Source organism: Balaenoptera physalus, assembly GCF_965194825.1.
Source record: "Balaenoptera physalus genome assembly, chromosome: 20".
In the NCBI taxonomy this organism is placed as follows: Eukaryota; Metazoa; Chordata; class Mammalia; order Artiodactyla; family Balaenopteridae; genus Balaenoptera; species Balaenoptera physalus.
Window position 1 is genome coordinate 42,683,339 of NC_138901.1, and position 63,945 is coordinate 42,747,283.

Sequence of the window (63,945 nt, forward strand, 5' to 3'; positions counted from 1 at the left end):
TTCCATTGTCTATATATACCACATCTTCTTTATCCATTCATCTGTCAATGGACATTTAGAATTATTATTACCACATTATCGATGAGTCAGTCAACTGAAGCTCAGAGATCTCAGGTGTCTAAGGTCACACAGATTTCATGCACCTGAGCAAGAACTGAACCCTGGCCTGTTCTGAATAACAATGACAACGATGGCAATCACTGCCTAGCACATAGTGGGCACTTTCTGTGTACCAGACAGTTTGCTAAGCACTCAAAATGACAACGTAACCTTGGGGAGGAGTGACAAGTTTAGACTCAGTAAGCTGATTCATTCACCTGCTTCCAGACTTACTGGGAGCAGAAGACCTGGCCTCAGTCTCTTCCCGCATAATCATGGGCGGCCTGCAGGGTTAGGCGGGTCTGGGTTCTATGAGGATCTGTAAAATGGGAAAATGCTACCCAACTCACAGGATGGTTGTGAACATCTGGAGCATTCCTTATTGGGTAGGATTGACATTTTCTAGCCTGAGAACAGGCCTCCCAGCCAAGTATCACAGGCCCCAGAGCAACCCGTCCTCCTCCCTCCTTGCCCCACCTCCACCCCTTGTGGGGCCCTTTGTCCCCTCTGTCCCCCTGAGAAGCTCAGCCACTTCTGCAAGGGAGTACCTGCTAGATTTTTTTCTTCCACCAAGTTGTGGGTGGTGACATAGCGGAGACACTTGGGGTTTCAGGTAAAGGGAGAGTCTGAGACTCAGAGAGAAAAGTGAGGGAGGGGAGGAGAAAGGAGGGAAGAAACAGAGAGATACCAAGAAGGAAAGAAAATTGAGGTAAAACAGCAAAACAAAACAAAAAGACCAGAATCAAAAGACTAAGACCCCAAGGGACACCACGGAGACAGAAAGATGGAGACAAAACAGAGAAAGGGCAAAAAAAGAGAGAAGTAGCCAAAGCTAGAAAGATGCTGCCAGAGAAAAAGTGAGTCAGAAGGGAAAGGTCCCTCAAGCAGCTGGGGAAGGACAGGGACAAAGCTACCCCCCTCGGCCCCAAGCTGAGCAAGGCTTTTAGACTCTAGCATCCTGCTGCTGAGAGAGAAAAGCCTCTTCTCCCACATTCGAATGAGTTTGATATTCAATCAATGGAGATTAACTCACCGAAGGTAAGGGGGTTTTACATCCATAAGGAAGTCAAATAAGATTATGCAGATGAGAAAATTATCCTGAGATGAGGCACATCTCGTATATGATAATTCCGGGAAAGGGTGGATTCCCACACTGATTAGCATATCTTCAAGACCAGACCGAGATGGGGAGATGAGGACCCAGAAGTGGGCACTTAGGGATGCGCTGACCAGGAATCCCGCTCGGAGATAATGGTCAGAGACGTCTGCTCCCTGATGTCCTTTTCTGGAAAAGAGGACACTCAGCTTCAGTCAGGGGAGACCTTAACGAGAGCCTTGACCCTGCCGTGTCCATTGAAACTCTTTGGACCTCAGCTTGCTCTTGAAACAAAAGAGCGCTCCAGGGCAGGTCTTCTCAAACTTTAGAATGAATACAAATCACCCGGAGATGTTGGTCCTGATTCAGTGGGCCTGGGGTGAGTGTCTGCGTTTCTAACCAGCTCCCAGGTGATGCTGACGTTGTGTCCGCAGGCCACACCTTAGAGAGCCCAGCTCAGTGGTCCTCACCCCGGTGGCACGTTAGAATCACTTGGGGAACATTTGAAAAACTGCCGATGCCCAGGGCCCACCGCAGACCAATTAAATTAGAATGTCCTGGAGAAGAGCCTGGGCGCTGGTATTTTTTTAAAAAGATGATTCTAATATGCAGCCAGGGTTGAGCACCTCTGGCCTGAAGGATGCCTGGGTTCATGAGACGTCTGTGGATCTGTTCCAAGTCTCCAGGGACCCTCATGCCCCCAGACCCTCAGACGTGGGCAGGGCCGTGGAAGAAGTAGGGACTGAAGATGGGGTGCGTAACCCAACGTGGGATGGGCCGAGGACACTGCCCTGGGCCTGCTGGGGAGCCCTGACCGTAACTGCCAAAATCAGCCCTTGTGTATTAAATACCTACTCGATACAACACACATAGTCTCTACTACATATATTCTACTATAGATACACATGTATTCTCTCCAGCCCTTAAGTGGAGATATTATCATTTCCATTTGACAGATAAGGAAATTAGGCTCAGAGAGGCAAAGCGATTTTCCCAAGGTTGTAGAGTCAGGATTCGAACCCGTCTTTGTCTGACCCCCAAAGCCCCATGCTCCTTCTACTCTAGCCATTGCCTCCCACTCACTGGGTCACCTTACCCAAGGGAGTTAGCGGCTGGCATCTGGGCCCTAAGGCCTGACTGAGCCACGGGGGTCCCACTCTGCCAGCTCTGCCTGAAGTAGGCCGACCTCACGTGGTGGAGGTGGGTGAGCAAGAGCTTGGAAGTCAACAGCCCTGGTTTCAAATCCTTCCCTTAGAGCTGTGTGACCTTGGGCAAGTCATTTACCTTCTCTGAGTGGCAGACAGGCTCCTCCTGGGCCAAATAGGGATAATGAGATCAACTTCCGGGGTTGCCAAGAGAGGAGATGAGGTCAGCTAGCACGTGTGTGACATGGAGTAGACACATGTAGACAGAGTGGACCCATGAGTGGACAGAGTAGATTTTCCCTTTGCGAGGGGATGGAAGCTGGTTGAGCCAAGGCTCAAAAGTTCTAGAACTCATGACTCTTCACTCCCATCCTCAGAAACCCGAGAGCCAGAGCCTTGGCCAAGTGACCACAGGCCCCTCCTCCACTTAATTGGTACGACACCAACACGGACATGAACCCAGTGCTTCCCAAGTGATGCATCAGGGCCCAACCCCGGGCTGTCTGAGCCGCATCTGGACTTGTAACCACTATCTCCACAATACGGATGGCTGGGACTGGACCCTCTGCCCAGGAGCCCACCGGGGCAGGTCTCCTCTGCCTCCCCAAGGAAACTTGGGGTATGGCCCCCAGCACCTCTCCCAGAGCAGGTGTCCCATTACCTGTTGGTGAGCAGGGATGGGGGAGTTTTGGCCCTTGAGTTCCCCTCTGTAAAGAGAGGCAGTGGGCCTGGGCTGTCTCCAAGGAAACTTCCAGCACCAGACAGGCTTCCTTTCCTCTCCCAGGAATTTGCCTCGGAGAACCGTCCTGTGTCCGGGGCTGCTGAGTAGGGTTGCACCCTCCACCAGGGGCCAAGTGGGGCAGGAATCCAGCCCCTGATCGGCTCACCAACCTGTGCTTGTTTTGCTAACTGTCACGAAAATACCCTGTGTGTCGTCGGGGAAGAACTTACCTCTGTGGACCTCAGTCTCCCGGTCTGCAAAATGCAGCCAGTAACGGTGCTCCACGAAGGTTCAATCCCTGCCTACTTCCCTCTGGCTTTGCGTGCCTACAACCTCCCCTCACTGCCAGCCGCACCCAGCACCCCTGGCCTCCAGGTCCTCTAACAAACAGGGAAGACCTGGAGCAGGGGGCCCGGGCAGCCAGCAGTGGGTGGCCCCAGTCCTCATTCTGTTTCTATCTCCGCATCACTCCCCAGGATCTCCCCCCGCAGCCAGGGCAAGTGAGGATGCGGGCGAGGAGAGAGAGAGAAGAAAGAGAAGGGAAAGGGTCCGCAGCGAGGGAGTTAGCAGCTGCCTGCGGGCTCACGGCTTTCTCTGTTTTCTGTGCCCTCGACACTATATCGTCTGCCTCCGTCCATGTGTGCCGGGTGTTCGTCTGGGCACCCGTGCGTGTGCGTGAGTGTATCACCGTGACTTCGTGCCTGTGCCTGTCATAGATCTCCGCGAGTCTCTTGCTCTGTGTGTGCCCACCTGTCTCTGTGCCTAATGCATGTGTGGGTCTGGATATGTGTGTGAATCCGGCGGGGAGCGGCTCTCTGTACATGTGTGTCTGAACGGGAGTGTATAGCGTGTGGTGTGTGTGCACATGTGTGTTCGAGTGGGTGTGTGTCAGTAGGTATGGGTGTGAGTCTCTGCACGTGTCTGCACATCACAATGGGTGTGAGGATCTGAGTGTGTGTCCAGGCGAGTGTGTATTAGTATGGGGGACGAGTGTCTGACTGGGTGCATCAGCATCTGTGTGTATCTGCGTCTACATCGGTGTGGGTGTATATCGGTGTGTCTGGTTGTATCTGGGTGTGTCTGGGTGGGCGTGTATCTGTGTGTGGTAGGGCATGAATCTCTGGGTGTGTGTCTGGGCGGGGTTATCAGCTTGGAGGGTGAGTACGTGTGTGCATATCACCATGTGTATCTGCTCATCTGTTTACACGGTGTAGGGTATGAGAGTGCATGTGCGTGGGAGTGGGTGTAGGTGGAGTGTGTCAGTGTGTGGGGACTGTATATCCTGTGTGAGACCAGGTGAGTGTATAGCAGTATGTGGGGTATGTGGGGTATGTGTGTGTGGGTGTAGCAGCGTGTGGGGTGTGTGTGTGCCCTTGGGTGTATCACACAGTGAGCATACCTCTGTGTGGGTCTGAATGGGTGTGTTTCAGTGTGTGGGAGTGTGTATATCTGTGCATGAATCACGGTGAGAGTGCCTGTGTATCCATTTCTGGAAAGGAGGGAGTGTGCATCTTTGTGTCTGAATGGGATGTATCAGAGTGTGTGAGTGTCTGCGTGCGTGTCTCTAGATCTGTGTATCCATGTGGGTCTGCACCTCTCCAGCTTGGCTGGGCCCAGGCACTGTAAATCCATCAACTCCACATGATTTTGTCAATCCTGACAGCTAACTTCAACATGACGACAAATCTGGCCCCAGAGGATATTAAGCAAAGACACATGAGCCTATAATTTTCTGCTTCCACGTGTGAGATGCTATAATAATCAAAAGAAAATGAGTTTCTAACTACCCCAGCTCTTTGTGCTGTTGCCTTCATGCCGGCTGCACTAATTGAATCACCCGGCACCACTGTATCAATGGTAACTTGGGTATTGGGGGGTAATCAGGCGTGTGGGGGGCACCAGCTTGGAGAGGTGCGGGGGCTTTTGTGAAGGTCCCATCTGCCTCGTGCACCAAAGCCGCCCGCTGCCCATCAGCATTTGGCTGGACAAGTGAGCGACTGAAGGGCAGCCCCTCACCGAGGGGAGGGTCCGGGAGGGAATGCCTGGGGGAGGGGGCACCTGTACCCAGATGCTGTGGCTCCAGCCCCTTGGTCCCAAAAGGAGAACTGTGCAAAAATAATAAAGAGCCAGACTTTGGAGATAGGCCTACCTGGGTTCAATCCTGGCTGAAGGTCCGTATGTCATTTGACCTCTGGGACTTGGTTTCCTCGTGTAGAAAATGGGGTGACCTGCCCACCTCACAGGGATAAGGGAGAACACACAGATTAAGCACAGAGGAGGCACTCAGGAATCGTCATTATTTTTGTTGTCACCGATGTTTACAGTGCTTTACCATGCCTTACCTTCACAGTGTGAGACAGGGCTCATTATGCCATTCTACATCTGAAAAATCTGAGGCTCAGAGACGTTAAGTAACTTGGTCAGTTGAGACACAGCTCTCTCTATACAATTGTGGGGTTTGAAGCGGGTCGTGTGTGTGTGTGTGTTTTCAAAGAGGGAGGAAAATAGTTCCTGGTGGCTTCTGGAGGTCCCCCACCAAACAGTCCTGTGACTCAATAAAAATAACAGCTGCTCACCCTTGTATAGCACTTACCATGGGGCATTTACTGTATATTAACTCCTGTAATCCTCATCCTGAGTTTATGAGGTAGAAATGCAATTATCCCTGTTTTACAGATGAGAACACTAAAGTACAGAGAGGCCGAGTAACTTGCCCAAGGTCACATGACTGGTACGTGGTAGAACGGGGCTTCAAGCTAGGAAGTCTGTCTTCACAGTCTTCATTTTAATCTACCACCTGTTCTTCTTAAAGATCCAGCTGTACTCTCACCCTGCATTTTGTTCCTCAGAATCTTCTAAACTGAATCCTTCATTTGCCTCTGAGAAATGTCCTCTCTGCCCAGCCAAGGGACCATTCCTCCTGAAATGAGCCTCCAGAGTGGGATGGAAAGTTCCCCATCCCCAAACCCACTGTGCATCCCCACATCAAGGTGGGAGATCACCCCATGTCACTCTCTGGCTTGGTCCTCACCACTTCCAATCAGACAGCAAGTTGTCACCAAGCAGCTGCTCTGCACCTGGCACTGGGCAGGGAACTGGGTGGTGGGGAGAGGGCTAAAAGAGGAAATTATTATAACTCCATAGTTTTGTACAACACTTTACTGTTTGCAAAGCTAGGAGCAGTAGAAAGGGAAAAGGCTTTGGAGCCAGGCAGATCTGGGTTGTGATTTTGGCACTGTCACTGACTAGCTGGGGGCCCTTGGGCTTGTTACTGAACATCTGTAACTCAATTTTCTCAACTATAAAATGGGAACAATTTTCCCCAAAATATCAGGAACAAGGCAAAGATGTCTGCTCTTACCACCCCTACTTCACACTTTACTGGAGACCCTAGACTGCAGTAAGACAAGAAAAAGAAAAAAAAAAAGACACAGATTGGAAAAGAAAAAGAAAAACCATCTTATTCATAGACATGATCATCTTCACAGAAAACCCTAAGTAACCAACCCTCCTCACCAAAAAAAAAAAAAAAAGCTACTGGAACTAATGAATTTAGTAAAGTTGAAGGATACAAGGTCAATATACAAAATCAATTGTATTTGACATACTAACAATAAACAATTGGAAATTGAAATTAAAATGGGGACGTTAATCCCACGTCACAGGATTGCTGGAAGGAATAAAATGAGATAATATTTATCTTGAGGTATCTAGCTCACCTACTTTCTCATAAACTTCTTTAGAGGTGTAAAGAGAAAGAGACTGGTAGAGACTCTCACCCCACACCCATCCCCTCCTATCTGCACCACAACACCTGGGAGGGAGTGCTTCAGATATGTCCTTAGTAGTTCTGCCAATTACAAATCTTAGGGCTTTATTTATCTACAAATTTGGGGGAACAGGTGGGTGGAGAGGTGGTTCATCAAAATCTGGGGGCTCCTGGGAAACATATTGCCATGAACACGTGAACATTGTCCATCACGTGAGTTGCCTAGAGGAGGAACTGAGACTCACAGCCTGTATGCACTCTGCCTCTTCTCCCTCCATCTGCCCTTCTCATTTTTCTATTATTCAATACTTCTGCTGAGCCAGGCCCAGGATGTACAATGCAACCTGGATAATTCTTAGGTCAATCTCAGCCTGGGTCATATCCAAAAGGAACCCAAAGAGCTTCCAAAAGCACTGATTTGCCACAAAATATTTACCAAACTCTCTTGGACAAGCAGTAAAGTGGAGAAAGAAATTACATCACACAACATACAGCAAAACTCTCTCAAATCCTTTTTAGCCCTGTCTTTCCCCAAAGTCTCACACGGCTTTTTCCTTTGTCTCTCCTAAAACTTCAACTCTACTCTTTTTGGCCACCACCACTTACCAACCACATGGATTCTATTCTGATCCAGCTTTTACTGCTGATAAGTTTATGCTCTTTTTTGGGTAGGAACTCTATGGGAATCTGTGCCTATCCCCTGATCAGCTCAGGTGTGGGAACGTCGGGGCAGGATTGGGGGAGAATGTAAGTATTTAAAGGTAAGGTACACCTTAATATTTTGGTTCCTGCTCATCAGAAGTCCTCAAATCACTCACAACCTTGTAGGGGGAAGATGAGTATAGACGGTTACAGCACACACAGGGACACTCTCCAAGAGACAGGTCCAACACACAACAGATACAAAGAGGTGGCTCAATTCCTTCAGAGTGGAGGCTCAAGAGGAGGTGGCATTGACCCAGGGCTTGAAGGACAGGTAGGCATTCATCTGATTGGAGGACAGAGAGGAAAGGGGAAAGGAACTGGCAGTTATGCTTCACCTCCTGGCACTTGTCATTCATTATCTTCTTTATTACCCACCCACCGCAAGAGTTCTGTGAGGTAAGTGTACCTTAATATTCCCATTTTACTGATTTGGAGATTGAGGCCCAAGAGGAAAATGAACTTGTCAAGGTCACCCAGAGAGTAGTCAACACAGGTAGGATTGAATGCTGGTCTCTATGGCTTCAAAATCTTTATGGTGGGCAGGTGGATGGAGAGGACGAGAACTTCCAATATCCCCTGTGTGTGGAGGGCTAAGAGTGGAAAAGGAGACTCTGGTCACCAAGTCATAGTAGCAGAGATAGCGGGGTGCAGATCAGCGTGAACAGTACACCGCCCTTGGTGGGAAAGGCAGGAAAGGCTATGAATGTGTATCTGCTTATTTTTGCATAACAGATCTCTGGAAGGATACCCAAGAATTGGGGATGTTGATTGCCCTTGGGATGGGAACTGGGGGGTGGGGGAGCCCTGGGAGATGGGAGGGAGCCATTTCACACTCCCTTTTATGTTCTCTGAAATTTGAATCTTGTGAATGTGTTACCTGTTCACAAATAAACCAAACTGGTCTCAAGAAAATATGCAAACAAGTAAAAGAACAAGCGTTATGCAGTCATATTAAAATTCAGCATAAAACAGTGCCCAGACATTGACCATGCACTTGAGGCAGCACGAGATGGGTCACCTCTGGGCCCAGGGCTTGGCCCTGGGGGAGAAGGGATGTGCGTGGGAGCCCAGAGAGGAGAGCCCCGGTGAGCCTGAGTCGGCAGTAAGGCTCTCGCAGCTCGCTGGTGCCGTGGATGTTCCCTCTCTAGCCTGACGGGTGCGGGGCTGTCAGACTGAGGAGGGGTTGCAAGAGAGACGGCGGAGATGGGATGGGATACTTGGGCAGTTGGGGCCGATTTGTTGCCATTTTCACGGGCAGACTTGTGAATTAAGTGGCATGAAATTGAGCACAGACCAGGTCCCCCCCAGAGACAGGGCAGCCCTCACCCAGGCGGGGAGAATGCTGAGGGGGCGGGAGCAGGAGGGGTGGCCGGGCTCCACGCTTGGCTGCTCCTGGGTGCAGATGGAGGGAGAATGGAAGGGGGCTGGGCCAGCTCCTCCTCCCCGACCCCTCCCCACCCTCCTCTCCCCTCAGACAAGCAGAGGGTCTGCCAGACCCCAGCATGCGGCTGAGCCTGGGCTGGCTTCCTTGTGCCCGAGGACCCCTGGGAATCAAGGTGGGGGGTTGCGGCCAGGCAGGAGCCCCATTCAGGAGGCCCCTCAGACCTTCTTGCTTATCTCAGCATCCCTCTGCTGCCATTTTTGCTCAGTGCCCAGGAAATCGAGACTACTGGGAGACAGCGAATCTGCCCCCTCTTCTGGGTGGGGAAGAGGTGAATGGGGCAAAGCATCTACTGGGGAACTAATGGGGACCTAGGTTCCAGTTTGGGTTCCGAAAGCGTGGCTTTGAGTGAGCTACTTATCTTTTTCTGAGCCTCCATCTCCTTATCTGTGAAATAATATTAACATCCAGCATATATATGATGTTGACCATGTGCTTGGCATTGTTCTAAGTGTCTTGTATTCTCTGTGGCACTTCATTCGATCTCAAAAATAAATACCTTATCAGGTGGTACTGTTATCAGTTACACTTCCATTGTGCAGATGAGAAAGCAGATCATCTGGCCAGTGAGCAGTGAATATGAGATTTGCTGTTGAACATTCTGCTGCCTTCGGGAGTCAAGGGGAAGATTAAATGAAACAGTGAACGTCTCTGGTCTAACCCATGGTCCATATGTAACCCAGAGCTGCTGGCATCCCTGCTCTGTTTGCCCTTCAGTGGGGGAACAGGAAGTTCAAATGCAAAACATCAGAACCGGAAGTTCAAATGCAAAACATCAGAACCAGAAGGGATAGTCCGGATCACCTCGTTTGCACTCTCATGGGCTGGACAGATAGAAAACGAGGCCCAGGGAAGGGAAGTAACTTGTACAGGGTCACACATCAAGCTGGGGCTGGGCTAGGACTGACAGGGTCAGTGACCCAAGCCCTTGCTCTTCTGGGGTCCTGAGGACAGTCCGGGCCTTTGGGAGGGAGGCCGACTTTCTTTCCCAGGAGGGAGAAGCATCAGCCTGGAATTTCCATCCCCACGGGCTCTGTGAGCTCTGAGTCTTCCCTCCCCAGGTGGGGTGAGACCTAGTCCCAGCCCCAGCGGGGGTAAGGGGAGGGGCCAGCCTCAGTCTGCCAACCTGGCTGCCTTCTTCTGGGCAGAACTGTGCCCTACAATTAGGAAGGCTGTGTTTGCCTCAGCGCCGGGCCCAACAAGCCCATGAAAGCCATGAGGAACCCGGCAGGTGGGCAGGGGGAGGACAGGCCCCATGGTGCTTAATAGGACCTAATCTCTGCCAGCGTTGTTGGAAATGAAAATGAAAACAGCCGCGATTTTGTGGTTTAAAAATTAGCATGTGTGCCTACATCGTAAGCCCCTGGCCCACATTACCATACAGATTTATCCCAGGCCCAGCACGCGGCCAAAATATGTAATTACACACAGGCTCAGGGTGGCAATGTCACTCCTCTTCCCTATCTCTATAATATGGATTTTTAAAAATGAGAGCTCGATCTGGAATTTTGTGAGGACCTACTTTATGAGGGATGCTGCCTGTGGTGGATTTGGGAAGACGGAGGGTCTCAGCCCCATCAGCAGTATGTGAGGGGGACACATGGATGTGTCTGTCAACTTAAGAGCCACCTCCCTGGACCAGGAGAAAGGAGGGCAGGGAAGGGAAAGGTTTGCTATAAAACACCGTCCTGTCTATGTTCCGGGTCCCACCCAGGGCTCCCATACATCCTCTCCTTTCATCTGCACAGGAAGCCTGAAAAGTAGGTATCTTTATCCCCACTTGAAAGATGAGGAAACTGAGGCTTACAAATGGTGAAACCTAACATTCAAGCCCATGATTCCAGAGTCTGTGCCCTTTCCAAAGTGCTACATATGACCCCCAACTTCATTAGGCTCTCTTCATCTGACAAGTGACCCTAGTTGAAGTCACTGCTGGAGGAAGAATGGGGTGATGGATGCAGGAAAGTGGGTCAATGTTCAACTATGAAGATTGAAGGGGGATCAGGGTCTTCACGTGGGGACCGATGGTAGGCAGAGAAAGAAAAACAAAGATCCCAACCGTTAGCACAAAAACTGACACCTAGTAGATACAACAAATGAATGATTGAGGGAATGAATGGACCAAAGCGCTAAAATAAACATCAGTGTCTTTATTCAGCGTTGGGTGGTGGATAATGTACAGATACTGAGAGAGAAAAATAAATCAGCATCCCCAATGTGGGATCAATGTCCCCATCTGGAGTTGGATGGGAAAGGGTGTCAACATTCCAATGGAGGGATCAATACCCCAATGAAGATTTGGTTGAGGTAATCAGTGTCCCATGTGGGGATCAATGTCCCAATACAGAGTTGGTTGAGAAGAATCAATATTCCACCATAGGGATGGGTAAGGGAATCAACATCCCAATATAGAGATCAATGTCCCAATTCAGAGTCAGTTAAGGGGAATCAATGCCCCAATATCAGGATCAATGGCAGTCAATGTTATACAAAGATGAGTGTGACAGTCAATGTCCCAAAGAGATCGATGATGGCCGAAGTTCCACTCTAGGGATGGATGGGTGTTCATGTCCCAGCGTAGACACCAGCTTGCCAATATGGAGAACGGTAGGGTAGCTATCCATGCCCTCTAGGCTTCCCTGGGGGGCTCTTGCTTCTCTTATTTGCTCTAAAGGGACAATTCCCAGACTCCCTGGCCCTTTTGACCCTCTAGCTAAGTCTTCCACTGCAGAAAAATTGGGGATGGGGTCAGTGTTCTGCCTGCAACATGGCCCAGCCTGCTTTTCCACAGCAGCTCTCCTTGGAGGGCTCCTATTTCCTAGTCTGTCTCCAGAGCCAGCTTGCAAGTGTGTCCAGAGAATCCCACCAGCCTGGGAGAGGCTACTTACTTTCCAGGGATTATTTCCTGCGGGAGATCAAGCCTTGGGCTCTCCCAGGCTCAGCACAAACTAGTAGCAGGTAAGATACAGTCACAGCCAGTTGGTTCTTGCCTCATGGGACTGATATGCGTCTAAAAACCAGTCATCCATGTTTTTTAATGTTACACCTGTCATTTGAATGATTGCTTCTCCCCATTTAACAGACGAGAAAAGTGAGGTCCAGAAGAGCAAACTGACTGACCACAGAGAAGTGGCAGAGATAGAACTAGAAGCCTGATTTCCAGCCCACCAGCTCAGCCCTTTTCCAGCTGCATTAGGTTGACACGACAGAGTACCCCTCCCAACCCCCTGCCAACAGCCCCCCCAAAATAGGTGGGTTCTGGGAGTTTATCACACAGTTTAGGAAAGAGGCTTGAAAGCATCTCTCCCCCAAACCTTCACTTTCCTGCATGTTCCCCATCACCCCTCCAATTCCTAGAAGCTGGGGGACAGGATGAAGGTCCCTGTTGCTTTCCAGCATTGGAGATGGAGTTGGAGGGTGAGATGGGTAAACCACCCAGCCTCAGCCCCCGCAGGGGCTTAAGGGGAGGGTGTGATTTCTCTCTTGCTCAGACAAAGGCCGAGCCATGGCATCTGTCGCCTGACTCTTGTGTCTCACAGCTGCTCAACAGTCAGACCCAAGGCAGGTGCCAGTTTGGGGAGGGAGGGGAACATGGCTGCGTGCACTCACACCCCAATACCCCCTCTCACAGCCCCCCCCACCCCGCACATGCAATGCCTCCTGTTGCCCCTCCCACCCCAGCAAGCCCACTCTGTGCCCCCGAGACCCGGCACTTCGGGAAAGGGCTCCCATCCCACGTGGCCTCACTGCCCTTCCCCCATGTACGTGTCCTGCCGAGCCTGCTGCCAGCGCCCTCGGGCCTTTGCCCAGCCAAGGAGGAGCTCGGAGGAGGGGGTGTCTGGTGGGAGACGGGACCTTGTGCCTGATGGGATGTCTCTCCCTTAAGGTTCTCTGACTGGGGTCGGGGGCTTCCTGAAGATCTCTTAAGAGGCTGGAGGCTCCAGTTCTTCTGGTTCTTCTGACCGGGAAGGGGGAAGGCCAGATACACAAGCTCACAGAGGTGGGCAGACACGGATGGTAGCGGAGAGAGGGAGAGCCCACGGTATCATCAGACCATGTGAAAAGAGCAGAGTGTGTGTGTGTGTGCATTAGTGTCACACACGTAAGAACACACCCAAACACACAGGCATATTCATCCTCATCCTCATTTTTGTGCACACACACGGCTATGTGACAAATTGGAAAAGTGCTTCAGATGCCCAAACAGTCAGTGTTCTGTGCTCTCCAACTTTTCAAAAATTTTTACTACTTATATACTTATTTAAGTCGCGCTACCACCCGACTCCCAATCTGAAAAGAAAAAAAAATTTAAGGTGGCGGAGACTCCTCCATTTAGGCGACTAATTGTAAAATCTATTTTATTGTCCACATATTTTATTTTTAATTCTACGGGCAGAGGAGAGTATGGTAAGGGCAGCAGTGGAGGGGGGTGGATGGAGGGGGGTGAGGGCTGCCCTTGCCCTGTTAAGAAGATGATGCAGGAGGAAAAGAATATTTCCGTGAAAGCTGCTTGGACGGGAAAAAAAAAAAAAAGTATAAATTTTATACAAAGATGCTTCTGAGCCCCTCCGTGGCGCGGTCCTCGTGACCTCTTCCTCCCACTCCCAACCTCCCAGCCGCCTCCCTCTTCTCCTCCCTGCCTGCCCAGGCCTCTCCTTCTCCCCTTCCTCCCCCCCGCCTCCCTCGCAGCCCCCGCCCCTCCCCAGGGCCCCCTCCTCAGATGCAATCCCCCTGCTGTAATTTCTGGGGGAATTGCTTCATCTCGGGTGCAGATATATTTGTGTCAAGGTGCAGCTGCACAGATAGCCTTCCTCTATGCATAGTAAGAGGGTTTCAGAGAGAGAGGTTATGCCCAGAGCAAGGCCTTATCAGAGCAAGCTGCCTGCCATTTATCTGATTCCCCATCAAATAGGAAAACGGGCCTCAGGCTGCTGCTTCCACTTTCCTTGGAAAAGCCATGGGGGGAATAATAATTTACTCCAATCTTTTTGTTTCCAGCACTCACCTTCAGCCTGACATAGCCCTGGGTCTCTCTACCACCCGCCCTGCACCCAGCAATGCCAGCCTGGGGGTACAGACCCCTAAGGCCCACCCCCAGAAATGCCCTTGCTGGTTGAGTGGACCTTCATAATGGATTGGCATGAGCTAGAGAAGATATCCTTTGGCATCAGGGAGGAGAGACACGGGGGGAGGGAGGCAGGGACCCGGTGGGCTGCAGGGGAGGCTTGGCCTGGCTGCAGAGGGCCTGGCCTGGCTCGCTTCCCAGCCCCCCCACACACACGCAGATTCCCCACGAACACGCACTCGGTGTGTGTGCGCACGTGTGCGTGTCTGTGTTCCCATGCGCACGCGTCTGTCAGACTTGACCCTGTGAGCATCCTTGCGTGAGGGCCTATCGGTACCTTTATCTGTGCATGTCCGTCCATCTGTCTGTCTATCTGTGTCTGGGGCAGAGATGAATAGAGCACTGGGGGTGGTTCCTGTTCCACGACCTCGCATCTCAGTTGTCAATCCCAACAGCCAAGAGCCAGCCCAAGACGGGGTGCCAGGGACTGCGCGAAAGCAGGGAGCAGTGGTGAGGGAGGGGTCCCGGCCAGCCTGGCGGCAGTCATTGCGTAACCCTCCCTCGTGGAGCTGGCCCATCTGGTCCAGGAGCCGTGGAGAGGTGGGCAGTGGGGAGGGGACCGCTCCCCACAGGCCAGCCATAAATCACAGTTATGTGGCCAGGGGGCAGGGGGCGGGCAGGGGCCGGGGGCAGCCTCAGCAGCATACACGGGACTGGGCCGAGAGGCCAGGGTCAGGTGCAGCTGTAAATCGTCACCTAAATGCTTCCAAGCCAAGGCTAATCAGGGCACAGTGACAGACCACACCCGGCCCCACCTGGCCCCAGTGGGCACACTCATGTCTGTGCAAGCATATACACACTCACAGCTACAAAAGCACGCCTGCCTATGGTCTGCATACAGAGCCGTGCAGGCAAAGGTGTCACACTCACACCTGGATACCCGTAGACACAGGGGCACACCCAACTTACTGCTGCCATGTATGCATGTTCTCACACGCACACACATACAGAGGCAGCTCTGCACCCGTGTTCGTTCACACCAGGGACACAGAGGTTGTCTAATACACTCAGCGTGTGCACACACACATAGGTGGGCATATGCAAAGTAGTGGGTAGACTGTACAACACCCAGGGCAAGTACAGCTTGGAGGCCAAACCCCCGCAGGGAGAGAGGGGCATAGAGAGAGGTGGACATGCTTAGTGGGTCCCAGCGCCTGGGTTCTCCTCCCAACCCCCCTCCCCCTCCCCACCGGGCCCTCATCCCGTTCAGCAGCCCTCCTTCAGGAGTCCGTCTCTCCTTTGCCAGGAGCTCACACTGTTTGCTCTCTCCCTGCACCGGTGCTGGAGTCAGACTCGTTCATTCACTAGCATTTATTAAGCACTTACTCCGCTCCAGGCACTGTGCTAGGCTCTGGCGGTAGGATCCCTGCCCTCAGACTGAAAACCTAGCCGAGGAGAGAAATGAGCACACAATTACAGCTTATTGCAAAGAGAGGCTAGCCCAGGGCCGGGGGGGCACCCCATCCAGGGTGGAAGAGGACAAGGAAGACTTTCTGGAAAAAGCCATGTCCCAGCTGAGGCCTGATGCCCAGCGGGAGCCAGCCAGGTGGAGAAGCGGAGTAGAAGAGAGGAAGTGCCCACTCCACCCCCCCGCTTCCCCACACCCCACCCTGAGCACGGTGTGTCGTTGGCAGTGGGTAAGTGCTGGAGGGGGCCCTTCCCCGCATGCAGCACCCCACAAGGCACCCACCTTGGGGACTTGATGCCAGCAGGGAGACCCAGTGAACCCCCTCACCTGGACCCCACTGGGGCACCCAATTTCATTTCCCAGGGTTTCCCTAGGCACCCTTGCATTTGTTCAGGGAGAGAACTGATAGCTGGACCAAACTTTCCCAGAAGGCACCACAATCAGCTTGCATACAGGGTGAGGATGGGGGGCTCGTGAGGGGGACAGACAGCAGTGCCCACTAAGCCTGAGGACAGGGACACTGAACCCTCCCCCCAGTCCTGCTCGCTTTGAAAACCTTCTCAGTGTAGGTCTCTGAGTTCCTGGGAGCCCTTCCTAGGACCAGGGGTGGAGAGCGGGGGTTGAAAGCAGGAGTCTGGAACCCCCCAGGCTCAAGGCAACCATTTATCTGCTCACCCTATTGGACTTCCAAACAGGACCTCATTTGAACAAAGGACTCCATGTGTGAAAACCATTAATCCATAGGACAAAGTCCAAAGTCAGCTTGGCATTCAGAACCCTCCCAACCTCTCCGTCCCCAGCCTTTCTCCTGTGACGCAGCCTGATGGTCCCTCCACAGCCCCGAGCACCTCTCCACTCCTCTCATCCTTCCACCCCTTCCACGCACAATGGCCCCATCCCACCCAGAGTCCCCCACCTCCCCAGACAAACTCTGACTCATCATTTTAATTTTTATTTTAATCATTCCTTGAGTGCCTGCAACACAGCAATAGACACATGGTCTTGGTTCATTTCCTCTATAAAATTCTGAGAGGTGTAGCCTCATTTTACTAGTGAGGAAACTGAGTCTCAGAGAGCTTCAATGATCTGCTCAGGGTCACTGTCACCTTGGGAAAGCTAAGGGAGAGATCATTCTAGGGCCACCCTGAGCCTCCAGGCAAGGATCCAGGCTCCTTTCTCCCCTCCCACCCCAGAATGACAGTGGAACAGGGGCCTTCCCCCCTCATCCTTGCCCCAAGGCAAGAGCAGAAAGAGCGGGTTTCGCGGGTCAGTGGCCAGAAGGAGAGAGAGAGGAAGAGGAAGAAGAGGAGCCAGGCATCCTCGGAAGTAGAGAGTCCTGGCTGAGGACTGGGGAGCCCAAGGGCAGTTGTTGGGGGAAGGTGTGCTTGTGGGTCACACGTTCATAAACGGAGTTCGTGTCAGGCCACTGCGGCTGTTTACATCTTCAAGCTTGTCTGGTCTCCTGCCTTGATGGGGTGGCTCTTGGAGGCCGGGCATCGGTGCCTTAGGGAGGCAGAAAAGGAGAGAAGAGAGCAGAGGCTCTGGGCTCTCGGTCATGCTTCTGAACCTCTCGGAGCCTCAGTCTTCCCATCTCCTAAATGGGGATAATAATAATATCTGTCCAGGATTGTTGAGAGAATTAAACGTGACTCTGACAGGAGGCTGCACATAGCAGACCCCCCACAAATGTCAGCAGCTTCCTCCTGACCTGAAAGCATGGGATGGGCTGCGTGCTTCTTGATTGATAGAAATGGCTGGAGTGGGGTAGCGCGTCCTGGGGTTGCTGGGACTGAGAAGGGGCTCTGTTCTGACCTGGCTTGCAGGTGACACGGTTGGGTGAGGGCAGGGAAGTAGCTCATTTCTCCTCCTCCCTTCCCCTTGGCTGTCCTCTCTTGCTCCATGGAAGGACCAGCCCCCTCAGAGTTAAAGTAGATAAAGAAGATAAAGAACATTGAGGGGGGGGCCCTTTTCTAGCAGAGTTTGGCTGGTGAAACAGCCTGTGTTGGGCTGTTCCTTTAGCACCCCCCACCCCACCCCAGCCATACAGAAGCCTCTGATCCCCCTCGCTGATCATCGGGAGTGGGAGCAAGGCTCTCCATCACCAACACAGACAACAGCCGGATACAAACTGGCAGGCAAAGGAGGGGGCAATCGATATGGATTAGAAGGAAGGGCCTCCCCTGGCCTGGGGTCTGGGGCTCCCATTGATCAGCTTCTTGACTGAAGAAGCCAGCTTGGCCGGTGGCCACCGTCCCCCCAGGTGGGGGCCCGGCCCAGTCCACCGCCTCACCGGCCACAGAGCCCTGCGGAGCTGAGGGCCCCCAAGTAGGCCGTGTCGAGAGCGGGCAGGAGAGCAAGAAGGGGTGAGGGAGCCCAGCCTCGGGCCCAGCTAACGTCACATCCCCCAGCCGACTGAGTTTTCTTGGTGTTGAGAAAATGATCAGCAGCTTGTCACAGTGCACTGACTCCAAACGGCTCTCTAGAAATGTTGTTGAATTTCAATCCAAACACAGAGATACCCACATACATGCCCGTCACTCCTCCCACCCCTTCCTTAGACACAAACATAGTTACCTCATGGCTGCGCACACACCGTATGATTCCATTCAGTCCGAAAGCGTTTACTGAGTACCTACGTGAGCCAGGCACTGCAACTACAAACAACTTCATGCCCTAAAGGAACATACATTCTAAGAGGAGAGACAAACATGGAAAGAGGTCATTATCGGGCAAGAGAACAGGTGCAATTACAGGAGCACCAGCCACGCACAGAGGAAAGAGGGATTAACTCTAGGGTCACTCTAGGAGAGCACTTCCTAGAGGAGGTGGTATCTCGTCAGGGTTTTTAAGGATGAATAGGAGTTTGTCAAGTAGATAGAGTGGCAAAGGGTTCATTCTCATTGCCTGCCTCCTGCCAACATCTCTGACCACAGAGTGCGCTCCTCTCCCTTTTTGCCGACTCTGCACTTTCTATTATGAGTTTCTTTCACCCCTAACAGTCTATGCTGTGCCATTTGCCGGAATGTTCTTCCCCTCCTTCCCTTGACTATTTCCTATTCAACCTTCAAGGCTTGCCTTAAAGAATTATGGCTTCCTCAGAGAGAGCTACAGTCTCCTTCTAGATGCTGTCCACTATACCCCTGGAGGGATTAGGAAGTGATGAGATCACCTTCATCGCTAAAGGACACGTACAGAGTACACATGTGCGTGCACACACACACACGCACACATAGCACCTGTACCCACCAGAGCAGGTGACTGAAACTCAACCCAATTTGGCTTAATCCAAAAGAGCAGATTCTTGGCCTGTGTAACTGGGAAGGGCAGGTGGGGCTGCCTTTGGGTGCAGCTAGTTTTAGGCACTTAAGCAATATCGCCAGATCTCTCACCTCTGCTTCTCTCTATGTGCTGCCCACATTCTCTCTTCCTCCTGATGGCTTCCTCCGTGTTGGGTCAGGGGCCATGGGAAGGGATGGGGCATGGCCCATCGAGCTAGTAAGGGAGTGGGAGGGAACTTGCCTTTCTGAGAGTCTGTATATAAAATCCCAGCTAAATATTCTGATGGTTCCAGCTCAGGTCCAATCCCTGTGGTCAGAAGGATGGGGCACTTTGATTGAGCAGGTCTGGATCTCATGTCTGTGCCAGAGGCCAGGAGAGGGCATCCATGGACTCGCAGCTCATCAGGTGACATGGAAAGGAGAGGGTGCTACTCCAAAGGAAAGGGGCGCTATTCTCAGCAGAACAGGGAAGGGATGCTGAACAGTCACACATGACAGATGGCCACAGCAGTGCCATCATAGTTCCGGATAACTAAGGCATATTAGAAAGAGTACTTAGAAATAATAATAATAGCAACAATAACAATAGCTTTTAGAGGATGCCATGCGAGTACCCTGCATACATTGTCTCACTTAATCTCATTTAAACCTAGAGTGAGAAGACCCAGGTTTGAGACCCAGCTCCACCATGTACCAGCCCCGGGGCCTGTCACTGAACCCTTATGAACTTGGTGCCCCATCGGGAAAATGGGAAGAATATAGCCCATCTTCCAGGAGCCTTTGGGGGTTCTCTGTAAACTGCAAACATTGTGTACAATGTCAGGCAGGAAAGGTTCACAGATTCCAAGTGGAGACAAGGAACAAGGAGGTGATTTTAGTGACCCAGAGGCATTCAGGCCAAAGAAGCAGCAGGCCGGCTTCCAGGCTGACATGGCAGGAAGGCCAGGCCTACCCAGGGCACAGAAAGCCCTGTTCTGGGACCCCCTGGCCTGGCCAGTCTTCACCCAGGTGACGGGGGTGAAAAGAGGAGTTAATGGATTACAGGGCTGGGAAGGAAGAAGAGAGGATTTCTCATTTTAAAATGTTTGGAAATAATTCATATTTGTGTTGCAGGATGGCGTTGTGCTCTGTCAGCTCTGTAATAACTTCTAGGCCTTTATTTATTGTTTTGCCTTAATGATTTCGTGTTGCCCCAGTATGGAGAATTCGCAGTGTCTTGTAACACATAATTGCAGAGAAGGCCCAGGTGGAGGCAGGCCCCAAGGGGAGGGGGGTCATGCTTCCCCACAGACGCTGCCCGTCCGCCTGGAGATGACAGAGCCTAGAGCAGGAGGCAGTGGCAGTCAAGCTCTGTGTAAGGTGCTTTATCCGTGAGGGCCAATTCTCACAATGCCCTATGGAGCCGGTACTATTATCCCATTTTACAGAAGGAAAACTGAGCCTTGGAGAGATTACAAGACTTGCCACCTGACTTTGTGTGGCCAAGCTGGGATTTAAATGTAGGTCTGTTGTATTCCAGCACTCTGTATACCGGTGGGTCTTCAACTTTGGTATGTATAGGGTCACCTGGGGAGAATCTTTAGAATATGGATTCCTAGGACACACCTCTGGGGACTGGGCTTTTGTAGGTCTAGGGTGGTGCCTGGGGCTCGGTATTGAACAGGCTGCCCAGATGAATCACAGCCACATTTGGGGACTCAACTGGTGGCTGAGGCCACACTAGCCACACACTTGGACCTTGTCCCTCAAAAGTGTGGTCCCACAATTGGTCATCTCCTCACGGCCCCTCTCTCTTACAAATGTCCCATCAGCTACCCCTGTCTCCCTGTCATTCTCTATCCTGTGTCCCTGAGAGCAAGAACTCCCCACCAGACCTGTAGCCCCTTCAGTGAAGCCAGGAGAGGATGGGGAGGGAAGGGAGGAGAGGCTTGCTTGGTTGCCATGGTGATTCTCCACCTCCCAGTCTGTGGGGGGAAGCAGTTTCATTGTGAGCCTCCAGCCAAGGCCTGGAGGGAAGCAAGCTGTCCTGGGCAGGGAGGAGGCAGAGGGGTGGGGAGAGGACTCTAGTCACTGGGGAGAGGGGTGAGGAGAAGGAGGGGTGGGGAACAGGGTGGGGGACCCTGGGCCCGGGGCAGCCGGAGCAGAGAGCCAGCCCATCCAGATGCTGGGTCTGCCAGCCTTCAGCCCGGGGGTGGGGAGGGGTGTGTGCAGGAGCTGAGGCTGACAGGGCCTGATGCTTCCTGAGCCCAGAGCTGGCAGGAGACCCCGGGCAGGTGGTGGCAGAGATGCAGGGACGGACGAGACAGCCAGAGGCTGGCACAGGGCAGAGTCAGAGCCCCAAGGCTGGGAAAGACCAGGGCTCCGCAGGCAAAGAGGAGCTACGGAAAAATAAAACAAAGCAGCAGAACCTTTCACAGACCCCGCGCTGCAGCCCACTCCCACCCCTATCCGGGCCGTAGCTGGCACAGCCTGGGATCCCAGCCTGCTGGCCTGGGCTGGGCTGGGCTGGCAAGCCGGATGGCACAGGCTGCGGCAGAGGCAGATGGAGTGAGGAGGGGGTCTGACCCCCGGCCCACCGGGGAATGGCTGGGATTGTCTGTTCTTTGGAGCCCTCCCACTGCCCCCCGCCCAAACCTCCCGCCCCTGGGAGCATGGCTGGGGAAACAGGGAAAAAAGAAGCAACCTCTCCGGCCAGCGTCTCCACCTCCTGCTGCTCGCTTTGGCTTTCTTTCCCTGCCAATGGCACACACTGCCTGCTCCCAGCCTGGCTCTGGCAAAGACCCGGACGCCGGGGAGCATGATGTGAGTGTGAGGGAGGGGCAAACCACGAGGCCACATCCTAGAGGGGAGTGAAAGGAAGCCGACGGAAGAGGCCTGGTGGGAGCTACCCCCCCCTCACCCCAAGACGCAAGTATTCACTCTGCCCCAGGCCCCATTAAGCCCTTGACACGAATTAACACACTTAGTCATCACAACAGTCCTAATCAGTAGGTGCTGTTATTCTGATCCCCAGTTTACAGAGGAGAAACCGAGGCAGAGAGGGGTTGAATGATCTGCCCAAGGTCACAAGCTAGGAATTGGCAAAGGGAGGATTCAAGCTCAGGGAAGGTTCAAAGTTCATGCTCCGAGCTCCCACACGCTACTGCCTTTCACCTCATCCCCACATTTTTAGTCTTTTCTTTTTTCCTCTTTGCCCTATCTTTTCTCAGTATTTCTCTAACCAGTCTTTATTCCTTCAGGTAGTGTGTTCCATTCTCTCCGGGGTCCCAGACCAGCACCAGCACATGATTGACCTATGCAAACACATACACGTGTGGACACAGGGACATGCACGTGGACACCCACGTGCATGACCCCACATGTCCATGAACGCACGCGCACCCCTCTACACGATTAGCACGCACAACGTGTGTCCACATATACGAGCGCGGGTCCGTTCACCCGTGTATCCACATTAGGGACCACACCCTGGTAGATCTTCAGTGTTCTCACCAATAGAGTGTTAACTGTGCCTAAATAATCCCAAACAATGGTTGAGCCAAAAAAATCTGTTTGGCTTTGCAATAAAGTGCTGCTTGGCATATGGGGCTTTTGGCAATATATTTACCTTTCTAGGTTTAGCTTGGGCTGATGTGGTCTCCTGCATGTCTGCGGCTTGGCAGCCCTGGGTTCCAGCGTAACCTGCCCCTGAGAACCTGCCAGATGCCAGGCCCTCGGCAAGGCACCTACCAGACGTTCCTACCAGTCCTGAGGCAGGTCCTCCCGTCCCCGTTTTGCAGGTGAGGACCCCACGCCCCAGCAAGTGGCTGTTTGCACTGTCACACAAGGAGGGAGACAGAGGTCTCGAACCCCAGGCCAGCCTGAGGGTCTGCAAAGCTTCAGTGGCTGCACGTGGGTTGGTGAGCCAGACGTGATTTCCCAGGCGTGCCTCATCCGTCTGGAATGCGGCTGCCTCACCGTCTGGTCACGTCTGGGCCCTTTTTCTTCAGCCAGGCTGGTGGGCGTGGATGGGCTGCAGTGGGTTCAGGCCGAGCCACTCTCCAGAAGGCCCCACACAGGCTGTGTATAAGTAGGGACATAAAAGCCTTTCCCCGGTGACAGTGAAGACGATAATGACGGCCCAGACTGACATCGCCCACCACCTAGACTTCAGTATACCCGTTCCTTCAGCATCTCTTAAATATTGAATACCTACTATGTGCCTGGCATTTTATTTTGAGGACAATGCAAACAGAAATCAAAACTGAACTCTGCCTTCCTTCCAATAGCTTAGGAGAACAGTTTTCAGGGATGGATATAGCTTTAAAATAAGTTGTTTTTTTTTTTTTATAATAAACTTCTTGGCTATTTTTGTTTTTTTTTAATTAATTAATTAATTTATTTATTTATGGCTGTGTTGGGTCTTCGTTTCTGTGCAAGGGCTTTCTCTAGTTGTGGCAAGTGGGGGCCACTCTTCATCGCGGTGCGCGGGCCTCTCACTATCCCGGCCTCTCTTGTTGCGGAGCACAGGCTCCAGACGCGCAGGCTCAGTAATTGTGGTTCATGGGCCCAATTGCTCCGCGGCATGTGGGATCCTCCCAGACCAGGGCTCGAACCCGTGTCCCCTGCATTGGCAGGCAGATTCTCAACCACTGCGCCACCAGGGAAGCCCTTAAAATAAGTTTTAAAGAAACCTAAATACTGTTAAGAGAGATGCAGAAAAAAAGTGAGAGATCACTTCCAGCTTGAGACATCAAGGCCGCCCTCCTGGAGAAAGAGGTGTGTGATGGGCCTTGAAGAGTGGGGATGACTTGGTGTGACAAGGGAGGAGAAGGGGTTCTTGGTTTCCCAAGGAGCACCGTCCAAAGGTGCAGGGGGGAGATTGGCAGATGGGCATGGAGAGAACAAGTAGCTCCATTTTTCTGGGGCAAAGACTGGGTGGAGGGAGTGGTGGAAGGTGGGTTGGGGTCAGAACAGATGATTCCAAGACCAAGGACAAGGAGTTTGGACTTTATGGACAACAGGAACCATCAAAGACTGTTGATCACATCACTAATTATTAGAGAAATGAAAATCAAAACCACAATGAGGTATCACCACACACCGGTCAGAATGGACACCATTAAAAAGTCTACAAATAATAAATGCTGCAGAGGGTGTAAAGAAAAGGGAACCCTTCTACACTGTTGGTGGGAATGTAAATTGGTGCAGCCACTATGGAAAACAGTATGGAGGTTCCTCAAAAAACTGAAAATAAAATTGCCATATGATCCAGCAATCCCACTCCTGGGCACATATCTGGAGAAAACTATAATTCAAAAAGATACGTGTACCCCAATGTTCGTAGGAGCCCTACTTACAATAGCCAAGACATGGAAGCAACCTAAATGTCCATCGACAGATGAAAGGATAAAGTATACACAATGGACTACTACTCTGCCGTAAAAAAGAATGAAATAATGCCATTCACAGTAACATGGATGGACCTAGAGATTATCATAATAAGTGAAGTCAGAAAGAGAAAAACAAATACCATATGATATCACTTACATGTGGAATCTAAAATATGGCACAAATGAACTTATTTATGAAGCAGAAACAGACTCACAGACATAGAAAACAAACTTATGGTTACCAAAGGAGTAAGGGGGTATAGGAGGGATGAATTAGGAGTCTGGGATTAACATATACACACTACTATACATAAACTAGATAAGCAACAAGGACCTACTGTATAACACAGGGAACTATATTCAATATCCTGTAATAAACCATAATGGAAAAGAATATGAAAAAGAATATGTATATATATGTATAACTGAATTACTTTTCTGTACACCAGAAACTAACACAATGTTGTAAATCAACTATACTTCAATTTTTTAAGAAAAGTGTTGATCAGAGGAAGGCCTCGGGGACTGTGTTTCATTTGGGAAGACTAATCTGCAATTGTGAGCAAAGTAAATTGGAAATGTACACGCATGCACACATATGCATACATGTACATCCTCAGAGATGTGTAGATACATGTGTACACAAAAGCATAGGGTTAATTCCTGAGCCCAGTTCTTCTTAAATTTTGAATTGTCTTTGTTGATTTGAATAGGTGATACATTCACATGACCTAATATTAAAAAGGAATCTAAGAGAATACACTGAAAAAATAAAGCTACCCCCCACTCCATGCTCCAGGCCCCCAGTTCCTCCACCTAGAAGCAAGCACACTGGCCATTTTGGGAGCCTCTTTCCAGAAATGTTCTGTCCATGGACAAGCAAATATCCAGCTGCATTTTTATTATGTATGTTTTTCTGCACCTTGCTTTTCTCATTTAATAATATACCTTGGAGATCCTTACACATCGGTACATGGAGAGCTGCCTTGATCTTTTTAACTGCAGTATACTATTCCATTATAGTTGGACACTTACGTCATTTCTGGTCTTTGGCTATTACCAAAAATTTTGCGGTGAATAACCTTGAACATATGTCATTTTACATAGTCACCCATCCACTCATTCATTCATTCATTATTCATTCAATAGACATTTATTAAGCACCTACCATGTGCTGGTGCCAAAGATAGAACAGTGAACAAAATCGGCAAAAGTCCCTGCCCTCGTCCGGGGTACGTTTCTGATGTGCATGTGTGAGTAGATCTGCAGGATCTTCCTAGAGGTGGAATCACCAGATCAATGTGGCTGTGCATATTTAAATTGGGGGAGATAAATCTACATTTCCGCCCAGAGAGGTGGTACCAATTTACCCTTGCAGTGTAGGAGAGTGTCTGTTTCCTCACCCTTTCGAAACAAAATGTTATCAAACTTTTTGATCTTTTCTGATGTGACAGGTGAAAATGATGCATTTAATTCACATTTCTCTTATGATGAACGTGGTCCAACATCTTTTCGTATATTTAAGAACAATTTTCAAGTCCTTTTCTGGCAGCTCTCTTCTACCCTTTGCTCATATTTCTATTGGGTTGTGGAGCTTTCTCATATTGATGTGTGAATTCTCTTTATTAAGGAAATTAGCCCTTTGCCTATGGTATGAGTTACAAATAATGTTTCCCTAGCTTGTCAGTTGTACTTGGACTTGATTTATGGTGCTTTCTTTAAATGCAGACTTTTTAAAATGTAAAATAAAATTTATGAAGAATTCTGCTCATTCCCAGCTTTGCCTCCTTTGGTGAAATGCTTGCTACAGTGGAGAGAGATATAGGTCACAATAACATGACCTTGGGTTCCAACCTGGGTTCTTAATAGAAGCACAGGTTCTAAACAAAAGAAGGTGATAGTCCTATCCTGTTCTGATGCCCCATCTCAAGAGATCTTTGGACAAAGGGGAGCAAGCTCAGAGGAGGGTAACCAAGAGGGTAAATAGGCTTGAAATCAAGTCACATAAGGGATGGTAATGGAACTGTGTCCTTGACCTTGGAGCAGGTCGTTGTCTATGAATATCACCTTGGGCAATGGGACTTTCCACATTATGCACAACCAGGGCCTGTGATGGAAACTCTGGGAAGCCAGAGTGTTAGATAACGGGGCTCTTTTTAAGGCAGAGCTGTCTGAAAGTAGAATGGCCTACTTTGTGAGGAAGTGAGCTTCTCATCATTAGAGATATACAAGCCAAAACTGGATGACCACCTACCGGAGATGCCAGGGGTTAGATCAGATGCCTTTCAAAACTTCTTCTAATCCTGAGAGCCTATAATTCTACAAGACAAGGAATCTTAAAATTCCTCACTTTACAGATGAAAAAAGGCAGGGGTGCAGTGTGGGAAACTAATATGCATTGAGCACCTACTTTGTCCCAGGTACTTTGACACATATGACCTGATTTAAAAGGATAAGGACCAGAGAGGTTGAGTGATTCACTGAAGGCTGCACAGCAATCTAGTTGCAGAGGCAGAACTGGAACCCAGGTCCCCAGACTCCAAATCTAGAGCTCTCTCCACTGAACCATCTGTTCTTGTTCAAAATTAAATACATGTTTATTGCATACATACTCTGAATGAACATTAATGTGGCCAATGAGAGCACATTGTATGCAAGCTATTAGCAGAGTCACAGGGTCTTTGCTCTGTAGAAGTTCACTGCCTACTTAGCAAGTACAGTCACCATCTCTGCATTGCCTGGCTCCATGTGAATGTTGCCCTCTGGAGTTGTGCAATGTGGTAGCCCTGGGTGGAGCTATAATGAAATAAGAGGCAATTTGATAAGTGCTCTAACAAAAATGTGTATACAAAGTGCTACGGGAACATAGAAGGCATGATTAGTTCTACCTGGGAAGGCAATCCAGGAAAGCTGCCCAGAGGAGGTGACATCTGAGCAGAGCCTTGAAGGATATGTAAAAGAATAAAGAACAAAAGAGAATAATTTCTGTATTCATTCCACAGACATTTATTGAGCAGCTCCAGGTCGCCAGGAAGAGATGAATAGTTCACAGTGCAGTCGTGCAGACAGACACAGTGCCAATAAGTTGCCAGAGTGTAAATTCAACAGTGGAGACACACTCATGGTGCAAAAGCAAAGGTAACTCCTTCTGGAGTAAAGTGAGGACAGGGCGGGGGCCTGGGAAGGCTCCTGGAGAAGTGAGGCCTGAGATTTGGGGGAGAGAAATAGAAAATTTCCAGGCTGACGATTAGGGAATTGAGAGAGATAGAGAGGCGTTCCCAACGAAGGGAATGGCCTGTGTAAAGTTTCTGAGTCGTCTTCAGAGACCCACAGCAGAGTGTAAAATGCTGGGGTGGTGGGCAGCCAGGTAGGAGGTAGAATGACATACAGGCTTTGAGGCAGGACCTACCAGGTTTCCAGATGAATAGGGAGACGATGTTGGTGTGCATTAGGACTTAGCAGGCTTAGCAACCTTCCTTCAAAGCCGTGCCCCAGACTGAGAGCTGGAAGAGAAAAGTGTGAGCCATAAATCCCCAGCTCCTCCTGCTGTGCCTGGTGCTGCGGAGCCGGGAGTCTCCATGGCTCTCCAGTCCCACCGCTGCGACCCCGGCTAATCCAGCCTCCTGACCCATCTGACACACACTTCCACTTAACATTTTGTTAGCGACTCTATAAACGAGCTCTCCCTGACCTTCAATCCCTGGCTAATTGCTGGTTTCATGCACAAGACTAGCTTAATTTTACGTGATAATTACCTGAGAGTGGCGATACATATGGCATTGCATGTTCAAAATGTCAGGCCTGGAAAACTACCAAGTGGCCATAGTCAGGGGCAAAAGGAGGAGGCAGCTGGGCGACGGGGACCTTGGAGAGGCAGCCAGGGGACGATGAGGCCACCAGGGGAGAGGGGAAACGCCCGGTGCCCACGAGCTCTGGAGAACTGGGGCTCCAGCCTGCAGTAGGGCCCAGAACCCTCTGCTGGCCCAGCGCACCAAGGGGCACAGGTCAGAGGAGCAGCACACGCATTTCACAGTCACACATGCACACGCACGCGCGCACACACACACACACACACACACATCGCAGAGAAACACGGACCAGGTCAGAGGCACAGCTCATGAATGCTCTCGGTCACCCACCCAGCAAATGCTCACAGACCACCTACTACATGCCAGGCAGTGTGTGGACACCTGCACCGGTTTCAAATCCCCACCCCACTCAGAGAGGTTGGGAACACTCGGAGGGCAAGTTTGGGTTTGTCACACTTATCTGCAGGGATGTTACCGGTGCTGCATAATCCAGGTCCAGGAATGCTAAGTGGATGGCAATTCCTAGCACAGTCCCGTTCGATAAAGAATTGCCCACCCCTGGGAGTTCCCTGGTGGTCCAGTGGTTAAGACTCGGTGCTTTCACTGCGTGGCCCCTGGTTCAGTCCCTGGTTGGGGAACTAAGATCCCGTATGCCTTGTGGCGCGGCCAAAAAAAAATAAAGAATTGCCCACCCCAAACCCAGCTGAGAAACCCCAGCTAAGCCAGGCCACAGCTATGAAGAAGACAAGGGGCCCCAGCCCTCTTGGAGTTTACCGTCGGGGAAGGACCATGATGGCAAGGGATTACAATGCATGAGATGTGAGTAAGAAAGAGGACTCAGTACATTTAGCTGGTGGACTAATAAAGTCCAGGGTTCAGAAAAAAACCTTAAAAAGCACCATGTGTCTGCCCAGCATCTCCAGTTCATGCCTAGTGCAGTGCTTGGTACAAAGATAGACAAATACCAACTGGTATCCGTGTGTCTGTACGACGTGCCACACACCTGGGTGCACACGTGCTCTACAGAGGGATGCCCTGGGTTCACTTTTTTTTCATCATTCCAGAATACAGGGCAAGGCGGGTGGGGGGCCAGGGGTGGTAGGACAGGCAAGTATAGGCCGAGAAGGAGAAAGGGGGCCCCTGGCCAGCTGGGAGGGCCTGTCCCCAGGAGGCATGTGTACACACCCAGTCACACGCGCACAGGCCACAGGATGAAGTCGGAAGCACGGTCCCCAGATTAAGGTGAGTTCTAAAAACCCCTTTAGCCTCCTCACGCGTAGAATTGTGCACTCCTGAGCTGTGCTGGAGTAAATTACTTGCTTAATGAGATTTCAATTAACAAAAACAAATTAAAATCACTTTGGTAATTAAGCTGTTGTGAACCTCGCCAGCAGCTCTCCCTCAGACCTCAGATATCCACGTGGAGGGGGCTGGGAATGGGGTCCGCTCAGCAATGCTGCGGAGGCCTCGGCAGAGCCAGAAGCTCCCCGCGCTGGGGGATCCACCCCAGGAACCACAGCTTCCTGGAGCTGTTCTGCAGGCACCAAAAATGTGGGTGGGAGGGAGGGGGCAGCACCTAGCAGCTGAACTTAAATTCAGGCTGTAGCCCTGCCACTTGGCTGTGTGAGCTGGGGCACGTTAGCTGGCCTCTCCGAGCCTCAGTTTCCTCATCTGTGAAATGAGGGTAATAATGGTGCTTACATCATTGGGTTGTGGGAGGATTAAGTGAATGATGCATATAAAATATTTAGAAGAGAACCTGTCCCGCAGCAAGCGGTTTTTTTTTTTTTTAATTTATTTATTTTTGGCTGCGTTGGGTCTTTGTTGCTGCGAGCGGGTTTTTCTCTAGTTGTGGCGAGTGGGGGCTACTCTTCGTTGCGCACGGGCTTCTCATTGCGGTGGCTTCTCTTGTTGCGGAGCACGGGCTCTAGGCGCACAGGCTTCAGTAGTTGTGGCATGCAGGCTCAGTAGTTGCGGCTCGTGGGCTCTAGAGCGCAGGCTCAGCAGTTGTGGCACACGGGCTTAGTTGCTTCGCGGCATGTGGGATCTTCCCGGACCAGGGCTCGAACCCGTGTTCCCTGCATTGACAAGTGGATTCTTAACCACTGCGCCACCAGGGAACTCCCCACGGCAAGGGCTTTTAATCCACTTTTCCCTGTATGGAAAAGTGGATCATTTGCCCTTCACAGGGTGATCTTTCTAACCTTGCAATTCGCATTGTCCTGACCCCCAAGCCCCTCCAGGGCAGCCCTGTTCCTCTGAGTTAGGTAAGTAAGGATCTACCACAGAGGTCCCCTTGGAGGTGAGGTTTCCGCCAGGTTCTGTCTCACCCTGGCCCCATCTCTTTCCATCAGAGCCAGAAGCTCAGATCTGGGAGCTATAAAGTTTTTTTATTCCTAGGTGGCCTGGGAAATACTCCTTTTCTTGGGTTGCAAAATCACCACATCCTCCCACATGAGAAGCCTGAGAGTCAAGGTAATGCAGGGACCACTGGCCTCATTGCACAGATGAGGAAACTGGCTTAATGATTTAGCCAGTGGTTGAAAGGAAAGAACAGTTCTCAGTGCTGGCACAAATACACATATTTAGTCTTGTGAATTTTGAATAATAAAATTTTAGTTTCCATTTTTGAGTCACTCTTTGCTACTTTCATTCAGAGGGACTAAAACAGAAAATTAAATTTTTAAATTTATTATTCAAAATTCATAAAACTAAGTAAGTGTATAATAAATCTAAATCAGGTTTTGAATGATTTCTTTGGTTTTTAAAGTTTGTAGCACTTACACTTGAAGTTATTAAAGCAAAAACTGCACTAAGCCTCTTGGGATAGATATTCATATTATATAGGTGTGTTTTATATATATAAAACATATATTTTATTTATGTAATATGTATATACATATAAATATACACACATCAAATTTTTCTCTGTAGCGGTTGAAATTACAGATGGTTTTATGTGTTCACTTATTCACCCAACAAACTTTTTTTCATATCATTATACTTAACAGCAGCTTTTTTAGTGCCCATGAAGTGCCACAATCAGCAAGCCAGACTCGAACTTTGTTTCAGGGAACTTATAAATTGTTGGTGAAGATGGACATTGGACATGAAACAATGAGGTGAATATTCCAGAAAAGGAAAGGCAGGCCTTGCAGCCTATTACAGAAAGGGCACTCCTGGGGGTGGGGGTAGGGGTCTGCAAGAAACATTTATTTCTTTTGTAATTGGACTAAAATAAGACAATTTATGTATGCATGTGTGTGTGCATATATATATATACATATATGTAATATTTACATTAATCCCAAGAGTCCCATAACTAGTTAGTAATAGAACTAAAAGTAGACCTAAAAGCCTTCCAGTTCCCAGGTAAAAGTGGTCCCACCATCTGTGCACCTGTCAGACCAAGGAGGTGTCCTATTCACACATCCATGCCACATAGAGGTGCACACACACGCACTAAACAGGCCTCAGATCATGGGGGGCTCCCACCCTCCCGTCATCTGTGGAAGAGGAGTCCAAACCCTGCTTGGCCTGAGCTGCCCCCCACCCTCCCTGCCAGGCTGACCTCTAGCGGTCTTTCAACCTGCCCTTCCAGCCAGGCCAAGGAAAGAACACCCAATCCCCAGGACATCCCCCGCCTGTTCCTCCCACTCCCTGAGAAGCAGCGCTAACCTTGCAGCCCCTCCCCTGCAGCCCCCTCTGCCCTGGGGAGAGAGAGGGCAGGCTGCCATCCTCCAAGCACCCAGCTCAGGTGAGGGCTGCTAAGCCTGTGACGGCCCCCACCTGGAGATGCGGCCAGAAGGGTCCTCCTCTCCCCACCCAGACTCCATGTATCATATTTTGTGCTGACTTCAGGCAACCAAGAGAGGAGGACACAGAGTTGTACTTTCCAAGTAGCTGGAAACCCTTAATCAATGTTAATTGGCTCTAATTAGCATATGTTAATTAATGATATTTACTACAAATTAAAGGTATGAGTGCTCCCAGAGGGTTTCCTGTTCATCCAATTAGTGCCAATTAGTTGCAATTAACACGTGTAAATGAGATTTCATTGAACCCAAAACAAACAGCACAGAATCTCTCAGATTCCCTCTTGCACCTTTTCAGTCAGCCAGGGATTGGGGTAGGGGTGGAGGGTGAGAAGTGAGGGTGGTGGGGGGGCGGAGAGAAAGAGAGAGACCATTGGGCTGACTTCCTGGAGCAAGAGGCTGACTCTCCTCGCACCAGGGAGGAGAGAAGGAAGAGCCAAGTTGGGCCAAGCAGGCTATTGGACAAGTCTGGCTGCCCTGAGGGCAGTCTCCCCAGGCCTTGACTTTGCTCCTGAGGGCCTTGACTTTGCTCTTGGCAGGCCATCCCTTGGGCATCTCTGTACCTGCCAGGGCCTCACCCAGTGCATGGAATATAGTAGGTGCTCAGTAAAAACTGGCAGAATAAAAAGTTGGTTCCTTTGCATCAAGGGCCAATATCTTTACGTATAAAACTAAAAGATGCATGGACCGGGAAAACATGCAGGGTTCTCTTCTCCATAACATCTTCCCAAGAGCTCTATCAAGGAGCAAGACACTGTTTACCTCTATGACATCATTTTAATATAATCTGCGTATGTCTATGGAGATTTTACTTTATGGCTAATGTTGCTATTTCCTAATTTTATTTCCTTTCTATTTAACTACTACCCGGGGACTAAACCACTGTCATGGTGGTAACTGGATATAAAAACAGCCAGAAGGAGCTACCATGGACAGTGAAATGCTACCCCAAGTTCTCCACCCCACAGAAACTTTCATGAAACTGTGATATAAGATCTAGTTCCCAATAAAGTGGTCATTCCTAACTCACTTTGCTACACTTTGCTACCTTCCATTAAAGTTGACATTCATTATTTTAAAATATCTGTTGTTCACTGTGTGTCAGGTACTGTTCCAGGGGCTGGGAGACAGCAGTGAACAAAACATCTACAAATGCCCACACTCGTGGTGCTCACATTCCCTCACGTATTATTGCCCTGATGTATCTAGATTATTGATCTGATGTATCTAGAGTCAGAGAGACTTGGGCTCATATCCCAGTTCTGCCTCTCAGCAGCTGGGGAGAGGGGAGGGCAGGGTACTTAATCTTTCTGGGCCTCAGTTTATTTATCTGTCCCATGGGTACAATAATATACCGACCTACCTATCTTACAGTCATGTTATTGGGAGGATTAAGCCTCCTCCCCTGTCCCATTCCTTGGCAGGGCAGAATTTGGAGTTAAGCCACAGGGAAGGTAGGACAGAAGAAGGTAAAACTCAATATGAGCCCACAAGTGAAAGTCTGATTAAGTCTACATCAAGTCATCTCCTTATCTCCCCCATGCCTTGTTAAGTAAGTAGGGCAGGGAGGAAATAGGTTCAGAAAGGGAAGTGCTTCCTGGGTCACGCAGCTGCTGAGCCCTGACCTCTGCTCCTCTTGGTACATCCTCCTTCATCCATGGCCTGTGATGAGAGACATGAGTAGGGTCCAGAAAGGGTCACTCCAGCTGGCTGGAAGCAGGGATTGGCCCACGTGTGCCAGGATGAGCCTGGCCCAAGGTGAAGCTTTGCACACCAGGCTCCAGGACCCCTTCAGCTCAGCCAGGCCTCCCCCAGGCCAGAGACCACATCCCCGCAGCTTTTGTCCTCTCCATCACCATCTCAACTCGGCCCCCCATGGACCCGCAGGCAGGGTGTTCAATCATTTCAAAGTGCTTTACTGTCCCCTTTATAAAGCAAGAGAGTCTGCCTAGATGACCCTTTTCAGACCTTATGTTCTAGGACTTTGGATCTCCTCTGAAGCATACAGGTTCTGTCTCGACATTCACAGCTGACAGGCAACAAAAGAAGCCTTGATTTCCCTCTTCCTTTGGGGATCCCTCCACCTGTGATGGCCTAAATGGGTCCCACTGGGTCCTTTCTTATCTCTCTACAGCATCCTCCCCACTACCCCAACCTTCTCCTGGATAGTGATGAACCACGAGGCATGGTCCCCAAGACACCAGGCCAGGGGGAAAGTTCTTCCTCGCTCTGATCAAATCAGTTGATTAGGAGGCCAGTGGGAGGAACGGAGAGGGCTGTGCTTAATAAAAAGAGCTCAGCTAGGTTATCTTCCAGGAGGGGTGTGCGGCCGTGTAATGGATGTCTGCATGGGGCCTTCTTGGGGCTCAATATTTCTTCCCCACCTCTGCACCCCACCCCAGGGCCAGTAGGAGATATTGAGGGGGGTCTGGAAACAAGCGGAAAAGACCCTTTTCTGACTGTGTCTCCTTCCAGCAAAAATAGAACCACCACTACCGGATGCCCACCACATGCCAGTCACCGTGCTGGGCCATTAACTTGCATTGTTTCCATTTAGAGGGGATGGCATTTGCTCCATTTTCATCTCCAGGTGCCGTGGACATCTTGGGCTGGGCCTGGCTAGCTTTGGGACCGATGATCAGCTGCATTTGGCCATGGAAGGTAGAGCAGGAAGGCTGCACTGAAAGATGAGGAAAGTACCACCTGCTACGTCCCCCCCGCCCCCTCCCCGCCAGCAGGCGCATGCGCGCACGTACACATGCGCCCGCACGCACTGTTCGTGTATGCACACGTCCCCTCCTCTCTGCCGGCCAGATGGACGCTGGCTGTACCAGTTGGCAGAGGATACCTCTAGCCGGACGAGGCTGCCACTAAGAAGGCTGGGTGAAGACGCTGAAGAAGCCGGGGACAGAGCGGGGTGAATCCTCCGTTTTCAAGGACAAGAATGTTGCCTGCAAACCAGGAGTTGTAGGTGCCCAGGAAACTCTAGGATGGAGAAAAGGGACACAGGCGAAGTGTCTGCACTTTATCCCACTGATGCCTCTTGATAAGTGATATCTCTTGAAAGACAAAGTTCCTGAGATGAAGCTTAACCTGGCCACTTTGGGGAAAAAAACACACCTGTGCTCCAGGAAAGTAACAACAGAAAATAATTAAGGTCTAATAAGGTCAGTGTTCCACCTTAACACCTTTTCAGTTCCAGTTAAAACCTCTACTAATTTGCCGAGAAAAACCAGCCTCACTTGGGTCTTATTATTTGAATCACGTCCTGTCTCTTAATTTAAACGAGAGACTCACATAAGGGTTTTTTTATTTTAAATTACAATGCCGACTTTCTTCCAGTTGATTACGGTATATGACTCTCTGTTGGAAGGCCATTATTTTTTGCTATGATTTACAAAGCATTTAAAGTGAAATCAATGTAATAAATATTGAAGTATTGTAATAGATAATTCCATATATTTAACGGGAGACACAGTGCTGCCCTGGTTTGGGCAGCCAGGAGAGGAGCAGGGAAAGGATGGGGTGGGAGAGTGACCTGATATTCACTCAAAGGGTGACATCTCCTCTTTTCTTCTGGGTTCATTTTGCCAGGACTCACTGAACCCCCCGTAAGGTCCTGCACACTGGACTTGGGACCATGGAGAGGTATGGGATGCCCAAGACATATCCTCCAGGTGCCATAGACTCTTTGGAGAAATTCCCCTGCAAAGGAGGGGGACAGTGCTGAAGGCCACCAGAACCTACGTAAGGAGCCCTGTGATCGGGGAAGGGGTTCAGCAGAGGGAAAGACCTGTGTGTTGCAGGGAACAAGTCAGGAAAGGCCTTCCCTAGCCTGTCCCCTTCTTTCCCTCCCCTACTCAACTCTTTCCTTCCCTCTCCTTCCCCCTCCTCCTCTCTCCCTGGGTTGAGCTGTCTCTAGTCTTCTGGCTGCAGCCAGCATCTGCTGGCCCCTGAGCTGGCCAAGCTTAGCTCAGAACAAACAGCCCAGTATTCAGAGCCCTGAAAGCCCTTGATGCGGGGAGAGGTGTGAAGGGGGAGATGGTGCACCAGTCTCCGTCAGCGCTCTTGGTATGTGACCTTGGGCTCGCCCCCTGGTACAGACACCCCCAGCCAGGAGATGTAGATGCTCCAGGCCCTGCACACGTGAGGAGTCAGATTTGCAGCATCTTGCTCCATTTCTCTCGGCTGGAGTGCAGTGTCCGCAGTGGAGGCCAAGACGGCTTCCCCAATAGCCCAACTAGGGAGCCCTCCTACCTGCCCCTGCCTTGCCCGCCTCACCAATCTCAAAAGGTACCGACGAGCAGGTTCCTTTCCAGCTACCCCATGACCTACCCCCTCGTGGGGAGCATCCCCTTCTTCCCATCCTCAGAGGCACTGCATGTGGGTCACACATCTGTTCCCACGTGGGCTCTGCTCCCAGGTTCCTGGCTTGGTTCAGAAACTCACGCCCACCAGTGAGGGAGACACGCAGGGGGCACCAGCCTATGGGTTGGTCCCAACAACAAACCCCTAGTGCAGGCAGCGTGCTGTCTGCAGAACTATTGGAGCACTGTGGAGATCTTAATAAAGGTTTTGTGGACCGCACAGTGCAGGCTTGTGATGGAGCGTGGGTAGCTCCTGCGCACACACACACGTTTAGCAGATCCCGTAGGAGGAAGATGTATTGTCCCTTGCCTTTCCACCCCAAGCCTGAACCCAAGCCCCAAGTCCCTAGCTCTGAACATGTTCCACCATAAATCCCAGGAGGGAACATACAGAGGGAAAGGAAGCAGAAAAAGGAGATTTACAGCAAACTTCCTTCCTGACACCTCTTTGGCCCATCCCATAAAATAGCAGTACCACCAGATAAATCACACAGAGTCTCAGGGGACCTTACCCTTGTCCTTGTGGGGTCTTTGGTGGGAGTCAGTAGTACATGGTCAGAGGGATTCACCCAGCTACATTCTCCATGACAACATCAGTCCCATACGGCAAGGGGGGTCGGGTCAGCTCTAATCCTTAGAGTATGAGGAGGTGGAGAATGAGGGTAGAGGGCATTAGCTATCATCACCCAAGAGAGAGCAAGGCATTAGACATTCAGCATGGGCTTTGAGCAAATCCCAGCTCCAATTCCTAGTGGTGTGACTTTGAGCAAGTTACTTAACCTCTCTGGGCCTTGGTTTACTCCTCTGTAAAGGCAGGACATAGAATATCCACCTGACAGAATAATGTATACCAAAGTGCCTGGCATATAGCAGTACTCAGAATAAGGTAACTATTCATAATCACAAATGTTTCCCCTCATCTAGGACACAAAACACTATAGTAGTGTTCCCAGCAGAGAGGACCAAATACAGAGAGCCGGGCCCTCTACCGAGATGCCACGCTGCCCCTTTCCTCTTTGGCTGTTTCGGCACGAGGTTAGAAAGGCAGGGCTCACAATGTAACTGTGGGCAGGTTTCTTCCCCTCTCCGGGCTGCAGTGCCCCACCTGTAAAGTGAGGGGTGATGGAAAGTACTTGGTCTTTAAGGCTCAGTCCCTCATAACATCATAAAACCCAACAATTAGGACCAACTCCCAATGGGCTCTGTAACCAAAGAGGAGCAGGCAGGATGGAGGCTGCAGGCATGAGGTGGGCATGGCCATGCTGACCGGGCAGAAGCTGTCACCATCCTGGGAGGGGACAGGATGGTCCTCACAGTTCTGACCACCCCAAGCCAGAGACCCCCGTGGTTATGGTCTGGCTAGCCATTGATGTGGTCAGAGGCATTGCAGTGACTAACCTTCACCCAGAGGTGGGAGCTGGTGGGCGAGGCTGCACCCAGCCTCCTCCCTCGCCTGTGGAGAGACCCCTGGCTTCCCTCCTGCCTGTGTAGCCCCTTCCTTCCCGTCCAACATCCCTGCCCGTCTTCCCACTGCCCCCACCATGCAGGGTGACGCCCTAGTTCTTCCCAGTCTTCCGGCCCCTGCCCTCCCTCCTTTCATCCTTCCTTCACTTCTCCTCCTCCTTTTCCACCTTCTTGATTTCTTTCCCTCTCTCTCCTCCTCCTCCATGCCCTCCCTTTTCCTCTTTCACTCCTGCTTTTCTGTTTTCTGTTTCCTTCCTCTTCTTCCCCCGCTGCACCATTTCTTCTCTTTTCGTCGTCTCCCGGCTCTCCTGCCTACTCTTCGCCTCCTTCATTTTCTCCTCTCTGGGTCTGATTCATGGAGCCAAGGTGGCACTACCCTGAGGGAGTGAGTATGTGTGTAGGGGGAGGGGGGGCTGGAAGGGGCATGCTCTGGCCTGAGCCCCCCACCAGTATCTCTCCAGCCGCAGGAGGATTGGAGTTCACCCGCAGGGCAGCTGTCAGCGGCTCAGTGGATGGATGAGTGAAAGTATAGGGGGTGGGGAGGTGAAGGTGCTGGGGAGGGAGCTGTCTTCAAATAAAAATGAAAGGAGTGTGGTGGGTGAAATAATGGGGCTGTTTAATAACAAGTCCCACCCAAGGCACCTCTGCCCCAGGACCCAGCCCTCCTGCCCACCTCCCTTCCCCATCCCTGAAGTCCCCTCATCACAGAGGCCCATGAGTGTCCCTGATCCTTTGGACAGGCCAGACAGCAGGAGACTCTCCCCCAAGTGCTAGGACCCCTGACCCTCCACCAGCTTTCCCCATCTCCCACTGAGGGGCAGCTGGGATTGGGAGCCCAGGCAACCTGTTCCCAGAGTGGTGTCTGAGCAGATTAGCACCCCAAACCTGGCAGGCCTATTAGGAGGCCTTTGTGGAGAAGGAGGCAGGGGAAGAGGAAGGGGATTTTCCATTCTCTGAGCAACTGGATTACACAGGCAGGGGATCAGGGAAGAACTCATTGCTTAAGCTGCCTCTTCACAGCCCAGCCTCTGCCCTGGCTCTCGGCCTCCTGCATTCTCAGCAGGGATCTCAGTGAGCCTTGCCTTGCCTGCTTCTGAGGTGCCTTTTTTGTGATTTGAGTCAGCCTTGAGGGCAAAACCAAGTCTCATCTCCCCCCACCCCCCCAGAGCTATTACACCAAAGAGGGGCTCAAAGGGGAACAGCTTGCTACCACCTCTGCCAACCCTCACCTCCCATGAAGACCTCAGGTCTGGAGATGGATCCAGAAGTATGGCTCAGAGAGGTGAAGTGACTTGCTCTAAGCCTCACAGCAAGTAAAGGGGTCTGTGCCGGGGAGTGGAAGGAGCCCTAGGCTGCTCTTCTCCCTTTACTAGAAGTGAGCTTCCTCACCCCCAACATCACCTTTAAAGGGAACGGAGCCCTGCTCGCATTCCATCTCTGAGGCTGCAGGGGGCCAGATCATAGCAGATGGTGAAGGGGAGGGGAGGGGAGGGGAGGGGAGGGGAGATGGAAAGGCGATTAGGCTTAAAGAATCTGAATTCTTCAGGTCTAATCCCAGAGTTACCACCAACTTGCTGTGTGACCTTGGGCAACCCAGCGCCCCTCTCTGAGCTTCAACTGCCTTATCTGCAAAACGGAGATAACATCTCTTTCAGAATTGTTTTGAAGGTACTGGAGGAGCATCAGGCATAGCACCTGGTACATACTAGCTGCTCAGAATGATGGTAGGAGCAGAACGGGAGGTGATTTTATTTCCTTTACCCGGAGCTGTGCCCATTCCCCGGAACAAGGGGCTCCAATGCGCATTCAGGCAACTGGTTCTTCCCACTGAGAGGGCAAATCCATCATGTTCAGCAACTATTGGCCTCCCCCACCTGGTGTAAGGTTATTGGGGGGTCATGCCTCCACACCCTGTGTCCACTTTCTAGAAAGAGGCCCAAAGCCCGCCACCCTAGCCCTGTATGGCCCCTAGAGGCCTTTTGCTGAAAAAGTGGCCTTCTCTGACCTTTCCGATGGCCTATGTTCTTTCCAGCCAGAAAATTCTATGATCCTGTGACCCCTGAAAGCCCTGCCCTGCTAATGGTTTTATGATCTTCCCTATGGAATCCTCTCTTTGCCCTCCCTAACCCCCAGTCCCCTTTCAGTAGGTCCTAGTCAAAATAAACAACATTTATGACCAGAGCAGGATTCAAGGTCTGCACTGCAAACAAATGTGGAGCCCTTTGAAGGTGCCTGGGGAATCCATCACATCCTGGGGTGTGATGCTCCCCAGGCCCAATGGGAGGTGGGCCCTGGGAAGGGGCACAGGCGTGGGAAGCTTGGCTCTGGATCTAGATTTAGAATCCAAGGATCCTGAGCTGCGTCTGGGGTTCCCTCCTCGGCACCAAGTCCGGCCTCCCTGCGAGGGAAGGTGAGGAGAGGGGGGAAAGGACTGGGCAGGACCTGAGATGTCCTCTGTGATCAGCAACATTTCTTGCCCAGTGTGCAGGCCCCCTTGGGGGCCGAGACCAGATTTGGTATGTCGTCAGGGGAGAAAATGAAAGGAGACAAAATGAAGGAGACAGGGAAAAATCGAGGCAATTGGAGAAAAAGCAAGCATGAGCGGATGAGAGGGTGAGAGCCCAAACCACAGCGCTCTCTGGCCCCATCACGGCCTCCAGTGCTCACCTGGACAGTAAAGCAACGGTAGGTGCATTGGGACAACCTTCCGAAGGAAGAAAACTAGTCCAAACGCCTTCAGGAGAAAGATCAACCCAGCCTGGCTTGCCTCCTGGGCCGGCCAGCAGAGCTACAGAGAGAGGGAGATTGTGGGAAAGAGCAAGAACCAGACTCCGTCCTGAGTCTCTCAGGGAGACCCCTAACCTGGACTCCAGTGAATGATAACACTGATGGAGGCGTAGGAGCTCTGCATCCAGAATGAACACCTCTTCCTCCATCCCACCCAGGTGAAAGGCAGAGCCCCTCCCCTGCGCTCTGTTAAGCATCCTCCAACTGAGAAAGGGGCCCACAGGCAACAGCCCGCGTGGCCTCATCTCTGCCTCCTGCTCGCCACGTGGCTGAGATGCCTCAGCTGGACTCCGCCTCTTCCAGCAGGTGCGGCTGTGAGCAGATTTGTTTTCGAGAGGGACCGGCTCTGCCTGGGGACCGTGGTTGCAGAATATTAAGGTAGGATTCCCAAAGGCCCAAGTCTGAGAGCAGCTTTCTAGGACACGCAGCTCAAGGCGTTTTCTTCAGCTAGCACACCAGCCTCCAGAACTGGGGCATGGGCCTAGGGGCTGGTGTTCTCTGACTCAGGGCTGGGGCAGGGGGACTTTCCCCAGGAGACCTGTGCCTCATCATTCACCCTACTAAAAATACCACGCTACCTGACAGGTTGGGTGAGGAGCTAGACAGGAAATATGTGCAGTTAACAAGGTATCGATCACATTTATTAGGGACCCACTTATACTATTCGCATCTATGGCAGATAATTAATATATGGAAGATTGGAACAAAGATGGAAGGGAACAAAGAGGGAGCTGGAAACGCAGGCCTGAGTTCTTCCAGCATAAATAGAATTTGTTCAAAGATTATCCTCTTCCTAAACTGAAAGAAGAATAATTTTAATGACTTGTTATGATCTTATACAAGTGAATTAGAACTTCCGGCAGAGTACCCTGGTGCCCAGCACAGTGCTTTATAAATTAAAAGGTCCTCCATGGCATAGAGTTTTAGGGCTAGAAGGGCCTTGGAGAGCATCTAGGCCAGTGGATTCCAACATTGGTTGAACATAGAATCACCTGGGGCACTTTTTTTTTTTCTGGCCGCACCGCTTGTCTTGTGGGATCTTAGTTCCCTGACCAGGGATTGAACCCGGGCCCCAGAAGTGAAAGCACCGAGTCCTAACCACTGGACCACCAGGGAATTCCGTGGGGCACTTTTTAAAAAGTGAAATGCCAGGTACTTACCTCCAGAGATTCTGATCTAATTGGTCTGGGGTGGAGCCCAGGTGTTTTATTTTTTAAAAGCTCCCCAGATGTTTCTACTATGTAGGCAGGGTTGAGAACTACTGGTCTAGGCCAATACTTCAATTAACAGATGTAGAAACTGAGGCCCAGCGAGCCGGTTACCTAGGCTCACACAGATCACTGGCAGCAGACCCAGGACCACAGAAGCCAATCAGATATCTGCCTCATTTGTTAAGTGAGCAAACAAGAGATTGATCCTCTTTTGGAGGCATCTCTTTCTGCAGAGACCAGCTACCCAACCCCTTCCTGCCATCCCACATTTTTGTATTATTTTCATCAGAGGCCGGGCGGGCTGGCATCTTAACCCTACTCCTCCTGGCCTCCCATCCTGAAGGCCTCAGGGCTCATCCAGGACAAACATGCAATTCAGACAATGTCCACCAGGTCTGGAGAGGAACAGGGCAGCTGTGGCACCTTGGCCATATGGAGTGTCAGTGTGTACCCAGGAGCAGGGGTGTGGGAGTATGTGTGTGTGCAAATGTGCACATATACATAGATTCACACTTATGTGGAAAGGACTCTCCTGCGTGTGGGCATGCGTCCTTCCAGGCATGTGTGCACTCTCACCGAGAACACTTGCATGTGGACATGTAAGTATCCACATGCGGGATGGTACACATGTTCACATCAGCATCTGTCTACGCAGCAGGGTAGTTATGGGAGGGGATACGTGTAAATGTACCAGAGAGTCTAAAATGCTGGTATATATGTCTGTAATTGTGTACTAGTGTATAAAGCTGCATCTACGTTTACAGAATCTACATGTGCATTTACTGGTGGAGGCCTGTATATAACAATAGGTACGCGGCCAGCTGGCCATATGAGTATGTGTGACTGGCAGTCTGTGTGTTCGGGGTACAAGTTTATGTGGAGAGAGAAAAGGTTTCTGCTGTTTTCATCACATTTCTCCTAAGGAATCACTGGGAAATGTATGTGTGGAAAAACTGTATCTTTCGTGCTTAGATGTATCTGGCATATATAAACAAAACATGATATTGTGCCAACTGAGATGCTACACATTGACATCGTGTATGTATCATTGATAGAATTAAATAAGCCATGCAAGGCCCCGATAGCATTTCTTACAATTTTATTTAATACTGTTTTGGCCAAGCAGGTTTGGCAAACGCCACGTACACACTGTAGATTACCGCCACAAATGCATAATTTGTAGGATATAATATACAACACATGAGAAGTGTAACAGAGGGGCATCATCTAAAACTTCCAACAGTCCCCATGTTTCTTTGGGCTCAACTTAGTCCCCTTCCTTCCCCAAACGTGATTAAAACCCATCCCTTCACACTTCCCTAGGAGGTCTCTGCATTTGTGGTGAAGAGAGATAAAATGGAGGGTGAGGATTTGGGGTGGGGGAAGAGATAACACTCTAAGACCTGGTCTCTGGAATGCTTCTACTCCTCCCCAGTCTGTCAGAGGCAGGCTCAAGCCCCAGCATGTGTTAAAACAGGGAGGCCGAAGAAAGCATCTTTGTAGGTTTTGCAGCCCCTCGGGTTGACTGACGAAGTTATTCATTCAGAATGAGTAAAAAGAGCATTGAACTTATCAAATTGGTAGTAAATCCTTCATTAAGAGATTCATAGAAATGGTTCCCTGCTTCTCTTTCTTAAGGAGAAACTATATCCTCTCTTGAGCCCAAAGGAGAACGACCTTGCACATAGTTACAGGCCCACCAGCTCCCCTTTCAAAACGTGGGCTGACCCATGGCCTGAAATGTCAGCTAAATTATGAATGGCCTGAGAGAAAAGAAAAACTCAAGAGCTGGGAAGGCTGGGGTCCAAACTAGAACATGAGCAAGAAAATGGGAGAACCACCACTGAGGGTCATCCAAGAGGAAAATGCTCCCTGCCCAGCCACTGGGCCACGAAAAGAGGTCAAGATCCCATGTGGACCCTCCAAGCCCTGTTCTCTGGGATCTCTTCTTACCATCTGTGGGCTTCATTTTGGCTTGGCGCTACCAAGATTGAGACAAGAAACTCCCTACACCTGCCTTCCTGTGTTCTAAGTTTCTGTAACTTCCCTCCGACTGAGACTCCGGAGGCCTGTAAGGTAAAGACAAGCAGCCTAATTTGAACAGCGATTAGAACCGCGCCCCCCACCCCCGCACTCCCCAAATCCTCTGCCACCTGCAGCAAAGCAGTCATCAGAACTATCTTTCCAGACAGCCCCCCCGGCCCCTCTCCGCCAGCAGTGATACCAGCCAACCTGCTTCAGTGCCAGCACCAAAGAGTACTGTATCATCTTCACACGCTGAAGTCTCCAGAGCCTGACGCTGTGGGCTGGCTCCTGAGTGAATATAGAAAAAAGAAAGTTTCCTAATGTTTGGATTAGAAGTAAGAATGGGGAAAAGCATCCATCAATGTGTGTGCCCCTCCCTAGCAGGCGCACGCGCCCACACACACACACACACACACACACACGTCCATGCAGACAAATCATGAATCATCTCCGTGGCTGAACACTTTAGCGTTCAGTAATATTCTCAGAGGCCCATGGTTTTCAGGCAAATCCCAGGTCTGTGCACAAGGACACTGCATAAATCCCTCCCCTTATGAAAGGCAAGTCTGAGCAGATGGGACCACTCTTAAGTACTGCAGAGCCCTCCCCGTCTCTTGAGGAGCAGCAGGGGGCCATCCCTACCAGCCCAGAGAGCAGAGATCTACAGAAGCTGCTCATTTTGAAGCTAATGTTCACATCCCCAACTTATCTCTCTGAGGGAGGTGTCCTGTTTGACCACACAATCCTCCCTCCCCTCCCTCAAGGGGAAATCAGATCTTAAAGGGAGATTGGAGGAAACCACTGCCAGACCAAGTGGTGGCCAGAGTTGTGAAAGCAAAGATGAGCATCGGAGAGCGGTCCACGACTGGGAGGAGGTAAGAGGCAAAAGGGCGCCTCCAACCCAGTTTCTTTCCATGCTAAGTCTGGGGAAATAACCTCACAGCAACTCCACTTTCTGATAACCTGCCTCATTAATATTTATTCAACAGCAGATTTTTTTTTTAAGAAGAAGGAAGGGCCAGATAATTAAACACTCGGCAGAGGTCGAGGCTTCCACCCCGTTCTCTGTCCAGCGCCCCACCTGCAGCCTAGGCCAGATATATATGCCACACCATCTACCACCCAGCCCCTACTCAGCTCCCCAGGTGTGTCAGAAAGAAATAAGGCAGGTGGATGGAGAGAGAGAGACAGACCTGGGCACCCCAGGTGCTCCCCAGGAAATGCACGGACTGTGAAATTACACCAGGGCTGGACAACTTACCACCACGCTGGAACCCTTGGGGTACTGAAATAATTAACTTGCTAATCAGCTACACCTTGCTCTTTCCTTTCTTCCTGGAAAAAACAATTGCAAATCGCCTTCACATCAGGTTCCTATGTCAGTTACTTGGAGACAAACGATGCTTTGGAAGAAATACACTCTCTGCCTGTATTTAAACTGAAATGGGTCCTACCAAGTGAGGCCTCCTCCTCATCCTCCCCACCCCTTCCCGCCAGGCCTGGGGGGTGGGAGTGCAGAGGGACAGAATGTTTCTGGAGAGACAGAGTTGTTTTTTCTGTCCATGGCACAGAGCTTTTCCACCTCCGCTATGCTTTCTCGCTGTCGGTCCTCTTCAGCCTGCTTGCTGGCACTAACCAGCCAAGATCCACGTGGAGAAAAGAGGATTGATTAGAATCGTAATAATAATCCCTGGCATTCGTCTGGCTTTAGCGTTTACAAAGTGTTTCCACACATTCTCTCATTCCGTCAGAGGAGGTCGGAGCTAGAAGGGACCTGAGCAATTATGTAGCCAAATTCCCTCGATTACAGATGGGGAAACTGATGCCCCAAAAGGTTCAGTGTGTTCCCCAAAGGTCATGGCTAAGGACAGTGTGGCCAGGTCCCCATGTTCACTGTCCAGAGACCCTGTGCTGCCTCCCATCCTCTGAAAAGAGGGAAAGGGCATGATCACCTTTCTGCTCCACTGTGGATGTAAACCAAGAAAGCAAAAAATTACAAGAGTAGGACATGAGAATGAGTAAAAGCTACTCTCATAAGACATGGTTTGTGGGGGCTGGGAGTGGAGGAGACTAGTGGACATGCTTCCCTGCTGTCTTTGTCTCTTCACTCCCCCTTCTCTCCAGGTTTAAAAATATGAACATTATGCAGTTTGGGATCTAAGGCTTAATTCGGCCACAGGTCCCAGGGGAGGGGGCCGGGGTGGGAGGTGCTTTCCTTGGATTCAAATCTGGCACCTACACTCCCAGGATTCACAGCATGATGGGCTCACGTGTGCACACGTGTGTCCACTCAAGACATTGGATTTAGTGGTGAAAAACAGGCATCTTGATCCTTTCACAGATCAGATGATTTGCAAATTAATAGCTCTGCCCCCACTCCAGGCTCTGAGGAGGTGAAAAAAGATTTCTGGTGAAGGGAGAAACAAGAGTGGGAAAATATCAAATGGGACAAGGAAGCAAACTGACATTGGATTCTATAGGAAAATACTTCCCTGTGAATGGCACGTGTGTATTTCGACGTGGGTCTTGGCATTTCCATGGGGCCGCCTTGCCCCTGTTGCCCCAGCCTCTCGGAAGGTAAGCGGTTCCTTTGTGTGTTCCGTTTATTACTAAGCCCAACTCTTTTCCCTCTAAAACTCCTTCTTCTCCCTGTTGAGCTGACCATGCTTCTGGATTTATGAAGAGAGATGTTTTAGCAGAAATCCCCCAGAGTGGCCCATCAGCCCTAAATCCCAGGCCCGCTCACCCCCCCCAAGACCCCATGACACACAGCATGCCAACACGGTTTCCTCTTGCCTATGCATTAGCCATCCATTGTGGCAACCTGACATCTCTCACACATAAAACCGTAAGAGAGAAATAAAATATCTGTCTCTTGGCGAAAATAAAGCTTTGCCTCCCTCCTGATGTATAGGATATAAAATAAAGCCGCAGCTCCAATAGTGGCTTTTCCTTATGCCAGAGTTGCCTTTGCACACACGGAGACAATGAAGACGGATGGTTTGGGACGAGGCCCAGCCTCCTGGGGCCGCCTTCACCCTGTTTTATTACCGTCTCTGCCCCCCTACCTGTCTTTTTCTTTCTTCTTCACTTTCTTTCCTTTCTGCTTTGGATGTGCCTTTTATATGCCCTTCTCTTTCTTTCCTCTGGAACTTTATCCCTCTTGCTCACTTTCTTTCTAAAGCATGACGGCAACAGGGAGGGAAGAGCCAAGTTTCTCACTTTCTCAAATACGTGCCCGCCATCTCTCCCCACCTCCCTCTTCTCCAGACCCCCAACTCTCTCCGGACTGCCAGCCCCTATGACGAATTTTGCTGTTACTGCTTGGGGATTTGCTTTGGTCAAATGTACAAATGTTCCCAAGGGACAATTAAAAATGTATTTAGTTGGGGGAGTGGATTTTTTTTTTTCCTGAGGAACTGCCCTCCCCCCTTTCCTCTCCCTAGACTGGGTGGTTTATGGATCTCAGCAATTATTTAGCCTCTGAGGAGCCAACAGAGCAAAGCTGCCACCTCGAAGGGGTGAGAGTTGACATTCACCTCCCAAACCCAAGCCTCAAAGCTGCATCATCAGACAGACTGTGGGCCTTGGGCCCCTTCGGGCCAACTCAGCTACCAGAGGTTTCGTCCCAGTGCAACCCTCTCTCCCCTGCCTCTTTCCCCAGTCCTGAGAACTGAGGGTGCTGTGGGGAAAATAAGAGGGGCCCCTCCCTGCGCTCACACAGAGAGACAGAAACGTCGCCCTCGCAGTCACAGACATGGTCACCTTCCTGCCCTCCCATACACTTGACACTCTCTCCCACGGTACATAGCGGCCACCTTTTTTCTCCTCTGTCCCCAGAGGCCTCACTCTTGCCAGGTGTGCGTTGCTCCCCTCTTGTGTCCCTCCACCCAAGTCTGAGTGGGTTTGTCCCCAGAAGCTTCTTCCCATCCTTGCCCTGACCTCATCCCTCCTGCTGCTTCCTAACTCATTCGAATCTTCGCCTGCTCTGCTAGGGGCTGCAGGACACATCCCAGGCCAGGGAAGAGTAAGTGGTGACTGAAAGAAGGGGGTGCAGGGTCTGGGCTCCTGGGGGAACAACAGGGAAGGGGAGCTTTGGTGTCGCCTGGAGGTAGGCAATGTCCAGCAGAGGGGCAGTGGGTGGCTTTCAGCCTCTGAGATTGATGAAGGGTGTGTGTGTGTGTGTGTGTGTGTGTGTGTGTGTAGGGCTCCTGGGCACCCCTAATCTGAGGAGAGCTTTATTAGTGCAAACATGGAGGGGCTGGTGAGGCAGCAACATCTATGGAACTCTGTCCCCCAAAAAGGGGGGGCTTAGAGCTGCCAAGTGCAGAAAGAACTCAATCCCAGTCCCAAAGATGGTTAGCTTTGGGGTGTCTTTCTCTCTCTCTCCCCACCTGATGTCTCTCCAGATATCAGCAGTGACCACCGCCATTAGGTAAGGGGAGAGAGTCAATTAGTGAGAGGATTAATTACTCAGAGGCACGAGCCCCGTTTGTCTTCCTTACTGGCTGTGAGTGTGTTCAGACAGAGGAACACGGGCACGCACCCAAATACACATTGTTGTCACGCTGTCTTAGACGTTTTATTTATTTGTTGGATTCCTGCCCAGAGCCGCTCACACGCTTTTCCACGGGCTCTGAGTCTCCCACCAAAAAGGCCGCCTCCTTTTCTCCTGCCTGCGATCCCGACTGTCACACACCAGACACCCTCCAGTCACTGCCAGGACCCGCCCGCAACACCTGCTGGGTCCTGGGCTCTGAGCCTCTCCCTGCCGCCTTTTTTGTCGCTGGGTTTCTTTTCCTCCACTCCTCCACGCATTTCCCCCAGTATGTCTTTCCTCCTTTTATTCCCCACTTACTTTTCCCCCCAGTATGTCTTTCCTCCTTTTATTCCCCACTTACTTTTCCACAGTCCTTCTCTGTTTTCCTCTGGGTTTCTGCCCTTATTCGCTGTTCCCATCCCCCTGCCCTGACTTCTGTCTTTCTCTCTCTGTCCCGCCTTCTCCAGCTCACCCTCTCCGTCCCAGACTCTCCATGTCCTGTCTTTGCTCCGCGCGGTGGTGCTGACTTGCATCTGAGATCACCACGCTCGACCTGGCTCCCCCCTTCGTGCCCAGGGTGCCTCCAGCCCTCGTGGGAAGCCTGGCGTTGTTTACCCAGCCCGAGCACGCACCGTGAAGGCCCGGCCGGATGCTGCCCTTTCCTGGCCTCGAGGTCCCCCGCCTCCCCCCACCCGGGCCTTGGAAACATGGCCGGGGCAAGTACACAAAGGGGCAGGGTGACAAGACCCCCAAACTTCTCGCCTTCAGTAGCACACTGACCCAGGAATCTCGGACAAACCCCCTAACTTGGGTTTCTTCCCCGGGAAAGAGCTAATACCGATCCCCCCTCTTACTATGTGGTTCTGGGCAGGTTGCGATAAAAACTGTAAAGTGCTGCACGCAAGTAGATCATTTCCAGGAGAGAGTGTTGGAGTGAGATTAAGGCAACCCGAGGCAGGAGCAAACGAGAGAGGGCAAGAAGAGAGCGGGGAGAGGTCAGATCAGATCCCAGGGACTCGGGCCAGCTTCCTGCGTCGCAAGTGTGGCGTCCTCACCGAGTCTGTGCGGAGCTTGCGTGGCCTCCGGTCCTGGAAGGGTCCCGGACGCGCCCGGCTCGCTCCCTCCTCCCTCTTCCTGGAAGGTGGCGGCTGGTCGCGCCCTATTGCTGCGGGCCGGGCGCAGGTACCCATCTAGAGCCCGCTCCGCCCCAGGCGCCCCCTTTCGCGGCCTCACCACCGGTTTCTGGAGGCCGCGGGCTGTACAGGAGCGCCCTGGGCGAGGAGGGAAGCGGCCGGGGCGGTGGGCGTTATTGGGACCAACAGCAGCCGACCTTGTCGGCAAGCTCGGGTCCTTGGGCCTCCCAAGCCACTCGTCGGGGAGGGAGGCCACGTAGGGCTCGGAATCAAGGAGGCGGCGGGAAGAAAGGGGGTGCAGGAGGGGGAGCCTTCAGCCCCCCAACTGCAGGGCGGCTGGGAAGAGCTGGCAGAACCCTCCCATCCCCCGTTTCCGGGCCAGGTCCCTCCTCTTGGGCTGATCCTCAAGGCGATTCTCATAGCGGAAACCTGTGATGTGAAAGCCGCTTCCAGGGCCCTCTGGGGTCTTTTCCAAGGACGTCTGGGATGAGGTCCAGAGGATTCTGCGGCCACTGAGCGATGACTGGGCGGCAGATTGCCCCTCCCGGCACCCGGTGCAGAATTTACACCACCTGGCAGCCGTGCGCTGTGCGTGGTTGTGGGTATGGGAGACGTGGAGAGCTTTGGGTAGAAAGCGCCTGCGGACTTCAGGACGCAGGCAGTAAGGGTGGCGGAGAGGGTGAGGAGGCAAGTTTGGTGCTCTTGGCTGAGCAGACATGGGTTTAAAAGCAGAGCTGAGCTGAGAAGCTTCGGAGACGGTCAGTTTTCTCTCCATGTCTCTGCGACCAATTACATTTTAAAATAAAAGCTCAATGGAAATAAGAAGAAAACACATTAATCTACTGTGCTGTCGCCTTGGAGGCGTTAAAATTGGACTTAAATTTCTAGAATCAGGAGCCAGGAGGCGCGCTTCGAGTTTCTCACCCCGACGCCCTGCGAGACACCGGGGTTAGTTCCCGCGGACCTGTTTACTGAGCCATCTGGACCCCGGAGCCCGATGGCCTAGAGTCCGCGTCCTGCCCTCGCCCTCAACTCTCTTGCCGCGCTAGTCCGTCCGCAGGGAGGGACCCTCTTTCCCCCACGTCGAGGTCCCCGCACCCCCAAACGGCTGCAGCAAACCTCCTCCAGCCCACTCGAAAGGAGACGGCAGGCCTCGGGTTCAGGAAGGGCCGGCAGCCGGGTCCAGCTGTCGCCCCGTAAGTCCCCGCCGACTGACCCCCACCCCCGCGGTCCCTCTGCTTTGCATGAGAAGGAGCCCAGCTGGGGCGGGGGCGGGGTGGAGCCACTCGGGACAGGGTCCGCTATAGATTCCAGAAAGGGGCGGTTGAGTTGAGGGCGCTGGCGGCGAGAACCAAGACAGCTGGGGGTGTGGGGGTGTGGTGGGGAGAGCGTGGAGACCGCTCACAGGACCACCCCCTCCCGCGGGCCTCACCCGGCGCAGCGGACTGGGGAGGTGCCTCCGGGTCAGGGTGGAGGAGGCGAGGACCCCTCGCCACGCAGCTCTTAGCGCCTCCCCGGGTCCTGGAGTACGGGCTACGGGTCGGCTGGCTCCTGGAAATGCCGGGTCCGCGGGAGGAGCACAAAGCCAAGTCGCATCCTTCGAAGCCGCCCTGCTGGGTTGGAGAGCCGCCCTCCGCATCCCCAGCTCTGCCCTGAGCCCCGGCCTGGGAGAGACCCGCGTAGGGGGCTGTTGCGAGAGACAACCAGCCCCAACGCCGCCCTCCCCGCAGTGGGGAGCCAGAGGCCAGGTGTGTGTGGAGGGGGTGCGGAGAAGGCGAAAGGGCCCTCGCGCCCAGAGGTCAAGATGGGTGGAGCGCCAAAGAGCCTCACTGCCGGCCTTGGCTTCGGCTTCCAGTGAAAAGGTGACGCGGGCGGCAAGGCGGGGGCTGCCGGCGGGCCTCGGGGGTGCAGGGCTGGGCGGGCGGAGGCTTAGAGGAAGGAAAAGAGTGTTGGCAGAGCCCTAAAATCCCAGTCCACAGAGCGCAAACCAAATTCGCTGTTGCGGCTAACCGGTTCGTTCGAAGAGGGTATTCCATTTTGCAAAGAACTGGATTCCTTGCCTGCCACGTTCATAACAATTGCATTGCAGGGCGCATTTCCCCCAACTTAGCTCCGGCCGTGTGTGAGATGTCTGAACCCAGCACCGCGTGGGGGGTCAAAAGGCCATTCTCAAAATACCGGCTAGACCTTGCTGGCTGGCTGCCCATCCTTATTTCCTTCCACACTCGGGCCGAATGCGCCTTCCTAACACCCCTGCCCCCAAAAAACAAAAACGAGGAGCAAATGCGGGACTGCCCAGCCCTGCCACCTTCAGATTTCACTTGGGGAGAAGTCCCGGTTAAGCATAGAAATGGTGCTGTCGAAACGGAATTTGGTATTTGACTGGTATGGGCCGCGGAACTAGAGTGACTCTTCGAGGCTAAGAGTCTCAGGACCCGGACCCGACCCCCACTTCTGGGAAAATCTGCCCCCGTGGGCAGTGGTCCCTAGTTTATACCCTGAGGAAAATTAGGGAAGTATAGGTTGCCTAAGACGTGAACTACCGGAGGTTGTTCTGCGCTTGTTCGGGGAAGCTGGTGCCAGCCCGGAGCCTGGAAAAGGGGACAGGGCGGCCGGGCCCGTATTCTGCACACCCCAATCCTCTGCAGCCTCGCCGTGGAGCCCCCAGGACGTCCCCGTTCCCACCGTCACTACCGCCACCCCCCAGCCGCCGCTATTGCCCCATGGTTTCCCGCCTAGTCTTTTGTTTTTGTATGGAAAAGGTGTCTCCGGATCACAGTTTTCTCACAACTTCTCGCCGGGGTTGCAACTCCTCACCCGAGGCGCTTCCCCACCCACTCTTTTCCCCCGCCCCGGCGCCGCGCCTCCGGTCTCCCCCGCCCCACCAGGAAACCGCCGGAATCAACTTTCCAAGACTGCGCTGCGGGAAACAGACACCCAGATCTCCCAGAGACCCGGACCCTGTGGACTTTGGATGGTCTGGGGGAGGGGGCACAGAAGGAGGAACCGGAGGAAGGAGATTCTGCTGCCAAACGCCCTCCCCCGCCCAACTCCCCCGAAGACAAGCGCTGCGCCCGGGGCAAACTTCTAGGCCAAGAAAGCAAGAGGAAAAAAAAAAAAAAAAAGCCAGCACCCGCTGAACTGCAAAGCCAAAGAGTGCACCTGGGCCGCCGAGGCTCCCGGACCCAGCTGCACCCCAACCTCCAACAAGGCTCGATCTTGGGTTACTGCCCCTCTCCGGCAGAACTCTGCCCTCCGCCTGCGCCTTACTCCCGCGCTCTCTCAGTCTCTCCCACCGAAACCGACGCCTTACCGGAGCAGCAGGGGACCCGGGCACCTCGCTGCCCGCCGCCCGCACCGCGCCGGGCCGCGGTTGCCGCCGCCACTGATCCTCTAAACGCGGTCTCCCGGCACTCTCCCCAGCCGGGGGATGCAGAATGGTTTACAGAGGGACCGCGAGCCGCTGATTGGTCGCAGGCCGCCGTGACGTCGGCGGGCGCTGCATTAAGGCGAGGGGGCTTCCAGAGCCCAGCCAACAGCCAGGAGCAGTGACCGAGCCACCGGAACTGGGGAGAGACGCGCCGGGGCGGCGGACTGGGCCAGGAGACCAGGGACAGAGGGACGCTTGTCCGGGGACAGCCTGCAACGAACTGCGGCCCGGAAGGCGAGAGCGGCGGCCCGTGCCGAGCTGTTCCAGCCGCACAGAACTGTAGCCGCTGCACCAGGACGTTTTTTAAAAAGCTCTTCAAGCTACTCCCCCTCCCCCCCAACTCCTCCCGCTGCAAAAGAAAAGAAAAAAAAAAAAAAGGAAGGAAGGAAAGAGGCTAGAAAGGAAACCCAGATTTGCCATCACAACGAAAAAAGAGGGGAAAAGGAAAAGAAAAGAAAGTCGAGAGACTGTGGGGTTGCACGCAGGCAGCTGGAGCGTGGGCCGAGCGATGTGGGGCTGCGCGCCCAGGCGGCCGCGAGTTGCTACTGGAGCCACGATGCACGGCCAGGCGCGGTGAGGAGCCAGACGGCACCCCCTCCCCGAAGGAGTCCAGGCGCAGGGAGGGCCGTCCCGAGGAGACGGAGGCCGCCAGGCAGGCCACGGGCCGAGGTGACGGGGCTGGGGCGGTGGGGAGCGGGCGCGCGCACCTGGCTGCGTCCGCCCGGAGTTGTTCCTCTCACTCTCGATTGACACAAACACTTCTCCAGAAGGGGGGAAACCTAAGCAACAACAACAATCAACAACGAGATCTTCCTCCTTTCCTCCCTCCCTCCCTTCCCCCGCGGCCTGCCCCCACCCCCTCCCCCAGGCCCACCGCAGGCTCCCAGGGCGTCCCGACCCGTTGCGCGAGGCCGACAGTTTAGGATCCAAAGCTTCCCTACTCGTTTGGTTCTTCTCTTTTATAAAAAGAGGAGGGGAAATTCCGGTGACGGGCAGCCCTGCATACACACACACACCCGCCCTCATACCCCGACAAAAGCAGATGCACTTTGACTTCTGACAGCTCTACCTCAAGCCCGAGAGAACTCAGCGGCGCTTTCCCTGCAAGCCGAGCTCGCCGCGTCGTCCTCTTCCTTCTCCGACTCCGTTTTATTTATTTATTTCCGTTCCTGTCGCCGTTCTCGGTGACCTTCACTCCTTCGCGGGCTCTGGACAGAAGAGTCGCTTTCTCGTCCGCCTGAGACTCTTTCCTCGCCCCAGGAGCGGCGGCGGCGCTGCTGTGCCCCGGGGCCCCGGGGCTGTCGGGCTGCACACTCCACCGAGGCGCCCCCGCCCCCCATCAGCCTCCTCCCTCTCTCTGATTTTCCGGTGCGGGTTTCGGTTTGCACTGCCAAGTGTGTCTCCCCATTTTGGAGGGGCTGGGGAGTTCCTGCCGGTCGTCTTGGTGAATCATCCCCTCGGCTCTACCTGCGCTTCTCTCTCCGGGCCTCACCCGACCAAACCAAAGACCATGGTGCACTGTGCCGGCTGCAAAAGGCCCATACTGGACCGCTTCCTCTTGAACGTGCTGGACAGGGCCTGGCACGTCAAGTGCGTCCAGTGCTGTGAATGTAAATGCAACCTGACCGAGAAGTGCTTCTCCCGGGAAGGCAAGCTCTACTGCAAAAACGACTTCTTCCGGTGAGTACTTCCCTCGCGCGCCTCTGCTGCTCCTTCCCCGCGGGCCCTTCCCAGCCAGCTTCGGATCAGAGGTCAGCGTGGCCGCGGCGGCCGCATTAGGAACTGCCTTTGGAGAGGGCAGCCAAGTCCCGGGGGCTCCCGCCTCTTCGCCAGCTGGCGCGCTGGGCTCCCCGGGACGCGGCCTGCTTTCGTCCTGGAAATTGTGGGTCCGGGCTTGGCTGCACGTGCCTGGGAAGAAAGAGTCTGAGCTCGCCTCTGAGCCAGAAGCCTCTCCAAGCTTGGAAGGAGGTAGCTCAGCCTCAGGAGGTGTAGCCCCGGCTCCTGCCTTTCCCCTTGCAGAGCTCTCCAGCGACTGCATTCTCCGGGCCTCCCGGCTTTGCTCGTCCTCCAGGCTGAGCTTAGAAGCTCGGGCTAGCTCCATGCCACTGTGTTTTCCGTCTCCGAGAAGTCTTGGCGGGAACCGCCGAGCCTTTTGCATGGAGTGTCCGAGTCGCCTGCGGTGGCAGCGGCAGGGAAGCGCTCGGCCATGGTGCCTATCCTGCACGCCCCAGGGTCTTCCTGAAACCCGGATGGGCCTCCCAGCGCCGACCTGGGCACACTACTGCACGGTAGCCTAGACCTTACCCGGCTTCCCGGGTTGGCGGGAGGTTCGGCCTCCGCCCAACGCCGACCTCAGCTCTGAGGCGCAGGCTCCGCTCGGAGCTCTCCCAGGCTCTGCCCGCCACAGCCCGCCACCTCCTTGCCGAAACCTGGGGAAAAGCCGAGACCCGGGTCTTCGGAGCCGGGGGACTTCTCCCGACAACCCTCCTCCGTTTAGCATTTTAATTGAATCCTCTTAAAGTTACTGTCTTGCCACCAAATCCACACAACACACAAGTCAACAGAGAACTGGAGCAAAATCGAATTGAAATTCCCTTGTGCCCGTTTGAAATCTCCCAGTTTACTTGGCTGACTTGGTCTCTGCTTTTCTCTGAGTTTGTGGTAACAGATCAAACTGGGGGACAGAGTGGGGGTTCGAAGCCACCCGGGTCGCTTTGCTCAGAGGTCTGGGACGCGCTGTCCCCAGTGCATCCCCGGGATGCGCGGCTCTGGTTGCGGCGGACCATGGAGCAAAGCTCTGTCCGCTGGTATTGCCGAGAGCAAGCGCAGGCTGAGCCTCTGGGCCTCGGCAGGTGGTGCCGGGCCTCCCGCTACTGGCGGGAGCCGAGCCAGGGAGCGGCGAACGGTGCCGACTGCCAGTGGGCCCCAGAAGCCTGGCTCCCGCGAAGCGCGGCCCGGCACCTAGAGCCCCCATGCGGTCTAGCTTGCGCCAACCTGCTGGGCTTTGGGCTTGAACGTGGCGACGGCCTGGCTGTGGCCATCCGGGCTCTCCGCGGCTGTTTGTTTACCCGCGGCCGGACTGGACCTTGCCAACCCCCAGCGCGTGCGCGCGTTCTTTTTCGACGAAGGAGAGGCAATATAGAGAAAAGCGGCGTTCGAGACGCATTTGTGTGGCGCTCTAATTTTGTTCTCCGAATCTAATCGGAAAATAGGTGCCTCCCTCTCCCTTCCCGTCGCCACCTTGCCGCCTTCTTCGGCAGCGCTTTTTCCCTCTGGGACAACGCTGGGCGTGAGGCTAGGGGTGGGGGCAGCTTGAACTCCTTACTCCATCGTTCTAACCCTGTGTATCTCCTCCCTGACTTTTCACTGGTGCCCCGCGCTTTCTCCTGCTTTCTTGCCTGCTTAATCGGCATTCTGCCTCTCTTTTTGGCTCTCTCTCTCTTTCTCCTTTTCCTCTTTCCTATTCTTCTTTCTCCACTTTCTTTCTCTATCGCCTTTCTCCCTGTTTCTGTCTTCCCCTGGCCCTCGCCAACCTGCCCCCCTGCAGGTGTTTCGGTACCAAATGCGCAGGCTGCGCGCAGGGCATCTCCCCTAGCGACCTGGTGCGGAGAGCCCGGAGCAAAGTGTTTCACCTGAACTGCTTCACCTGCATGATGTGTAACAAGCAGCTCTCCACCGGCGAGGAGCTCTACATCATCGATGAGAACAAGTTCGTCTGCAAAGAGGATTACCTAAGCAACAGCAGCGTCGCCAAAGAGAACAGCCTCCACTCGGGTGAGGCACTAATTCCCGGCTCCTTAGGGGCGGGTGGGTCCCGGGGGAGGAAGGCCCGCCAAGGTTGCTGCTCACCTGTCCCTTCCCTCTCCCCAGCCACCACGGGCAGTGACCCCAGTTTGTCTCCGGACTCCCAAGACCCGTCGCAGGACGACGCCAAGGACTCGGAGAGCGCCAATGTGTCGGACAAGGAAGGCGGCAGCAATGAGAACGACGACCAGAACCTGGGGGCCAAGCGGAGAGGGCCGCGCACCACCATCAAAGCCAAGCAGCTGGAGACGCTGAAGGCCGCCTTTGCCGCTACACCCAAGCCCACGCGCCACATCCGCGAGCAGCTGGCTCAGGAGACTGGCCTCAACATGCGTGTCATCCAGGTCAGGGCCCGAGCGTGCCACTCAGTTCCCTAGAGGCCCACACAGCTACTCCGTGCAGGCCAAGCTGGGGCTGGGGGCTGTTTTGCGGAGCAGAGCAAGTCCCTGGAGGCTGGCGGAGGGGGAGGGGAGAGGCCCAGACACAACCCTACCCGGTTCGAACTTCGAAGCGTCGCCAGATGTGTAGAGCATCTGGAATTCCCTATACCTCCTCCTCTTCCTGGTCCAGCGCAGGTGAGAGTGGTGACGGTGGGGGAGGGACGGGGAGCATGAGGCTGGAGGAGGGGACACTGTCGGACACTGCGACGAGAGTTGGGACCTATCTGTCTGCGCTACCACCCCTGTTCGGGAGGAGCCAAGAGGTCGCTGTGCATCCGGGAATTAATCGGTTCCGCTGGCTTCTGCACAACGTAATCTCCCTCTGCGGGTCCCCACCCCCAACTTTGTGGGCTCTTGCCCCAGTTAAACAAGCCCCAGAGCAGAGACTTCCCCTCCGAAGAGAGGTGGGCTGTCCAGGTTTGAGGGGAAGGTGGTCGGGGCGGGAGTCAGCTCTACCTCGGCCTGTTCAGAGTAGCATGGGATGGGAGGTGGCCATCCAGGCAGCTGCGCAGGTGCCCGGTGTGAGGTCTTGAGACTGCGTGTATTCAATCGGGCCCGAGTCTTGGGCCCAAGGTTAGGTGTCCGGTGCCTGGAGGCTCTGCGAGGGTATGGGTGGATGTGCCTGGGAGGCTGTGTGCATGGGCACACTATTCAGGCTGCCCTCCACGGGGGCCCTCTGCCTTTGAAAGGTTGTGCGATCTTGTGCGCAGGTGAAGGTGAGGCTGCATGTCTGTGTTACTACCAGTGAGAGGCTGTGGATAAGTACGTTTGGCACTGGGAGATTGTGCGTGGGTGGAAAAGGAGACTGTGGGTTTTGGTGTCACTATCTTTGGGAGACTGTCAACAGGAGGCTGTTTGGATCTCTGTCACTATCATGCGGGGGAGGGGGCTGCCAGGGTCCCTGAAAGGGAAGCTGTGTGTCTGATAATATTTGGGGAGGTTGTGCCTCGGTGTGTACAGCCCCCCGGAAGCTGTAACTGTGTCGGTGGAATTATTAGAAACAACTCCAACTGCCTCATGTTGAGCAGGGCGGCTTGCCCAGGTTCCTCTGTCGGGAATCCTGTTCACCGCGGGCTCAAGGGCCACCCTGCGCAGTCCTACTCAGAGACCGCCCTCCCCCCCCCCCCCCCCCGCCATATACAACACACACACACACACACACACACACACAGCCCGGAATCCGCGAGTTAGGCGATAAGGGGCCAGGTCCGGCCGCGCACCCGAAGTCGTAGGTGGGGTCTCCGGGGCCTCACCCCCCCCCCCCCCGCCGCGTGTGTGCTTCAGGTCTGGTTCCAGAACCGACGGTCCAAGGAACGGAGGATGAAGCAGCTAAGCGCGCTGGGCGCCCGGCGCCACGCCTTCTTCCGCAGTCCGCGCCGGATGCGGCCGCTCGTGGACCGCCTGGAGCCGGGCGAGCTCATCCCCAACGGGCCCTTCTCCTTCTATGGAGGTGCGTGCGCTGCCTAGGGGCAGGGCACGGGCAGGGCGCGGGCAGGGCGCGGGCAGGGCGGGGTTGGCTTCGTCGGAAGCGGGTGGCAGCGCGGAGGCGCTTCTGGCTTTCTTAGAGAAGTGGAGAGTAAGGAAGAGATGGGTGGAGGCTGGGGAGTATAATCGAGGGGAGGTAGTGAGACCAAACCGAATTCCCGATCCTGAATGAGGCGAATGGGCAGGTAGGGAGCAGCTCCAGCGTTCGCACCCAGCCTTCCCCGTGCTCCCAGCCCGGCAGGGGAGCCCGGCGACTGGCGACTTCGCCGAGTTGCCCTCCCCAGCCGGCTCGCGGGCCCGCCTTCCCGCCCCGTCACCCCGCCCCACCCAGGGCCCCGCCCTGACAGCCTCCTCACCGTCGCTCCGCAGATTACCAGAGCGAGTACTACGCTCCCGGAGGCAACTACGACTTCTTCCCGCAAGGCCCCCCGTCCTCGCAGGCTCAGACGCCAGTAGACCTGCCCTTCGTGCCGTCGTCCGGGCCTTCCGGGACACCCCTGGGTGGCCTGGAGCACCCGCTGCCCGGCCACCACCCGTCGAGCGAGGCCCAGCGGTTCACCGACATCCTGGCGCATCCTCCCGGGGACTCGCCCAGCCCCGAGCCCAGCCTGCCCGGGCCTCTCCACTCAATGTCGGCCGAGGTCTTCGGGCCCAGCCCACCCTTCTCGTCGCTGTCGGTCAACGGAGGGGCGAGCTACGGAAACCACCTGTCTCACCCCCCCGAAATGAATGAGGCGGCCGTGTGGTAGCGGAGACGCGCACGATCCGCGGAGTTCGTGGTTGTACAGAAATGAACCTTTATTTAAGAAAAACAGAAAAAAAAAACGAAAAAAAAACATAAAAGCAAGTCATTCCCCCCACTTCCTCCAGCTTGGGGGACCATTTTCCGTCTGGGGAGACCGGATGGGAAAGTGGGACACGAAATAGAATCCAAATCCGCCTGGAGGTAAACTGGGATCCGTGCGCTGGCTGGCAAGGTGCAGAACTGGGGCTCCCGCAGGGAAACGCAGACCTCTCCCCACCTCCCACCTGGACCCGGATCCTTGGACAGACACCGCCGGCGTGAGCGAGAACCCGGCGGGCTGCATAAAAACACCCACGGCAGCTGCGGGGGGCGGCCAGTCGGTGGTGACGCCAGGAGCCGCGGGGAGGGAGGCTGCGCCCGCAGCCGGTTGAGGGCGGTGAAGCGGCCGGGGCGCTCCCGGGCCAGCCAGGAGGGTTCTGGCTCTGGGAAATTTATTAGTGTTGTCTCAGAGTTCAGCAACAGCGACAGCAAACTTATAGCTTCAGAAACGCCGACCTGCTGTGCATCAGGTGGGACTATATATATATATATTTTTTGTCTCTCTGGGTTTTTTGGTTTTTTTGTTTTTGCCAAAATTGCAAAATTCTAAATGTAAAGCCCTCAGTATCAACTCTTCTACCTTCACAAAGCTCTACACACACACACACACACACACACACACACACACACACACACTCAATAGGATGGTCTCCAGCCAGACCTCTTAGTAAAATGACTTGAACATCAGCTGTACAAGAAAAGTATTCTACCTTCACACACACAAAATTAAAAAAAAAAACTATTGAACTAAAAACAGTCAACTGTTTACGTATAACGTTAAATTCAGGAGTTCAGTGTTTTACTAATATATCCTGTTTTGAAACCTCTTGTTCAAAACAAAGTGTTTTGAGCAATCAACCAAAATTGTTCATTTTCTTTTCCTGTAGATGTTCTGACAGATTTACAGGGCTCACAGCTCACTGTGCTAGTATGTAAAAAGGTGTTGTTTACACAAGGCAAAGAGAAAACATGATATTCAGACACTTGCCAAATAGAGTAATTATAGCACAAATACTGTAAAGGTGCCTGGCACCACAACCTGAAAAAGTGTTAAAAAAAAAAAAAAAAAGTGTTACAAGGTTTAAAAAAAAAAATCTTTGCTAATTTTTAGTCCTGTTGAACATTCATGGAATTGTTAATATGACTTATATAGACCCACACAGGTTTTATTTTTGTGTCTTTAAAATAAAAGTCCAAAATATTTAAATTTTATGGTCAAATATGCAGTCAACAGCTGCTACTTTTTTCTTTATATATTAAATTTCTCATATGTCTTTTATTGTTCTGATAAACCTAAGCTTGTGTGACCTCCAGTGCATATTAGACCATTCACTGTATGAAAGAAAACATGTTGAATAAATTTGTGAGTTTTTAATAAAAATAGAAAATCTGATGTTTAGATAATTGGTGTGTTATTTGATGTTTTAACAACTAGAATTGAGCTGTGATGGAGCCGAATGACCTCTCAGAAGCCAGGAGGAAGAGAGACAGGACTGGTGGATCTGTTTTTACCTTGGCTGTAGTTGAACCCCTTTGCTAATGCCAGCCAAGCTTTTCTCTGTGCCTTCCTGCTGTTATTAACTACAGATTTGCATTCTGTGAATTTTAACGGATACAATTGAAGAGATGTTTGCTGATAAGTTAATATAGAACTGGAAATAGAAATCAAATCCATGGCTAAAAATGAGTGGTCCCAGTCTGTCATTAAGCATGAGACCCCATGCACTCTCTCCCTCTCCCCTCTAAACAGGCAAAACCAGACTTCTGAACGTCGGTTACCTCTAAGTAGGTAGTTAGAGGTGGTCCTTTTCTATTTCAATTCATTTCCCATAGATAATCCTGCTTTCTAACTTGGTGGTTTGAAAGATAACATAAAATGAATGTACAGCACAGCTATAAATGAAATACTTTAATCCCTTTCACAGAACTGATGTGAAATAGTTGTTTTATAGTATTTGTTTCATTTGAAGTTTCCCAGAAGGAAAACTATTTTGCTTGGCACAAGATACATATTACTTTCTCTGAAAGAGTAGTAAAAATAACCAATATAGAAATCAAATTTCAACTGAGAGTTGCCATAAGGTTCTGAAAACTAGTTCAATCCCTTCCAAGTCTTCATTAAACATGGAAGGAATTTAAATATTTTATCTGCTGTGAAATACGTGTGTGTGTTTTATTATCAGCCACTACCACAGTTCCAGAATTTCTTTTCCATATCACCTACATTTCAGTCTGGATTCTTTATTTCCTTTTTTTTTTTTTTTTAAATCAAGGGTTTTACATGAAATGGTATGCAATTTCCAGTGTTGTTTTTATATTTTGTTAAGACACAACCAAGTGTATCTTTCTTGCTAAGAAGGCTTTAAAATAAATATTTCACTGCATCCACATGACAGCTTATTCAATGGGGAGGACTATCTGGGTGGAATCTGACAGTGTTCTTTCAGAAATCCAAATTTATGAAATACTGGGGAGACTTTTGAAACTCCTAGCCTCTGCATGCGGCACATTTATTTATCTGCTTTGTATGCAGATGGCCTTGTTTTTGCCCTTTTAGCATTTATATACATTAAATCAGAGCCAACTTATTCATTATAGCCAGCCTCCTTTAAAGACATTCATTTAACTGAACGTATGCTCATTGGGAAGCCACATCTTCCTATCAAGGCTGCTGAATTATTTAGCAGCTTTATTGTGGAATCCGGTACTTGATAAGCATTTTAGAGTTGGGTGCTTGGTGTGGACGCAGTTCTTCTCTCTGACTTCTCTCTGGCAGCAGCTCGGTCTTTCCCCTTGGAAGCTGTGTCCAGAACCTTAACGAATCCCTGGACAGGTGGCAAACTTCAGTGGTCAAATTTGGAGCCGCCCGAGGCGGGGAGGTCTAGGGATGTCAGGGACTGTTCTTGTTGCCATCAGAGCTGTGCTGCCCACCTCTGGCCCTGAGGTACAGAGGAGCGCTGCACCATCCCACTGTGCCTGGGCGCTCCCCGGAGAGGCGTGCGGGCGGGAGGGGAGCGCCCAGGCGGTCCCTTCCGACCCCGAACGCAGTCTCCTCTCCTGCCTGGCTTGGCAGCCTGGTTTCTCCCCGCAGCCATCTTAAAGCTGCCACCTCTGTGCCTCTAGCCACCTGCCCTCAGGGTTCCGGCGACTGGGAGCTGCCATCTGCCCTGGACGAGGGAGGCATAGCTCACCCACCTCTCTTTTCCAGGATGGGGAAAAGTGGGAACTGCTTTAGGGCTAGACAAGGTGGGGGAGGGCGACGTGTGGAGAGCCAGGACAGGCATTGGCAGGGGCCTGGGACCCTTGATAGTATCTGAGAAGGGAGAAAGGTAAGAACATGGTTTCCCTAAACTCTTGAAACTCCTGGTCACCTGAACAGACAGGAGATTGGGACAATGAGGGGGGGTGGTATCCAATGTCACCCCTGCCTATCCTCTGCTCTTCCTACATCTGTGTGCCACTTTGCAGCCCTTAGGCAGCAGGCAGAGGGACCGTGAACTGGGAGACCCTCTGACCTTCTCTGGAGAGGACTGTTCTTTTCGGAGCATGCTCGCATTTATTCCCTTCCCCCTCCTCATCTCATCTGCTCACATCACAGGGGCAGTCAGGGTTTACATTTCTTCTAAGAGGTAGAGTTTTTGAAATAGCCCCTCCCATAGTCCACCTTCCATCTCCACTCCCACTCCCATCAGGAAACCCCTCCTCCCTTCTCAAGAAACTAGAATCAAGTAGGGAGGACCCCCCAGAGAGGGGATTTAGGAGGTTGCTGCCTCGTGCCTCCACATCTCTGAGCTGCATCTTAAGTCCTAGAACTCTTTCTTCTTTCCTCCACTCCTAGAGTCCCCTCCCTACTCTCAGGATGGGGTGAGAAAGCCAGGGAAGCATTTTGGGGGCCCTGGGATGTGTGCAACAGGAGTAGGGTGGTCTTGATTTCTTCCTCAAAAGGCTTCCCAAGTCAGTAGGTGCCTGGACAGAGACAGAAGAGTAGGGAAGCAGGCATTTTCTGCCCAGAATTATCCAGCAGTGTCCTGTTTGCATGACAGCTAGAGGTGCTCTCTGCCTTGCCTCACCTCCCGGCTCCTTTTCTTCCCTTTCTTTACCCTAAGGTCAGGTTCCTAAGCCTTATTAGTGTCCCAAATAGGAAGGGAAGAGGACCAGGGGAGGTAGTTTCCTAAATGTGGGGTGAGGGAAACATTTTTGTCCTTCAAAGCCGGGGGCCATGGCTGTCCCAGTCTGTGGAGCATGCTTTTACTCTGGAGGCCCCAGACGCAGGCACCAGACTGCAATTACAGGGGATATGGTTTGTTTTGTTTTGTTTTTGTTTTAAAGCTGTTTTCGACTGAATTCTATTGCAGGTGGTAAAAAGCAGTTTTCTTTGCCTCAGTTCCTTGCCTAGGGTGCCACCATCCTAGTCTGGAGTGCTTTCCCTTCCCGTGTCTGTGGGCATCTACCCTGAGGGCTTCCTGCCGCCACCTAGGAAGGGGACATGGGACAAGTGGTCTCTTGTTGCTCTTGACGCTGGGGGCGCATATGAAGACTAGGGAAGTCAGGGACCCTCATGTCCCTTGGGTTCCACAGGAGACACTGGAGAACTGAGGGTTCCTCAGGCTGTTCAAGTGTGGGATCCAACCG

General features: G+C 52.4%; 1 protein-coding gene and 1 long non-coding RNA gene across 4 annotated transcripts; one reads left to right on the forward strand and one right to left on the reverse strand.

The window, feature by feature from the left end:
- Nucleotides 1-24,834: 24,834 nt before the first annotated feature.
- Nucleotides 24,835-52,821, reverse strand: LOC309649779. Of its 3 annotated transcripts, XR_014257277.1 has the most exons (5): nucleotides 43,845-52,821; nucleotides 39,179-39,240; nucleotides 36,663-36,783; nucleotides 27,569-27,662; nucleotides 24,835-27,363 (listed from the first exon to the last, which is right to left on the reverse strand). It is a non-coding gene; the product is annotated as an uncharacterized lncRNA (long non-coding RNA). The 3 variants fall into 3 exon arrangements; XR_014257278.1 differs by having other exon boundaries at nucleotides 24,835-27,662; XR_014257279.1 differs by lacking the exons at nucleotides 24,835-27,363; nucleotides 27,569-27,662 and adding an exon at nucleotides 34,633-34,768.
- Nucleotides 52,822-52,837: 16 nt separating this feature from the next.
- On the forward strand, nucleotides 52,838-60,706 carry LHX1 (LIM homeobox 1). The gene is made up of 6 exons (XM_082440036.1): nucleotides 52,838-53,409; nucleotides 53,804-54,420; nucleotides 56,288-56,514; nucleotides 56,611-56,888; nucleotides 58,269-58,434; nucleotides 58,839-60,706. The coding sequence occupies exons 2-6, from the start codon at nucleotides 54,251-54,253 to the stop codon at nucleotides 59,216-59,218; spliced, it is 1,221 nt and encodes a 406-aa protein (XP_082296162.1). The 5' UTR covers nucleotides 52,838-53,409; nucleotides 53,804-54,250; the 3' UTR covers nucleotides 59,219-60,706.
- The last annotated feature ends 3,239 nt before the right edge of the window (nucleotides 60,707-63,945 follow it).

Excerpts from the sequence above, each read along its gene's own strand:
- LHX1 (XM_082440036.1), top strand. The coding sequence starts at position 54,251 with ATGGTGCACTGTGCCGGCTGCAAAAGGCCCATACTGGACCGCTTCCTC. Across the intron at positions 56,889-58,268 it reads TCAACATGCGTGTCATCCAG|GTCTGGTTCCAGAACCGACG; the intron begins GTCAGGGCCCGA and ends TGTGTGCTTCAG. Across the intron at positions 58,435-58,838 it reads GCCCTTCTCCTTCTATGGAG|ATTACCAGAGCGAGTACTAC; the intron begins GTGCGTGCGCTG and ends GTCGCTCCGCAG.